Here is a 72,089-nt window from a genome sequence, read left to right on the forward strand (position 1 = left end):
TTAATAATATGGACACCTGTTTGCTAGGAACTTAAGGAAGTTCACTTGGCATGGGCACGTAATACTGTCAATATTGTGCCCAAGTTTGTACTTCCTTCAAGTGAGAGTTCAAGAGTTCTGCTCTGTAAAATTATCCTACAGACCAATATAAAAAAGAAGTGTGCTAACACTTGGTTCATCTCCATTTAAAGAAATGTTTGGTACTTGAGCTAGTTCCAAAGACAGCAATTTGAGAGCAGAAGAAAAAACAGGACAAAAATCAGGAATTGTAGGAAACTTGAGAATTTTTTTAGAATAGATATAGACCAAGAAGGAGGATAAAACCTATCAGTTTAGAAGACATTATTTAAATTCATAATTACTGATTTAGATCTCTAATGAATCCCTTATTATATGCTTTTTCTACATTTGAAAAAAATAACATGAGATTGTTAAGCAGCAGAGATTTCTTAAAAGCTTCTTTATTCCTCAGTAAGAAAGAACACTCAGCAAATCTAGGAACTGTTTTTTTCTTTTTAGACCAGTACTCTTGATGCTGCTGAAATAAGACACTTGCCATAATTAACTATAATTATAAATGAAGTCGTGTTTGAATTTAATAAATCCAGTTAAATGCTAAAACCTGTGTTCTAGACAGATGACTGAAATTAATGAGTAAAATAATTAGCCAAGATTATATATTGTAAACAAGGAGTCCCCAAACATATTTTTTCTTCTCTGATCTTGTGGAATCAGTTGCAGAGACACCCTCAAGGCTGAGTGCATTAATAACTTTCTTAGAGATGGGAACATTGGTAGGTAGAAAGGTAAGGAGTTTCATCTCTGACTTAGAATTTCAACATATCTTAGACTCCTCTGTGCTTTCTCTTTCCTGAATATCATCTATTGTGAATATCATCTACTTTCTTTGATTTACTTTTACTTTGAATGGAAAGCTCAATAGAGAGACTATAAAACTTTAAAAAATCATATAAAGTACACTCAAGTTAGGACAAGTTAAAGTCCATGCAATAAAATTATTTTGTCCATGTTAGGTATTTGTAGTATTTGAACTCGCAAGTATATTTGTGAAAAGCATCCTCTGTAGGTAAGTTGAGGTTGGTCTGGTTTTTTTTTTCCTGACTTGAGTATATTTATATATAGATAGCCTTAACTTTATTTTAAATAAATTTTTATAAATAATATTTCCCAATCTGTTTTTTAGAACCCTAAAAAGAAAGAATATAGCAACAGCAAGAAAAAGACTAAGATTGTGACAAAGACCCAACTGGGTAGGTTTACATTTTATTCTCAACTAGGTAGGTATATATGTTATATGTTTTTATTTGATCATTGTTGATTTCCCACAATGGACCTCGTTTGAAAGAACCTAACAAAATCTAGTACAAGGTAGTTGTTCAGTAAACATTTGATCTTTTTATTTTAAGATGCATTCTAGGTATTTCATGTATAGAATGTGGAGGTAACAAGAAGGATACTGTATAATTATTAGCTCTTTAGAGTTTACAGTATGTTTTCATTGGTGTTATTATGGAATTAGAACCTAAATCCAGAAATTAATAAGCTATTCAAGATTTTCTTCTTCAATGATAGCTGTTATAATGATACCAATCAACAGTCATCAACTTGAGTGCCATTGTTCCATGAAGGAAAGATTATGGAAGATCTTTTACTTGTGAGGGTATCCATATCAATTCAAGTATAATGGGGCAAATGCCTGAAGAAACCTGATCTTTTTCTCTTTTCCAAGTTCTGGGGTCCAATGTAACCCTAACCAAACTTCTACTAACAGAATCAAGATTCCAGCTTACACAGCTTTCTCTCCTCAACGGTTCTTGGCTCCATCAGGAACAGACTTCAAACCCCTCTAATCAATTTCATACTCTTTGCCTCTTGTTTGGAACTGTCCAAACCAGAAGCTAATACGTTACACATTTGAGTAGCATTCCTGTTCTAGGCTTTCTCCCCTAGAATAGGGTCAGAACTGAACCAGATTACAGCACCATCTGCTAGTCCATTTATGCATGGCATTCAGCCATTTTCCTGGCACAGGCAAGATACTTCAGAAAAACAAGACATATTTTCTCCCTTATGGAAAAAGAGTTTTATTCCTTCTGCTGTACTATATCATTTAATGAGCATGAATTAAGAGAAGTTAAGTAATAAGGCCTTGTAATTCAGAGAAATTTACTATGAAGTTGATTTCAGTTTCAGGTTTAACTGTTTTCCCTTCTACTTTTTCTTTTATTTTCAGGTCCTCTTGGTTATAAACTCTTCTCCATCTGGTGCTACAACAATGAGTGGGAAATCCCTGCTCTTAAAGGTCATTCTCTTGGGTGATGGTGGAGTTGGGAAAAGCTCGCTCATGAACCGTTATGTAACCAATAAATTTGACTCCCAGGCTTTTCACACCATAGGGGTAGAGTTCTTAAATCGAGATCTGGAGGTAGATGGACGTTTTGTAACTCTCCAGATCTGGGACACTGCAGGGCAGGAACGCTTCAAGAGCCTTAGGACACCCTTCTACAGGGGAGCAGACTGCTGCCTCTTGACTTTCAGCGTGGATGACCGGCAGAGCTTTGAGAACCTTGGTAATTGGCAGAAAGAATTCATCTACTACGCAGATGTGAAAGACCCTGAGCACTTCCCCTTTGTAGTTCTGGGTAACAAAGTAGACAAAGAGGATAGGCAAGTGACTACTGAGGAGGCACAGGCCTGGTGCATGGAGAATGGAGATTACCCTTATCTAGAAACAAGTGCCAAAGATGATACTAATGTGACAGTAGCCTTTGAAGAAGCTGTCAGGCAGGTGTTAGCTGTAGAGGAACAGCTGGAGCATTGCATGTTAGGTCACACTATTGACTTGAACAGTGGTTCCAAAGCAGGATCTTCATGCTGTTAAAAGTGGGAAGCCTTTTAAAAGTGTGCCCCAACTGGTCAGTCAGTAGTGTAAGAGTAACTGTGCCCCTCTAAGACTGCACACACATACAAAAGGGTAAGAGATAAGGTTATGATTGTCAATCAGAGCCTTTCAAATTGAAGTTGTAGAGCAATTAAAAAAAAAAGCTTTATCAAGCCAAGTGTATTTTGCGTGATTTCTGCTATTTCCTTCTTGTGTGTTTCAGGACATTTCAGAAAGCTTTAGTTCTGAAAGATTTAGATATTTTTCAAATCACAGTTTAAACTTAGAACCCAGCCGCATGAAGGAGTTAAAGAGCTACAGCTATCCCTTAAAGCATTCCATTAATCAACTAACAAATGTCACCATCAACTCTTGCCAAGCAGTTTCTGACATGTCTGCCAAAGGGGAAAAAAATAAGACTCTGAGTCGTATTACATTAATGATTATTATGCAAACTAGGATGTCCTTATCTTGAATTATAAAGAGGTTGTAATGATTAGGAATGCAAAAGTATAATGACGTACACTGCCTTGTTTAAATCCTTATGTATGGTTTGCTCCCATCTGAGCTTTTCACAAAATACCATCTCAATAAGAGATACACTAATGACAATGGAGATTTATTATACTCTTTGTGTTTGAAGTAACAGGGTCCTAGTGAATGGATTATGTTTAAATATGCCAACCACCCTTGCAAATAAAAGGTTGGTCTGCTTTCACTTCATAAGTCTACTTTTGCTGCACAGGGATGTTGCTTCTCTGACAACCTCTTATCAATTTAGCAATGCTGCTTAGTATATGGCTTTGGATGCAGTGCACTCTGCTCATAATTTTGATGGTCCTTTGGTCCACCATACTGTGCTCTCAGAGAAGCCTTCAGAACAGGTTGGAGGATACTGGGCTTTTCTCCTAAGGTTCCATAACTCGAATATTTATTGTAGAAGAAGGAACTGATTTCTTGTATGCACTGTATGTTGAGCTGGCCAAACTAGGACGTTGAAAGTAACAAGAGAACATACTCTAACCCAGCATTAGAATGAATTTAAGAGAGTTGTCCAACAATAGAATGGACTGCCTTAATAGTGAACCCCCTTCTAGGGAAAATATTCAAGATGCTGGATGACCATCTGTTAAAATATCATAAAAATAATTTCTGTACTGGCTAGATGTTTGGTTTAAGGTCCCTTCCAGTTCTGAGTTCTAGGAATCTGCGAGCTACAAACTACGTTTCAGTGCCATGCTTTAGTTAGATATATCTTAAGGCAACAGCTAAGACTATGGAAAGGGACTTTAAAATTTCTCAAACTACTCTGGGATCAGCATTTAACAGCAACTACATAGCTCTTTCTTTTGCTTTTGCACTATGGCAGGAAAAGTTCTTGAGCTCTGAGTAATCATTATGTGCCCAGTATAAACATCCTGAAGATACCATATTAAAATACAAAAACAGTTTGTCAAATTTTGATTACCATGACTGCCAGCTATATACTATATTATTAATATGCCGCTAGTTCTTGTCAGTTGATATATTTGTCCTGCATAGATTTTAATCTATACTTTTACAACATCTATGATAAAAACAGTGACCCAAGGTAGTGAGAGACAGTTAGAAATGACCCCAAAAGAGACCTAGGTTGGGAAGGGGACAGGAGCTTTCACAGGAATATAGCCTAGAACTCTCCATTGTAGCCACATATGGAATCAGCCTTACATGTGGGACCTTATGTGCTTTAAGAGCTCTGGGACTTTTTGGCCACATTGATAAGTGGAAGATGATATTTTAACCCAGTAATGCTCAATATTTCCAATTTAAATATAGTCCAGACCCCATTGTCCAACTAATTTTGATGCCAGAAGTCAAAGCCAGAACTGGGACCCCATAGCTCTTAAGTATTGGTCTCTATCCTGCCTATGCCTATAGCCAGCCACACTGGTTTCCAAGTTCTATGATCATTTTGCTACAATCATGTTAGGGTGAAAATATGTATGTCGGAACTATTAAATGCTAATTGTTTTTAAGTGCATGAGACCTGGGGCCTTCTCTTTCTACTTGCACTCTGCTTATAATAGTTTCTATTTGTAGATCTCAGGCCTTCATAAAGACCTCCATCCACTCACAAAAGTACTTGTCACTATTAGAATGGCATGTGATCATTTAAGTAAAGAAATTACTTAGGTATCCCATTCATAGGCCTCCTGTCCATACAAGACAAGTGTTAGGTCATTTGAAGCCCCTTTCCTCTTAGCCATACCAATTTTTTTTTCTGCCATATCACTACACAATATCTTAATGAAAGCACTTAAGTGACAAAAAATAGTGGCATTTTGGTGAGTAATACTCAGTGGGTTGTGGACATATAGTTTGGGTAAGATAAAAAAAAACCACCAAAGGCTGAAATCTGTGAGTACAAGAAACTGTGCATATAGGCTTAGAAATTGTGTACTCTAGAATGTGCAGTGCAATATTTTCAGTAGGTGTTTTTTTTTTAATGAACACTAGATTTTTTTGGAACAAGATATTTCTAATTGGAACTATATTGTTTTTCAATGGTCCATTAAAACATCATACAGAATATCTATTTAATTTATTTACATGTGTTGGGCTAACATTCAGGGGGCCTCAGATTCCATATGTCTTCAGTGGATTGATGAATTTCAGGTTAATTTGTGCCTGCCTCAGCCATCTCTACTTTACCCTGAGGTATTCCACAATCCTCTTGTTGCAGGTGCTGCTAAAAACTCAAAATTGTGTATCAGATATTTTGTTTCAACTGTAAAAATATCATCTGTGTTAAAGTGAATAAAAAGTGCATTTTGAATAACCAGTATACAATGTTTGTGCTTCTTTTCTCCCTTTCCCTTTTTGAGCAACTGGTGGGTGTGACAGAGAGTATTTATCAATCAAGTCACTCTTTCAGGCTGCCCTACATGTGGTTCTGGATCATTTTTTCACATGGTACTCCAAGCAGCCACTACCTACTGATCAGACAGATACCGTTCTACTGATTGGGAAACAAACTCAAAAGATTAAGGTGGGGAAGTTCCCTTTATTTTATGCCATTTTTTAAATACATGAAGAGTATTGGGACTAGAACTTGGATCTTGACTCTCCACTTTATTTCTTCATTGTAATTTAAAATTAGACCATCACAAAATATAAACAGAATATACATATTCCCTTTATTTTCTTGACTGGAATACTGTCCAGATCTTAGGAAAACATGAGCAAAACAAATCAGAAAGCAAAGGATAATTTTGTTAAATATTCTTTTCTGTTGCTTTTCACATATTGGACTTTAAAGAGACTTGGATTAGCATCGAACGGCTTGAATATACAGTACATAGTGGTGACTTTTAAATTACAGACACAAGTCTCTCCACAGCACATGATTACATTACAGTGATTCCATCTGTCACAGATTTAGCCCTCTTCTCCCCTCCCTCTATTTTTGCCTATTGGAACTTCGGGCAGTCGAAATCACAGCGGGTAAAAAACAGATTTTTTTTTACCACATGTACTGTTTCCATTGCTAAGGATAATCATTTAACAAGTTATCAGATCAACCTCAACTACAGCACCTGAAATCCTTTTGATTAGGCTATAATGATGTAACTTTTAAGCAAAAAGGTCATAGGTTTATAAGCTCTTAAAAAGGATTTGCTCAGGGCTTCCCTGGTGGCGCAGTGGTTGAGAGTCCACCTGCCGATGCAGGGGACATGGGTTCGTGCCCTGGTCCAGGAAGATCCCACATGCCGCAGAGCGGCTAGGCCCATAAGCCATGGCCGCTGAGCCAGCATGTCTGGAGCCTGTGCTCCGCAACGAGAGAGGCCACGACAGTGAGAGGCCCACATAACGCAAAAAAAAAAAAAAAAAGGATTTGCTCAGCCAAAACTGATACTTTAAAAGCAGAAAACTAACTTTCTGTCTTTGCAGGTTTTCTACCTGATTCATAGCCCAGTAGGAAATCTCTTTCTCTTTATGTCTCAAGAAATAGTATAGTGGGAGGCGGGGGCGGGATTGAATGAAGACAGTCAAAAAGTTCAAACTTCCAGTTATAAGATAAATAAGTCATAGGGATGTAATGTATAGCATGATAAATATAATTAACTCTAATGTATGTTATATATGAAAGCTGTAAAGAGAGCAAATCCTAAGAATGAGAGAGAGAGAAAAGAAAGAAGAAGAAGGAAAGAAAGAAAGAAAGAAGGAAAGAAAGAGAGAAAGAAAGGAAGGAAGGAAAAGAAATAGTATAGATTCTCATATTTTGGAAATAGTTTGGCTATGGTTCTTCCCGGAAGTGGAAGGTGTGGAATAGATGGTTTCTCCTCAATTCTATAATTAAATTTTTGAAACACACTGGAAAAGTGAAGCACCAATCTGAGTAATTTCAGTCTGGGAGTGGCATCTCTACTTTCATTTGAATTACCTGTAGTAGTTCTAAGTGCAATATATATCTTTTTTTACCTCAGTGATCCAGATAATCATTTCACTTTTTTACCCCCTTGCTATGGAGATGTAGGATTCATTACCGCAGAGTGCTTTTCTTACACTTGATTTTAGGGCAGATAAACTGATACATTTTTTGATAAAATATTCATATATGTGTATGTTTTTTTCCAAACTGGTCTCTTTTTCCCCCCAGCTTTATTGAAGTATAATTGACAAATAAAAATTGTATATATTTAAGGTGTTCAACTTGATGATTTGATACATGTGTACACTGTGAAATAATCACCACAATCAAGCTAATTAATATATCCATCACCATTCAGAGTTACCTTTTTTTTTGCTGTCTTTTTAATTTCCTCAGGTTAAAATCACCAATAAAGCCCCCATTCTTTACTCTTTTCTCTTTAGGAGAAGGAAAGGATAATGATAGAAACTAGGCATAAAGAATGAAAGTAAAGTTATTAAATTATTAAATGTCCCCTTATTGGTATGTTTGCAAAAACTGGTAAGCAAAGATCTGGCTTTTATTTTGCTGATGGAGGTGGTGATGTTTGTGTGAGGATTGGTGTGGGCTTTTTTTTTTAAAGGGGGTGAAGGTTTATTTAGTGCTTTCCCAGCTAGAATAAGCATCTTCGAGGCTCAAGATATAAAGGAATTATCACCTTTAGTCATATAGGAACTGTTGCAGTGATCTGTGTGTCTTCATAAATCACTTTGTCTTCTCCAAGGCAACACAGAGAATTTTGGTTCAGCCATATTTAAGTGCATTTTTAAATGGTGGGTTCTGTGAGTACAAGTAAGTGTATTTTTGAGCAATCTGTGAATTCCTTTCATGCTTTATGAATTATGGGTAAATGTGTAATGAGTCTTACCATAGCACTCCTGAATTTTAGCCAGACATGCCAAGCTGTGCTTCTTCTACTTAATTGATTGATGAAAAGGAATTCAGAAACGTTGCCTTGATGAAAGAAATGCTACCTGTATTGATTAGAGTTAAAATACAAATCATGCCTTCCTGTGGTGCATTCGTGAGGAAGCAAGAGACAGGCTCATCTCTTCTCTTTTCTCTTTCATTGTTCTTGGCTGCTGTAGAAACAGCCAAGGGTGTGTCCTGTAATATATTGTTCAATATAGAGTCTAATGAACAAGTGTTGGTATAACCTTTGAATTGTCTCTTTTTCCATTTCTTCCCAACAGGAAAACAGTGTCACCAGTAAACACTTTAAAACTTTGTCTTTATTTTTTTCTGATTACAAAAGTTATTCACACCTATGGTAAAAAAAAAAAACAGAAAGAACAAAAGAAACAGAAAAACAAGACAAAGAAAATAAAAGTTTTCTGTAATCCTATTATCCTGAGGTAACCAGATTTTTTAAATATTACTTTTTAGTGTGGTTATGTGTGTGTTTTAATATATTTATGTAATAAAGAAAATTGATGTCATATTGCACATACTTACTGTAATCTTTTTCACTTAACATACATGACACTTTTCTCTAAGTCATTATATATTCTTCTACGGATTATATTTAATGCTTGCAAAATAGTCTATTGAAGGATTTACCATAATATATGTAATCAGGGACTTCCCTGGTGGTACAGTGGTTAAGAATTTGCCTGCCAATGCAGGGGACACAGGTTCGATCCCTAGTCCGGGAAGATCCCACATGCTGCAGCTAAGCTAGTGAGCCACAACTACTGGGCCTGTGCTCTAGAGCCTGCAAGCCACAACTACTGAGCCCACACACCTAGAGCCTGTGCTCTGTAACAAGAGAAGCCACAGCAATGAGAAGCCCCCACACCAAAATAAAGAGTAGCCCCCACTCACCGCAACTAGAGAAAGCCCGCGCACAGCAATGATGACCCAACACAGCCGAAAATAAATAAATTAATTAATTAAAAAAATATATATATGTAATCAAACACTTATTGCTAGACATTTAGGTAGTTTTCCAACAACAGTCTCCTTTTTATAAAATAAAGCAGCACCGCACGTCCCTAATATTTATCTTAATTCACATCTCTGTTTATTTCCTATAAGTAAAATTTCTGGGCCAAAGAGTATGAATATTTTTATGGCTTTTAATATATATTAGCAGATTGCCCTCTAGAAGAAAGTTGTCCCAAGTTACATCAATGAGAGCTGAATAAGAGAAGGCCTATTTCTCTAAACACTCAATCTCTCATGGAATATTATCATCACAAACCACATTTGCCTAACTTGATGAATGAAAAATAATCTCATGTTTTGATTTGCATTTCTTTCGTTCTTTGATAGTAAATAGTTGTTCATGTATTTATTTATTGACTATTTTTATTTTTTCTTGAGCAAATAGCCCATTCTAGTCCTGAGCCCATTTGGGGTGAGGAACATTCATTTTTGTTTCTTATTGATTTCTAGAAACTCTTTTTTTATATAAATATTCTGGGCATTAACCTTTCATCTTATCTGTATTGCTGGTTTTCTGCAGTCCTCTCCCATATCTCTTCCCATTTAATTTTATGATATTTTTAAAACCACTGACAGACTATTGAAAGGGTTGTGTTCTAATAAAATAGAAAACCAGGATGGTGGGGGAGAGAGAAATGCCTACTTGATCTGTCCTTTTTTCCTGACCACATTTGAGACTGTAGTTATTTTTGTTTAGAAAGGTTATGAGTCTAAGCTTGTGCCACCATGATAAAAAAAATGATAGAAAGCAAAATATTCATTCACTCTTCTTTATCTGCATGACGTCAAATGGCTGGTTTGATTTGGGTTTATTGGTGTTATTTTAATGAAGATTATTCTGAAATCTTACACGAATACAGAGATAGTAACAGTTCAGCTTTCACCCACAAGGGGGCAATGAAGACCAGTTAGTGTTCGGTGGTAGACTAAACACATGACTGCAGACTGTTAAGAGCTGAAGAAGAGCCTAGAAATCATCCAGCTAGTCTACCTCTCCCTTATTTTATAGACGGGAAAACTGGAATCTGGAGGGGTGAAATGACTTGCTCATGGTCGCAGAGCTGGCCCGTCAAAGAGCTGAGTCCTAAGCATTTTCCAGTCGACCATACTGTGATTTAGTTAAATTGACACACACTATAAACACATACATTTTTTTCTGATTTTTAATATTTATTTTGCCTTTTGAAGTAAGAATTACATAACATTAACCATTTTAAAGTGTACAATTCAGTATCATTTAGTATATTCCCACTGTTGTAATCACATACATTTTAATCTTCTGGGTTCAAATCCCAGTCCTGCCACTAAATAGATGTGTTACCTTAGGTTAATTGGGTAACCTTGCTGATCTTCAGTTTCTTCAGCTTGTGTAGTGAGAAAATGTCTTCTGTAACAGGTTGTTGTGAGGATTACCAGAAATAATATTCACAAGGGCATAGCAATGTTCTTGGCACAGAGTAGATGACAAATAAATTCTTTCTTTCCTTCAAGATATTAATCAGCTACTTCCCATCTAGTATTAATATATTTATTTCACATTAAGAATAAAAACAGATTCTAGAGTAGATTTTTTTCTCTTCTCATCACTATTACTGCATTATTTATACTGAATTTTAAATGTGTTCAGAGGTTAAAAATGATTTTTAAAAAACTTTACAACATAGGTACTTGTGACATGATTGGCAAAGAATTGCAGTATTTAATAGATGCAAAGACCCTCTTTAAGACAAAAAAGTTTCTTAGAGGAAGTTTGAAAGATGGAAAAAGAGTCTGGTGAGGTGTGGAAAGCATGGTAATGTGTGTGCTACTTTAGGTCAAATTTTGGAACTGACTCTAAGGTAATACGATCCAGTCCCCTTTTTATAGACAATAAAACTGAGGAATAGAGAAATTAAGCAAATTCCTGAAGGCCACACCACTAGCCAGTGACAGATCAAGCCTTAGAACTCTTATCTCCTACTTCTCACTCCAGTGCTATTTTCTGTACAGCTCACTGTCTGGGGCCAGGATAGTTTTTCATTTTTTCCCCAGCATTATTGAGACATAACTGACATATAACATTGTGTAAGTTTAAGGTATACATGATGATGATACACATATATATTGTGAAAGTTTTGCTAACAATAAAGTTAGTGAACACATTCTTCACATCATATAATTACCATTTTGTTGTTGTTGTTGTTGTTATGTCGAGAACATGAAACTCTAACCTCTTAGCAACTTTCAAGTATACGACATAGTATTGTTAAGTCTAGTCACCATGTTGTACAATAGATCCCTAGAATTTAGTCATCTGATGTAGTTTGAAAGATGCAGAAGAGATAGGGATAAGGAGGGAATGAAATTAGAGGGGCAAAGAAGGGAAAGGTGGGCAAGTTTCTAAGCAGAGCAGGATTTAGTCTTCACATAGTGTAAGAAGCCAACAGTAGCAAGCAGCTCTGGTCTGGGAGAAATTTCCTTCAGAGTCAGTCATGTCCTTACTATGCCTCCCAAGTAAATAACCCTAGGAACTACCAAGAAGGTGTGCCTCCCCACAGCATTTGCCTTATTGAACAAACAAAAGCTACTGAAAATTGGTGTTGAAATCAGAGCTGTCGGGTTTTGTTAGCATCCCAAGTCTTTAAAACTCTGACTAAAAATTACCCAAATGAAAAAAAAATTACCCAAATGACTAAAATCTAAGTGTCCCTAATATACAGAGCAAGGAAAGAGATACCTGACAGAGAGGTTCAAAAAAGTCCTGTTCTTCAGTCCCACATTTTCCCTCCTTTATTTTATGTAGGTACAATAAGAAAAAAAGGTACCGGCAATCAATTCTGAAAATTGCTGTTAATTATGTACCTACCAGGTGTTAGCTTTTGTTATTAGCTATATCTCAGCCAAATGAGTTTTCTGATCTGTAGTGTTATTCTTTTTTTATATATAAATTTACTTATTTTATTTTTGGTTGAGTTGGGTCTTCGTTGCCGTGTGCAGGCTTTCTTTAGTTGTGGTGAGCAAGTGCTACTCTTCGTTGTAGTGCTAGGGCTTCTCTTGTTGCGGAGCACAGACTCTAGGCACGCGGGCTTCAGTAATTGTGGCTCACGGGCTCTAGAGTGCAGGCTCAGTAGTTGTGGCTCGTGGGCTTAGTTGCTCTGCAGCATGTGGGATCTTCCCGGACCAGGGCTCGAACCCCGACTCCTGCATTGGCAGGTGGATCCTTAACCACTGCACCACTAGGGAAGCCCCTGTAGTGTTATTCTTTAGTTTGTCATGACTCTTTGTTTTAATTAAAAAAAACTCGTAACATAATAAATTGAGCTGAAGAATTATCTCTGCATGATGCACTTGTTTTTTTTCTAGAATACTTCTTTAGTTACAGTAATAAAAGCTGATTTATCTGACATTCTGGCAGAGATTTTTGTTACCTGGTATTTCCATACTTCAATATTATAATGAGAATTAATGTTTGTAATGATGACCCATAGACAGTGTAAGAGGCTAAATTACTTATTGGATCATCAAATAAACAATAAGGAATATTATGGTTTGGTCTATTCTGTAGTATGGAAAACAGGTATTCCATATATGATGTATATGGGTATGGTGTGTATGGTAACATAAACCATAATACTCTACTTACCTGAAATGGAGAGTTCATTTTCTTTCCTTCTCCCTTTCACCTTTATTCCACAGAATCCTAGCTCAAGAATGGTAGGTTATTTCTTCCCAGTTTCACCACATGCCTGCCAAGTGGTCATAGAATCAATGCTGAGTTACTACAGGAGACAAGAAACGTAACCATTTCACAAATGCAGGTGATTACATCTTTGCAAAAATGGCACACACTTCCTTATATGGAGACCTCTTATGACTTCCACTGACTGGTCCTAGGGCTATTCGAAACAAGTGTTTTACATGACACAGACCTCCAAATATTTGAAAACAGCTCTATTTTTATGACTTGAAATATCCCCAGGTCCCTAAGTAAAATATGATATGTTTTAAATGCCTCATTTTCATAGTAATAAATAAATTTTTGTCCAGTGTCTACCCTGCACCAGGAACTATTGGAGACGAAGAGGGTAAATGGGAATAAGCAGGAGCAGAAGTTGAGGCAGACACAAAAGCACAAAGAACCATTTAATCCCTACTAAAGAATATGGATGTATTTTGAAAGTAATAGGCAATAAAAGAAGATGTTTTAAGAAAAGAGGTAGGAAACTCAGGTTTGTGTTATAGAATGATTCCTCCAGTGATGTGATGAGAGTGGGGGTGAGCAGCACAGACACAGGTGACCAGTGACCATAACAATAGACATGCCAGTTACTCCAAGAATATCCCACAGAGCAGCAGACCACCTACAAGAGAACCACTTGAAGGCCTTGTTAAAAATAAAAATTCCTGAGCCCGCCCTGACCTGCTAAATCCAAGTCTCTGGGGGGCTGTGCAGCCCAGGGATCTACCTGTTATCAAGTCTTCTCTCAGACTCTCATGCCCACGGTCTGAGGGCTAGGTGTTGAAAAGCCTCGGCGGCAGCAGTCACAGTTTGTTTGTCAAGTGAAAGCCAGCAGGCATCCAGACCCCAGAGTCTGACCCACAAAGGCAGAATGCTAGGAAACACCCTGACCCGGGGCAGGGACACACCCGGCCCTCCTGCACCCTCTCCCCTCACTCATTGCCTGGCTGGTGCCTTCTCTCCCTCGGGGTCAGGCCTAAGCATCACCTCCTTGGACTTCTTTCCTGGCTTCCTACTCCATCTTACACGTGTTCACAACACCTCTCTATTTATTTCTTTGTGTTTCTCATGATTTGTAATCTCATGTCCATGTGTGTGGCTCCTCATAAGTCCCCCACAACTAGACTGCAAGCTCCCTGAGGTCCAGGCCTGTGTTGTTCTCATTGCTGAGCTCCCACAGCACCTAGTGCAGGGCCAGGCACAGGATACGTGGCAGGTAAATATTTGGGGATGAATGAATGCATCAGTGGATGGATGGATGGGTGGGTGGGTGGGTGGGTGGTTGGGGAGGCACTGCTGGCAGCCCCAGCTGGGACGACAGTGCTGAGTGGCAATCTTCTGCGGAGTCAGTCCTGGCTGCTCTGTTGGCGAGGTTGCCTACAACACCATCAATGGGCTTGAAGGTGACAGGGCCCAGGGCCCTTCTCTGAAGGTTCCTGGCTCTTGGCAGAATCCTCCGTCACTCCCCAAATGGAAAGCAAACAGAAGCCAAGGCAGCCAGGTCTGGGGTAAGAGGCCAAGGGAAGCAGCCCCTTTTTCTCCTGTTAATCTGTCTTTCATTACAGGGTGGGGGTGGTCTCAGCCAAGAACCCAGAAGGTTAGAGGGAAATTATGTTTCCTCCCCCACAGCCCTTGCTCTGTCCTATTCAGAGTTGTGGGCAAACGTCCTGTAAGCCCACGAGCACTGGTCTCCATGGCAGTGTTCCCCAGGATGCCTCGAAAATGAGGAGGCCCACACGAGCGTTTGCAGGACATCACATGGGGTGTGCACCCATAGGGACATATTCTGCATGTTCTGAAGGGCTGGCCCAGGCAACTTGCAAACCACATGTTCTCATCACCAGAATGTCGTGCTCCTTCTGGAATGAAAAGCCAGGTCCCAGTGACTTGAACAGATCAAACTCTGGAGAACGAGGATCTGATGAGATGCACATAGCTACCGCCTACTGAGAGTCTCTCAAGGCTGTGTGCTGACTGCTGTACAGTTTGCAGCAATCTTTTGAGGTGGGCACTATTGTTGTCCCTGTTTTACAGATGAGAAGACTGAGGCTTTGTCGGGCTAAGCAGGTTTGTTACTGTCACGTACCTCGGAAGAGACAGAGCTGAGATGTGAACCCCGGGCAGCCTGGCTCCAGAGCCCACGCCCTGAATCGCCACACCATCTGTATTGCCTCCCTTGTACAAGTGAAAACTCAGGCACAGAGAAGCCAAGCGGTGTGCCCAGGGTCACACAGCTGGCTAATGGCAGAGCTGGAACCAGAAATTAGGTCTCCTCTCCCCACTCCGGCTCTCTACCCCACATGGCTCTGTCCCTCTAGGTACAATAGGGATGGACAACTTGTCCTACTTTACCCAGCCAAGCAGAGTGCTAACGGCAGAGACCGAGTTCTCTTCAATTCCGTGACAGTATTTCCTTGACTGCTCAGCACTCAGACGTTCTAGGGCTGAGAAGCATGGTGGGTCAGGCCTTCTGTGTTTGTCCAAAGCTTTTGAGAAGGCTGACACCCCAGACCACCACGCTGGTCACCCTACAGTGAAGAGCCTGCCTGTGCCCCATCACCCTCCCGAGTCCCCGGGTCTCAAGGACTCCGTCTCACAGGCCCTTTGGGGGAACCTTCCACGCCGGCCACTGCGTCTCTTCCTCCCCTTGGCTTTCTCTCTGGCTAGCTGTGTGGCCTGGGGCCCGGTGGGTCACCCCCACCCAGGGCTTTTAATGAGAAGTTTTGTCATGCTCAGGCAGCAAAGATGAATAATTCAGCAAAGGGAACTCAGGGAATGTTATTCTTTCAGTCCTTTGACAGTGGGAGAGACAGAAAAGGACTGCATCTTATTCTGGGAGGGATGGGGGAGGGGTGACAGCCGCATGGGAGAGGAGAGGGAGGAGAACGAAGGCTGTACAGAAGTCACTAACAGTGTCAGCTTTCATTAGTTTTAAACAGAGAAGTTACTGGAGATCAGAATATCTTGTTTAACGAGTCCTCTGACTCCAGTGAGGAGGGCGGATGGGATTGGGGGCTAGAATAGAGGCAGGAAGAACAGAGAGGAGGCTACTGCATTTATTCAGGTTTCAGTTGCAACGAAAGGAAAAAGGTAGAACGGACAGTACTAGGTGTGGTTCACGAAGGCAGAGTCTAGGATGATTCTGAACACTGACCTCAGAGAAAACTCTAATTTGTTAATTTCTCTCTTAAAATGTGTCATTTTAGGGCTTCCCTGGTGGCGCAGTGATTGAGAGTCCGCCTGCCGATGCAGGGGACACGGGTTCGTGCCCCGGTCCGGGAAGATCCCACATGCCGCGGAGCGGCTGGGCCCGTGAGCCATGGCCGCTGAGTCTGCGCGTCTGGAGCCTGTGCTCCGCAATGGGAGAGGCCACAACAGTGAGAGGCCCGCGTACCGCAAAAAAAAAAAAAAAAAAAAAGAGAGAGAGAAAAGAAAACTTGATCCAAAACAGCAGAATACATATTCTTCTCCAGTGCACAAGGAATATTTTTCAGGATAGATCATATGTTATGCAATCACGCAAAAGTCTCAATAAATTTAAAAGGATTGGAATTATGCAAAGAATGTTTCTCTGACCACAGCAGAATGACATTAGAAATCAACAACAGAAGGAAATTTGGGAAATTCACAGAGATGTGGAAATTAAATACTACTCACCTAAATAACCAATAGATAAAAGGAGAAATCACAGGAAAACTAGAAAATACTTCAAGATGAGTGAAAATGAAAGTATGGCATGCCTGAAATTAGGGAATGCAGTAAAAGCAGTGCTTAGAGGGAAATTCATAGCTGTAAACACCTATATTAAAAGAAGCAAGCTCTCAAATCAGTAGCTTAACTTTCACCTTAAGAAACTAGAAAGAGTAAATGAAAAACAAAACAACCAAAAGAAAGGAAATAACAAAGATTAGAGTGTAAATAAATGAAATTGAGAGTAGAAAAACAACAAAATCAATGAAATCAAAAGTCGGTTCTTTGAAAAGACTGAAAAAGCTGACCAAATTTAGGTACACTGACCAAGAATAAAAGAGCAAAGGCTCAATTTATTAAAATCAGGAACCAAACATAGTCTTATAGAAAGTTTTAAAAGATTATAGGGGAAACTATGACCAACTCTAAGTCAATAATTTAGATGTGATGGACACATTTCTAGAAAGGCACACACTGCTGAAACCGACTCAGGAATAGAAAATCTGAATAAATCTATAACAGGCAAAGAGATTGAATTAGTAATCAAAAAACTTCCCACAAAGAAAAGCCCAGGACCAGATGGCTGCACTAATGAATTCCACTAAACTTTGGAAAAAGATTAACACCAATCATTCACAAATGATCCTCAAAATAGAGGAGGAAGGGACACTTCCCAACTCATTCTATGAGACCTGTATTATTACCCTGATACCAAAGTCAGATAAAGACATCACGAGAAGAGAAAATACAGACCAATAACCCTTATAAATATAGAAGAAAACAACCTCAACAAAATACCAACAAACTGAGTCAAGAAACATATAAAAATGATTATATACCAACCGGGATTTATCTCAGGAATGCCAGGCTGGTTCAACATACAAAAACCAATCATTGTAATACACTACATTAATAGAATAAAGTAAAAAAGACACATGATCACTTTAATAGATGACAAAATTGAACACTCTTTTATGATAAAACACACACACACATGTGCACACACACAGCAAACTTGGAATACCAGGGAACTTCCTCAACCTGATAAAAGGCATCTGTGAAAAATCTACAGCTAACATCATGCCTAAAGAGGAAAGACTGAATGCTTTCCTCCTGTGATCAGGAATAAGACAAGATGTCCTCCCTCTCCACTTTTATACATTACGGTAATGGAAGTTCTAACCAAGGCAATTAGGCAAGAACTAGAAACAAAAGTCTTCCACATTGGAAAAGAAGAATTAATATTATCTCTATTCACAGATGATTAATATTATATATTTAAAATTTTACAGAAAGCCCAAAAAACTATTAGAGTTTAAAAAGTCCAACAAAGTTGCAAGTTACAAGATCAACACACAAAAATCAGTTGTATTTCCACATACTAGCAGTGAACAACCCAAAAGGGAAATTAAGACAATTTCATTTATAATAGCATCAAAAAGAATAAGATGCTAAGAAAAAAATTTGACAAGAAAGTCCAAGACTTGTACACTGAAAAATACAAAACGTCATTGAAAGAAATTAAAGACATCCTGTATTCCTGAATTGGAAGACTTAATATCGTTAAGATGGCAATACTTCCCAAATTGATCTAAAGAATCAACACAATCCCAGCAAAATCCCAGCTGGCTTCTTTGCAAAGATTGGCAAGTTGGTGCTGCAATTGATATGGAAGTACACAGGATGCAGAATAACTAACTTGAAAAAGGAGAACAAAGTTGGATGACTCATACTCCCAAATTTCAAAACTTACTACAAAGCTATAGTAATCAAGACAGTGTAATAATGACAAAACAATAGATGTATAGATCAATGGAATAGAATTGAGAGCCCAGAAATAAATCCTTACGTTTGAGGTCAATTGGTTTTTAAGAGGGGTGCCAGGATAATCTAATAGGGAAAGAATGGTCTTTTCAACAAATGGTGCTGGGACAACTGGATATCCACATAGAAAAGAATGGAGTTGCACCCCTCTGCCTCACACAATATACAAAAATTAATTCAAAATGGATCATAGACCTAAACATAAGAGTTAAAACTATAAAACTCTTACGAGGAAACATAGGTAAAAATCTGTGACCTTGGATTATACCATGGATTCTTAGATATGATAACAAAATCAAGAGCAACAAAGGAAAAAATAAATCAGAAATTCTTCAAAATTAAATACTTTTTTGCTTCAAAACTACCATCAAGAAAGTGAAAAGGCAACTCAGAATGGGAGAAAATATTTGAAAATCATGTATGCGATAAGGGATTTGTAGCTAGAATATGTAAAGTACTCTTACAACTCCATAATAAAAAGACAACCCCAAATAATCCAATTTAAAAATGGGCAGGGGCTTCCCTGGTGGCGCAGTGGTTGAGAGTCCACCTGCGATGCAGGGGACATGGGTTTGTGCCCCGGTCCAGGAAGATCCCACATGACGCAGAGTGGCTAGGCCCGTGAGCCATGGCCGCTGAGCCTGCGCATCTGGAGCCTGTGCTCCGCAACGGGAGAGGCCACAACCATGAGAGGCCCGTGTACCGCAAAAAAGGAAAAAAAAAATAAAAATAAAAAAAATAAATAAAAATGGGCGAAGGATCTGAATAGCTATTTATCCAAAGATATGCAAATGGACAATAAATATAACATACAATAGACATATGAAAAAATGCTCATTATTAGTCATCAGGGGAATTCAAATCAAACCATAATGAGATACCACTTCACACCCACTAAGATAGCTATAATCAACAAATCAAATAATAACAAGTTTTGGCAAGGATGTGGAGAAATCAGAACATTGATACATTGCTGTTGGGATTATAGAATGTTCCAGCCACTGCGGAAAACAATCTGGCAGTTCCTCAAAAACTTAAATATAGCATTACCACATGATTCAGAAATTCTACTGCTAGGTATATACCCAAAAGAATTGAAAGCATATGTTCTCACAAACACTTGCACAGTAATGTTTATTGTAGCATTACTCATACTAGCCAAAAAGTGGAAAAAATCCAAATATCCATTAACTGAAGAATGGATAAAATGTGGTATATCCATACAATGGAATATATATTATTTGGTAATTGGATATATTACTTAGAAATTGGAAGATATTTTATTGGCCAAAAAAGAACAAAATACTGATATATGCTACAACATGGATGAACTTCAAAAATATTATGCTAAGGGAAAGAAGCCAACCACAAACAACCACATATTGTATGATACTATTTACAAATTTTTAGAGACAGAAAGTAGATTAGTGGTTGCCTGGGGCTGGAAGGCTGGGGGTGAGAGAATGGGAAGCGACTGCTAATGGGCATGGGATTTCTTTTGGGGGTAATGCAAATGTTCTAAAATTGATTGTGATGATGGTTGCACAACTCTGTGAACACACTAATACTCAATGAATTGTACACTTTAAATGGGTCAGTTTTTTTTCTGTGGATTATATCGCCATAAAATTGTTAAAAAGCAATCTATCGCACACTGGAAGCCTGGGGTATGAATTTATTTTCATATCTAACTGCAAAGAAAAGAAGAAGCAAAGAATAGCCTAGTCATTTCCCAGTAAAGCAAAGGCTGCATACATTACAGTTCATTTCTATACAGCCACCTAATAGATTTTACTTACCTTTGACATATATCAGACACTCTATATATCCAACCAGAAAAATTATAAGCATCCTCAAAAGCAAAGGATTCCATTGCAGGGCAACTATTTATTTGTTTAATTTGGACCTCGGGTGGCTGAGAATTGAGTTGACCATACTCCTCAGTTCTTAGTAAATTTTTGTCATCATTCTGGGCAAGGCCTCTCTTTCTCTCCCTGTCTCTCTATTTTTCCTTCTTCCATGATTTCTACTCCCATTTCCCTCTCCCACCCCAGGCATCCACTCTAATGTATTTAATAGTCTTTAAACATGCTGGCATCCCCTTAAATTATGTGCTAGTGCTTTATGTAGTACGTATTTTTTAGCTGTTTATTTTTTATTTTATTGGAGTATAATTGCTTTACAATGGTATGTTAGTTTCTGCTTTATAACAAACTAAATCAGTTATACATATACATATATCCCCATATATCTTCCCTCTGCGTCTCCCACCCTCCCACCCTCCCTATCCCACCCCTCTAGGTGGTCACAAAGCACCGAGCTGATCTCCCAGGGGCTGGGGGGTGGGGAGGGGGAAATGGGGAGGTGTTGGTCAGGCTACAGGGTTTCAGTTATACAAAATAAATAAGTTCTGGAGATCTACTTTACAACATAGGGCCTATGATTAAAAATACTGGATTGTATACTTAAAATTTTGCTAGGAAGTTAGATCTTAGCTTAAGTGTTCTTACGCAAAAGGAAAAACAAAGCAAAACAAAGGGGACAGAGGAAACTTCTGGAGGTGATGGCTAAGTTTATGGCATTGATAGTGATGATGGTTCCACAAGGTATACTTATTTCTAAACACATCAAGTTGTAATATATTAAATATCTACTTCTTTTTGTATGTCAGTCATACCTCAATAAAGTGGTTAAAAAATTCTTAGTTCCACCATTTATCAGCTTGGAACTTTGGGCAATGTACTTAACCTACATCTGTGCTTCAGTTTCTTCAACTTTATCATTGATAATAATAGTACTGACCTCTGAGTTGTTATGAAGCTTGCATGAGTTAATATCTGCAGACCAGATATTAAGATATTCTTTTAAGAATAACATTGGCACACAGCAGAAGTTATATGTGCTTGCTGTTATTATATTTCCAGGTTGTTATTCATATTACAGGATTGTCTGGTGAAGCAGGTAATTTATTTATACTCCAGTAGGGTGAACAGAGTGCAGAAAATAGCAAACAAATCTAGAGAGGTTCAGGCAGGTTTTCCAGTGGCCATTAGAAGACCTGTCACCGTTTAACAGAAACAGGGTACCTTAGAAGGTGGCAGACCAACTGGTAAGGGCAACTCTGAGCCACACTCCTAGGAGGGGACTAGAGTTATAAGAGACAGTTGTAGCAATCCAAAATGGGGACAATCGTACTATATATGATGTACAAGGTGAGTACTCAGGCTGGGAGAATGGGGTGCAGGAATGGAGGAAGGGCCATTAATATCAACATAGGGGTCACAGCAAAACCCACTCCTAGAGACATCATTGTACGCAACTGTAAGCCCAGGAAGGCAGAGGTGGAAGGAATGAGGCAGAGCCTATAACAGATCCACTCTTTCAGTAACCCTGTTTTAAAGCATAAATTTCCAGATATTTTAGAACTGAAAAGTATTACTTCTTTTATTTTAGTTTATTTCATCATCTTTCCCTAAAATTGTATGGCATATGCCTTTAAAAATTAAGTTGCATTAAGATCTTTTTTATGTCTTTTTTTGATACTCCTTGAAACAATTGCAGAACCCCAGGATGTGGAGAACAGCCCTGGGAATTAGCTCCCCTAGGCTCTTATTATGCGAAGGAGGGTAATGAACACTATAAAAGCCTTTCTAACCTGTGAAAGTAAAAGCTTTGGGCATGGAGCCATTTTAATTCAAATTTATATCTATTTCTAGAAGGGTTTGCCAAACAGGGTACATTCCAGTATGACGTATTAAAAATGACAAAGAGGGCTTCCCTGGTGGCGCAGTGGTTGAGAGTCCGCCTGCTGATGCAGGGGACACGGGTTCGTGCCCCGGTCCGGGAGGATCCCACATGCCGTGGAGCGGCTGGGCCCGTGAGCCATGGCCGCTAAGCCTGAGCGTCCGGAGCTTCTGCTACGCAACGGGAGATGCCACAACAGTGAAAGGCCCGCGTACCAAAAAAAAAAAAAAAAAAAAAGACAAAGAGCCTGGAGTTCTTATTAGGGTTGGAGTATCAAATCTGCCCAGGTCTGGTTGAGAGATGTTATTTCACCATAGAACCCATGTATTAACTCACTCCAAAACCACATCTAAGCCCAGTCTTTTAAAGGTTTCTGTATTCTGGAGTTTGAAGTGGAGGCTGGGGGGGAAAAAACAGACTTAGAACAGTTTCTTTCTTCGTCTTTCAATCCTGACCACCCTGTGCACCTCCAGAGGGGAAAGAGAAAAACAAAGAGAACCCAACAAAGCAAGAGGTTGTTTTGGAATGGTTTCAACAACTTAGAAATGGATTAAATTACTAAAGTGCTTGAATGTGCTCCAGAAAAACATCCAAAACACAACAACATCAGTAATCGTAATGAGTTTACCTTACTCCACCACTCAAATAAAGCACAGCCATTTTTGATACAGAGATTGCAGAGAAATGTCTCCACTGTAGCCTTCTGGATAAATATAGTATAATGAATGACACCCACAAAAACATGCCCATAGGAAACATAGTCACTGTTGTAAAGTACTGCTTTTTAAAAATGCCGCTTAATATAGGTCACTGACATCACAAAGCAGAGCAATTCACTAAAAGTAATTCTGTGGGAGGCAATATGAAATGATTCAAGTATATTGTCACCTCTTGGTCTGGTTTAAATCACAAAGAGATTTTAGACTCTAGACTGAACCAGTTCTCAAAGTTTTGCTTGTCTGTCCACGTGCAGGTGGGGTAGAAAATGGCAGCATTTATGCAAGGAGTCACCATATCCATCTGAACACCAAGAATTGTCAGTAGAATAAATGAATGTGTTCATGCATGTGGACAGCAATAAAATAAAAGCTCATTTTAAAGTGTTATTGAATGTTGATCATTGTTGAAGTTGAGTAAAGGATATGTGGAGTCGATTGCAGCATTCTCTACTTCCGTGTATATTTGAAATTTTCTGTAAGAAAACATTTTAAAAGAGTGCTATTCAGTATGGAGTTTTCTTAAAAAACTAAAAATAGAGTTACCATATGATCCAGCAATCCCACTCCTGAGAATATATCCAGAAAAGATGAAAAGATATATGAACCCCAATGTTCACAGCAGCACTATTTATAATAACCAAGACATGGAAACAACCTAAATGTCCATCAACAGATGAATGGATAAAGATGTGATATATATATATATATATATATATATATATATATATATATATACACACACACACACACGTATATACACACATATATATAATGGAATATTGCTCAGCCATAAAAAAGAATGAAACAATGCCATTTGCAGCAACATGGATGGACCTAGAGATTATAATACTAAGTGAAGTCAGACAAAGACAAATATTATACACTATAATTTATATGTGGAATTAAAAAAATGATACAAGTGAATTTATTTACAAAACAGAAACAAACTCACAAATATAGAAACAAACTGATGTTTACCAAAGGGGAAAGGGGGGGAGGGAGAGATAAATTAGGAGTTTGGGATTAACAGGTACACACCACTATATATAAAATAGATAAACAACAAGGACCTACTGTATAGCACAGGGAAATATATTCAATATCTTGTAATAACCTACAGTGGAAAAGAATCTGAAAAAGAATATATAGATATAGATATAGATATGTATATATGGATATGTATAACTGAATCACTTTGCTGTACACCTGAAACTAACACAACATTGTAAATCAACTATACTTCAATTTTTTTACATATTTATTGGAGTATAATTGCTTTACAATGGTGTGTTAATTTCTGCTTTACAACAAAGTGAATCAGTCATGCATATACATATGTTCCCATATCTCCTCCCTCTTGCGTCTCCCTCCCTCCCACCCTCCCTATCCCACCCCTCCAGGCGGTCACAAAGCACCGAGCTGATCTCCCTGTGCTATGCAGCTGCTTCTCAATAGCTATCTACCTTACATTTGGTAATGTATATATGTCCATGCCTCTCTCTCGCTTTGTCACAGATCACACTTCCACCTCCCCATATCCTCAAGTCCATTCTCTAGTAGGTCTGTGTCTTTATTCCTGTCTTACCACTAGGTTCTTAATGACATTTCTTTTTCTTAAATTCCATATATATGTGTTAGCATACAGTATTTGTCTTTCTCTTTCTGACTTACTTCACTCTGTATGACAGACTCTAGGTCTATCCACCTCATTACAAATAGCTCAATTTCGTTTCTTTTAATGGCTGAGTAATATTCCATTGTATATATGTGCCACATCTTCTTTATCCATTCATCTGCTGATGGACACTTAGGTTGTTTCCATCTCCTGGCTATTGTAAATAGAGCTGCAATGAACATTTTGGTACATGACTCTTTTTGAATTATGGTTTTCTCAGGGTATATGCCCAGGAGTGGGATTGCTGGGTCATATGGTAGTTCTATTTGTAGTTTTTTAAGGAACCTCCATACTGTTCTCTGGGAAACTCTTTACATTAAAAAAAAGAGTGTTATTAAATTAATAGTAAATTTTCAATGTTTTCTCACCCAATTGATGGTAAAAGTACAGCCACTATCATGGAGGAGGCCTGAGAAAAGGTTTTACTTTAGAAAGAGATTTTCATACTCAAAATGGTTTGGAAAAACTGCTACAGAGTATGGTCTCTAATGTGGGATTTGTGTACTCTATGAGACTGCAACATGATCCATTAGATCTAGTGTTTATATTAATTTTTAATCTTAAAAGAAAAAAACTGTTTCATTAATATCTAACATAAAGATTGACTCTGATGTCATCACTCAGTCTGTCAAGGAAAGATGCCTTTTTAACAATGGGTGAGAAAGGAAGTGTTTTTCAAAGTAATAGGTCATAGAGAGAGCTTTTTTTTTTTTTTTCGGTATGCGGACCTCTCACTGTTGTGGCCTCTCCCGTTGCGGAGCACAGGTTCTGGACGCACAGGCTCAACGGCCATGGCTCACGGGCCCAGCCGCTCCGCGGCACGTGGGATCTTCCTGGACCGGGGCACGAACCCGTGTCCCCTGCATCAGCAGGCGGACTCTCAACTACTGCGCCACCAGGGAAGCCCGAGAGAGCATTTTGATAACAGATATTTGAAGATGTTTTCATCATCTTGTAATTTTGTTGCTGAGAGCTAAGTGTGTCACTATTTGCACAGTTGTAAGAAAAACTGTAACGGGACGTTATAAACTTGCCTAAAACAGTCTACCCCAATAGCTTGAACTGGTTTGTAAAAACATTTTAATGTGCAAGAGCCACTGCCGATGTCAGGGAGAGTGGAAATTTAATAGCCAAATTTTAATAAAAAACCTTTGCGTAAATGAAAAGTTGGTAACAGGATTTACTGAGCACAGCTAATGTCATACTGCAGCCATTTAGATCTATGAATCTTTGTGAGATATCGTTTCTAGCTATGACATTCATTGGAGCCAAGCCTTACTTTAAACTGAGCTCCATATTCCAAAATGTTAAACCATCACTTCAAAATTAAGGAGGCATATTCAATCACATTGTTCTCACTAAAATATTTATAATAATATGTTTCAAATAAGAGATAGATTTACATATATAATCAAATAAACTTTATTTCTAAATATTATTTCATATTTATCTCATACTTTAAATGTTCTGTTTTGCATGCTTTATAAGGTGTATAATATACTAGTAAGGCAGTACACAAATATCACATTAATTTTTTAAAGATAAGTGTATTACACGTAGTATCAGTTCCACTATATTGATCTCAGCTGTGAGATCATTTGAGCCTCATTTCTTTTCAATAGCAGTTCTGTAATCACTATTTCTGTCTATTCTGTGATTGTTCCAGTTTTCTAACTCTTCTTGGGTCCATTTCAGAACTTTATATTTTAAGAGGAGACATTCTGTGTTCTCAAGATTTTATAATAAATTGCCAGATTGTTGTACATAATCATCTCTAATATTTTTAATCTCTTCCATCTTTGTATCTCCTTTCTTGTTACTAACATGGTATAATGTTGCCTTCTTTATTTTTATTTAATCAGAATCAGCAGGGAAATACCTATTCTATTAGTCTTTTCAGATACCAACTTTTGGTTTCATTTATATTTTCAACTCTTTCTCTGTTTTCTAGTGAATCAACATAAGCTTTTATCTTAATACCTACCTCCTGCTTTCATTTGTTTTACTTTGTTTTTCTTTTTCTCATGTCTGAGGTTATATACTTTGTTCATTTGATTTGGGTCTTTTCTCAAAATTAAATATAATATTGTGTACAGCTATACAATTTTCTAGAAACCTAAGTTTGAAAAAGAGTGTTATTCAGTATGGAGTTTCGGGAATGAAATCTTTTCTTTGTTATTGTATTTTAGAAAATTTGGGGGTTTTTTTTAGTTATGATTTCTTACTTGGTTAAGGGATTACTTATAAGCATTCCTCAGTTTATAAAAAAATCATTTTGGGTCCACTTTTCATTGTTTATTCTTAGTTTTATTGGATTATGATGGAAGAATGTGGTCTGTTGACTTTCTACTTTTGGTAAATTATTAAAGTTTCTTCTGGTCAAGTGAAAAAAGATAAGTGTATTATATTGATACATTTTAATACCTTTTTATGTGATTGCATTCAGAAAATCTTCTCAAATTTTAGCGTGTACACACATCATTCTAAGATCTTGTTAAAGTTCGGCGTCTGATTCAGTAATTCTAGGGCAGGACCTGAGAGACCACATTTCTAACTAGGTCCTGGGTGGTCCTGATATTGCTTGTCCTCAGACCACACTTGGAGCAGCAAGGTCATGGGGCAGGGGGAAGGTGGGTATGTTTTACTATAGGATTGCACAATCAAAAATATGTGGAGATGACTAGGGGATGAATGGACTACACTCCCTGCAGGTTGTCCTTCATAACTACTATTTCTCTCAGTGGAGTTTCTGGTAGGGACTGAGCTGTAATGACTGATGTTCTGCTCCCTGACAAGCACCTGGATGCAGCTCAGCTTTGCAACTTTAGCAGTCAGCTGAACTGAGATAGACTGGCCATTCTCAAATTCAAACTGATGTGACCAGTGATGGTGCATTGCTCCAGTCTGGAGCTGATGGATAATACCTGCTGCTGCCTCATAGGACTGATGTGAGGATTAAATGATATAAGACGTCGAAAATACTTTGTAGAGGGCTTAGTAAAGTGTATCTATTATTGTTGGAGGTGTGGCTGCCTGTGGACTGGGCCAAGATCCTTTTCAGATGGTTATTTTGTGTCTTCTTTAACACTGAGACAAACAGGCCATCAAAACCCCATGTCATAAAACGTGACGTTAAAAAAATTTTTAACCCAGAAGTATTTGAAAGTGGCTATAACCACCTCAGCTACTAAAAGCAAAGAAACAAACAAACAACACACACACACACACACACACACACACACACACACACACACACACCACAAACTCAGTAAGCACCCAAAGCACTGGCTTTAAGAAATGTAATTTACTTGTGTGTCCTACCAAATATACTAGCTGCAGAATATATCCTCAAGTACTTGATTTATGGAATTATTGACACTATTTACCAACGAGAAGTTGGGAGCATCTACTGAAAATGACAAATTTGTTTACTGATATGTAAACTTTCTTTCTAGAAATAATTAGCTGAGACATTTGTTTACTAAGATCACTTGTAGCTTGTGATAATAATATCATCTGCAAACAGAAGAATGTTTATGTTTATGTTCGCATTTTTTGTTAATGTGGGCTGATTTCACATTTTAAATCAAATAAGATTTCACCAAATTCATACCTAGTACATTTGCGGGCATGGAAGAGAGCTTTGATTGCAAGGGCCACAATTCCCTTCTTTTTTTTAAAGCTGTTCTACATGTGAGCGCAAGTCATCAAATAAAATTAGAGCTACCTAGTGAGGATGTGGGGAAAAGGGAACCCTCGTCCACTGTTGGTGGGATTGTAAATTGGTGTAGGCACTGTGTAAAACAGTATGGAGGTTTCTCAAAAACCTAAAAATAGAACTACCATATGACCCAGCAATTCCACTTCTGGGTATATACCTGAAAAAAACACTAACTTGAAAAACTACATGCACCCCTATGTTCATAGCAACATTATTTACAATTGTCAAGATATGGATGCAACCTAAGTATCCATCAACAGATGAATGGATAAAGAAGATGTGGTATATATATACAATGGAATACTACTCAGCCATGAAAAAGAACAAAATTTTGCCATTTGCTGCAGCATGGATGGACTTGGAGAACATTATGCTAAGTGAAATAAGTCAGACAGAGAAAGACAAATACTGTATGATATCACTTATATGTGGGATCTAAAAAATACAACAAACTAGTAAATATAACAAAAAAGAAGCAGACTCACAGATAATAGAGAACAAGCTAGTGGTCACCAGTGGTGGGTGGGGAGGAGCAATATAGGGATAGGGGATAAAGAGGTACAAACTATTCTGTATAAAATAAACTACAAGGATATATTGTACAACACGGGGAATTTAACCAATATTTTATAATAACTATAAGTGGAGTATAACCTTTAAAAATTGTGAATCACTATATTGTACACGTGTAACTTATATAATATTACTCTGTACATCAACTATATTTCAAATAAATGTTTTTTTAAAAAGAACTTAATCAGAAAAAAATATTAAAAAAACTAGAGCCACCTATAAATTTGCAAGTATCAGCTCACTTGTTTGGTTCTAATGTTGTAACCCTCAGAACCCAGCTTTGTGGTTTTTCCCTTTTCATGTTTGAAAGGTAGAGCTTCACATAATACATGGAATTAATATAGTTCGTTCAGAGCCCAGAGCTGGCCTACTGTCCATGTTGGTGAACAAAACAGTAGAAGTCCTTTTAACATTTTTCAACCCTAAATACCATAGCATGTCAGGCCTCTTTCTCTAGACACAGAGTCACATGTCTCCATCTTCTTTTACTTGACTCTGTTTCTCATGGGACTGTACAAGTTTCTCCCTGATTCTGTTTTCTCTACCTTTTCTGTCATAGGATGTTAGTCTCATTCTTTACCACACTTCCAGTCTCCCTCCCTAACCCTTTTTGTCTTTAGTTGAGTTCTCTGAGGGCAGAGACTGTCTCTGTTTTAGTCACAGCTGTATTACCATCATCTAGCATAACACTCGGCACAGAGAATTTGTTAAATAAATATTTGTTGAAGGTTTGAATAATGTTAAGGTTGGATTTCCTTTGCTTATTTCATGATGTGGAAATATCTTTTTTCTTTCTTATCTTACTTTTCTTTCCTTTGAATAAATTTGATCAATTCAAGGAGTTCCAGAGCAGGAACACATAGACACCAAAGTTTCCAGGACAATAAAAATTGTGAAAAGCTTTTTGCTTGCTTCAAAGTGGACATGGAAAATCTTTCCCAATTTATAGATGTTGACTTGAACTCCTTACCTGCTTATTGATGTAGGAAAAGGCCAAGTATGATTTTTTTAAATGTAAGAATGAATATTTCTTACACAGTGGGATTTACTAAGCCAAAAAAGGAATGGCATTTTGTGACATGCTATAACATGGATGAACCTTGAAAACACTATGTTTAGTGAAATAAGCCAGACATAGAAGGACAAATATTGTAGATTCTACTTACACTAAGTACCTAGAATAGGCAAGTTCATAGAGACAGAAAATAGAATAGAGGTTACTAAGGGCTGGTGGGAGGGAAAATGGGGTTGTTACTGTTTGATGGTTACAGAGTTTTTGTTGAGGATGATGAAAAAGTTTTGGTTATAGACAGTGGTGATGGTTAACACAACACTGTGACTGTATTTAATGCCACTGAACTGCATATTTATAAATGGTTAAAATAAATATGATTTATGTATATTTTACCGCAATAAAAAAGAGGAATTAAAAAAAAGAATGAATATTTCTTCCCTCTGTTACTTAATATTCATCAAGCTAACCATGAATGTCAAAATAGACACACTATCTGTGCTCACAGTATGAAAAATCAAAGAGAGAAGTACCTTGTGTCTTATACTATTACCCTCATGGCTTCTCAGATTTAGCCTGGATGGGAAAAAAAGGCAGGCTGAATAGCCTGTGTTTATATAAATCCTGATCTGTGTGCCCTCTGACTCCCAAGATGACTGAGTGGGTGGAAGCACGCACATGCATTGTGACAGTGTGTACATAAATACTGTCACATGTAAGGCCAGGAGCAGGGTGACATAGAGAGCAAGTCACAAGTTGTCAGGACTCTAAATTGAAGTTTTGTTTTTATCAGGGCCCTAGAAAGCCAGAGCCACGTGAAGTCATGGCCCTTAACCACGACCTCTCCCACACACTGAGGGGAGAATTCAGATGCCCACTGCAGTCAGCCGGTCAGACTGCTTCTCGCATGCTCCCTGCCTCCACTCTGCTCCACCCTGGAACTCTTCTCCGCTATGGCTGAGGCTGAGTGAGATCCTTGAGATCATATCTTTATCCCCTTTCTACCCACATCACCCCCAAACTTGAAACTCCCAGGGTTTAGCACAAAGCTTAGTAAGTGCCCAATAAATATTTGTAGACTGAATTAGTGAATGAATGAATGTTGCTCTGGCCAAAGCCGCAGCTTCCACACCCTGCATAACTGCACTCAGTACTGACCCTGAAGATAGGAAAAGCAGTACAACTGATGCTGTAAGAAAATGTTTCTTGTTTATACTGCTGCATCTTGATCTTTGGCTGATCTAAGCACAAAGAGAACTCTTTCAGTTCAGAGAAAAGAGGTTTATGGTGTGTGGCAGAGCTAAGAACAAAGGGCTCAATTGACAGACTGGAGACACTCTCAGCTTCTGAGAGCCTGGAAACTCCATCTATAGATCGGTCCCAGAGGGCAGAGCCAAATAAGGGCAGATGGAGAACACAGCTTTCTTGGGAACTGGTTTTCCACTCCTCTGAGGCAAAAATACATCACTCTATAGCACCCTGAATCAATTCTCCAAAATATAGTGCTGTGTCCTTGTTTGCCAGTGTCTAAAAATAAGTCCTTGTCATATTTTTATTCTCTTTGTCTTAAAGTCATCCAACCAGCCTTGCTTGCAGAATATTAATTGCAGTGAAGCAGAAACCAGGAGATTAAATTGAAGCTACCTTTGAACGGAGCTCCTTAACTGATGACTGACTTGTTGCCCCCAAGCTAAACTCTCCTTTCTCTCTGATCATGCTCCTTGCCATCTGCAACTACGGGACAATGAATCGACAGCTAACTTTACGTCAGCTTTCTTTAGGCTGGTCATTAGAGTGCCTACTGTCTGACAGTGTCAAATTCTAGCCTAGGGTTGTGACAGGGATTTAATGCTGTGTCCCAAGTGGGCTACTGGGCTGGCCATTAGAGTAGCAGGTGTCACTAATTTATCTTAACCCTGCCCCGCCACAGACTGTTTAAATTCACATTGCCCTTACCATATCTGCTCTGCCCCTACATTAAACCTTTCAACCAGTACTTTCCAGATAAAACTAAGCATTATTCATGTATGAAGCACTAAGTGTTATTTTTGGAATAGACAACAATTCCAAGAAAAGTTAACAATAACTGAATCCTATACACACCAGGGCTGGGGCACCATTGTCATATTAAAGAAGAAACCATACTTGACTCTGAATTAGTAGAACGATACTTTGAAACCCAACTTCTAAGAGAAAAGAAACCTTAAAATGCAATGAGTTGGTAGCAAGACCTGAGTTGAGTTCTAGTCCAAGCTCAGATACGTATTTATTGGATTATTGGATTCCTTTGGGTACTTTATTTGCCTCTATTTCTTAGTGCCTCCAGCTATAAAAATAGAAGTGATTTATCTACTCTTTATTTCAGAAAATTGTTGTGGGAATGACTTGTATGACCTGAAAAATAAATAAGCTCCTTAAACAAAGCACAATAAAAGTACAATTATTTTGAGTTGCTATTGTAGGGTTAAATAGAACAATTCAATCAAAAGCCACAGTGTTTGAGAACATTCTTAATTTTATTTTCTTTAATTTTATAAAATACATTTTGTAAGATAAGTTTCTAAAAGTTTATCCTTTATGTGTGTTAAAAATGGAATTCTATATCAGAAATGAAGGAAACACTTTCAGTTGATTAACTCTCTTCATGTGTGTATATGTGTGTATGTATGCATGGGAGGTTTTCAGGGAAGGGTTGGTTATTTGTTATGTTATTAAATCAAAACAAAACACAAGGTATGGATTACTTCACTTTCCTTGATCTTGATTGGTTTCTTACAGAACCTTTTCCATCTGCTCCCTCTATGCAGCCTGGAAGCTTGTCTTGTATACTGTTCTGAAAGCAAATATCAAGTGTCTTTCTGTAAACCTTACATCTCCTTAAACGTTGTTGAAACCACTTTGGGGGAGAAAACAAAACGACTCTTTACAGCAACAGAGCCACATACAGCCATACCCATAAAATCTTTCCCTTAATAAAGACAAATCAACTTTTTATTTTTTAACCCAAAGTTAAAACCCAAACACAGAAAGGGAAGACTGAAACCTGGGAGCTATTCGAATTTCAAACTCTTTCCACTTTTCCTTTTCCATGGAAGCTTACCAACTGAATAGCTGATGGCTGGTGCATTCAGATATATGATCTGCACCAGGAGAGAATAACCTGTATGTTAAACCTAACTCTTTAATACACCAAGGTAACATGGCTAAATCAAATCATCTCCCGCCAACTAGAAAGAATGATCAAATAGGTTATTCAAACTGAGGTTCAAATTCACCAAATCTGTTTCTGCAAAGGACGGAATAATTGGTCTAAAATCCCAAGAGATGCAATAACTAGCCAATTTTACACATCATTTGCGTTTTTTAATGTCCAATTTTCATTTGTTAAAGAATCATAACCAAAGAATCGTTCTCCAGACCTTTCTGGTACAACCCCAAACAAGCGATAGACAAACTGAAAAATGTGAAATGTGCATCATTCTGAAACAAATCAAGATCTTCAAATCACCTGCTATGACTGAATGGATAATACCCCATGAAAAGAGCACCATTGTGAAGATATGACAGAGGCCGAAGTACACAACTAATTAACAGAAAGAAGACATGCTATCCAAAGAGTTATCTATCCTGTGTCTACCAGAGGGCTGGCTCAGTTTACACCGTTAGCCTCTAGCAACTGCTGCTCCTTAGGCCAGTCTTTTTTCGTATGAGCTAGTTTCTCTCTATCCTCAGCTCCTTGGAAACCACAGGGTTGTCATGGTAGCTGTTATCAAGGAGAAGGGAGTGAGAAAATGCTGACAACACCTTGTTTCTCTTCTCTAACGAGGTATAAGGCCAGGTGCCCCCTTTGTCTCCACAGACACTACGCTCCCCTATGCTATAAGTAAGGTTGGCTGAGTTAGGGCTTAAATAGTCCATTGCCATCGGGGTCAGTGCTCTCTTTCTATGGGTGAAAGATCCTTGCTTTGACCCCCTTCTCCCAGCTGCAATAGGTAGATTTGGGCAAATGCTCTTATTGTTTTGCTGGCATTCTTTTTTCTTCTATCTTCAATGGTAATAGGGAGACAGGAATGAGTTCTCAGTTTTGTACACCAACGAGGATATATTTGGCCCCCAAAATGGCAAGGGGGCCAGGTACATCCCTTTTCTCTACCTGAGCATCTTTCTTTCCACTTTGTTTCCATCAGTGGAAGTGCCCTTTGAGAAGAAAACACTTCCTGGTCCTCAGGAGATGCTTGAAAATTGAATTGAGCCTCCATTTCTTTGTGACTTGCAGTTGGGGAGTCACCATCTTAAGCATTTCCCATTTCTAGCAGGAACCAGCTATGAAGCAAAATGACTAAAAGAGGTACGTAAGAGGGGAGAGTCCACGGAGAGACATTAATCACCACGAGACTCTCCTTTCTTGTTACACTCGTCAAGTAAGAAGAGGGCCAGTCAGTGGCAAAGGCAAAGAGTTAACATGGGAGACGCAGCATTGTAGGCTGTGTGGTTAGAGCCTCGCTATTAGAGAAAGGAAAATTTCTACAGGATATCAGAACTTGGTGCCTCGGCCCATGAGTTTCAGGACGGCAAAGTTGTAAGTGGCAGCAATCATGAAGGTGAGCTGTAGGTAAGAGAAGAGAGAATATGAGTGAGAGTAGAAAAGGCTCCCTCCTCCACTCCTTTTGGGAACGAGGAAGGGTAGAAATAAAATCATAGTTAAATAAAGAAAAAAACTCCTGTTCTGCAAAAAGCAGCACATCCAGGCTTTTGCCCTGTAAACTTCACTAGAAGTCCTCTCTGAGACATTTCCTTCCAATGGCCCAGGCCCAGAGAATCAACTCGACAAGGAATTTTTCCACACCTCTGCTCAGCCCAGCACTGAGTTTTCCTCAGGAAAGTGAACACTAACTGGGCTCTGCCATCATATCTTACGTGTCTGAGCGACCTGGATTCATAGGGTGCTTGCTGTAGACGCATAGCCACACCGTGCAGCACAGCCTTCCCCTGCTTAATGCATCCATTTATTTCACAAGATGAGGAACAACTCGACTCCGTAGAAAAGCCTCAGCGGTGGGGGCCAGGAGTGCTGCAAGCTGATCCTTGGTTGATCACCACTTATTCAGTGACTGGAGATAAATTGCTTCACCCTTCAGTACCCCGGGTTCTTAATCTGAACAATGAATGCACTACATTGACACTGAGCCGAAACACCATCCATAATAACAATTCTAATAATGTTAAGAGGTCCTTCCAGTATTTTCAGGAGAGTAACTAAATCCCTTGGAGAGCATCCAAGATGATTCCTATTTACAGTATATAGAATTCCAGGCTACCAAGAATCATGTTTAGTAAGGTTTCAGTGTTCTTGTCACTGATCTGACCGGAATGTGTTGAGAATTAACTATAATTTCTGACTGCAAAGCACCTGGCAATGTTACATGCTCTGTAAATGCTCTATCTTATTATTCTTGACCACGAATCTCTTTCCTCTTCCTCACACCACTTTGCTTGTTCTTATCTCATTTCTGAAAATTTTCTGCCTTGCCAACCCAAAGTAGAAGGCCACAGTCTCTACACTCTGCTGTCTCTGCCCAGCAGCTTTTCTCCAGCACTTCAAGGTTAGAAGGAATCTACCTCTTTTTACCTTTCAGCAGAGCTGTACCCAAGCTATCCCAGGACCACTTATTTTCCAAGATCATTAAAAGACAACTCACCAGGGAAACCAGTGTTGCTGCGGCCCCCACAAATGCAGCAATAAACAGGTGGAAGGTCATTTGGAACTGTAAGAAAATGCAAAAGGGAGAACTGGGTCTTGCAACAGCTGAAATAGGCTCTGCTGCAGATCATGAGTGCAACTTTCTGAATGTGTCGATATCTTTCTGTGTGTTAATTTGGCATCTCTAACTAAGTTGTTACATCCGTGAGTGTAGGCCTCCCATTCTTCAATGTACACCATGGCACCTGACCCCATAGCACCCAGAACACAGAATACTCATAAAATAGTATGGTCTTCCCAAATAATCAACTGATTCCCCTGGGTTGTGCCCAGAATCCCAAAACATTTTGCTTTCAAAGAAATAGTTTACTGCCTTCTTCCTCAGGATTTACTTTTATTCCCCTGCCTCCTTTGTGTATAATATCCATTCTCAATACAGTGTTTCCTTTTTCAAATGTACTTTCTTTTTAAATGAGATTGAGAAGTTCCAAACTAAATGTGTTTTATAAAACCTACATATGTCTGGGCACAACCCATTCTCTTGATAAGGTTTTTAAGTAAAAGAATGAAAATTTTCACTTGGGGGATTTTGCCATTAAGCTCTACCTTTACCTAGAGCTAAAAATTTCTCTTTTAAGGGAGGAAGTCTTAGAATGGAAGGCTTTCTCTGCAGCTTTAAGGAAAATAGATATTTTACCATGTATGCTCATTGGCTCAGGCAATATTTTATAGAAGGCAATTTGCTAACTCAAAATCCAGCAAAAAGAAATTGTGGTCCTTAAAATCAAAGTTGGGTAGAAATTTTATGTTACTAGCCATTCCACTGTAAAATAACCCAATGCCCCACTCACCTCAGCTGTTTTGCAGATGGACAGAAGGTTGGAGCCACACACCTTGCCAGGGAAGGCATTCCATGGGAGAACACCTGCATAAGACACAAATATCAACCAAGGTAAGCTTCACAGAGTTATGGGGCTATATGGAGCACTTCTTCCATCTTTAATCATCCTGGCTGAAAAGTTGGGTCCTACTGACAATCAGGATCTTCTTTTCTAAAGATTTACCCAAAAAAACAGTTGCAAATTTTTTTGTTTGTTATTGAAATGTGCTGCTTCTGGGTTGGGGACAGCAGTCAACTGGGGTAGAGCAGTGCAAAGAGCCAAGAAAACTCCCACCACCTCCAAGAAGTTCCCTTCTCAGGGAAGAAACCTCTCCAGTTTCAATGAGAAGGATTAACAAACTAGATCCAAGCATCCATATTTTTATTTTTCCCCATAATTACCACCTTCCTTACCCTAAGAACCAAATATATAGTGCTTCGATAGGGGGTAGGGGAGCCAAGCCACCTTAACTCACCATACATTCTGGCATCAGCACAGAGACTGCCTATACTGGCAGAGGTCTTGCTGGGGGTGGCAATAGACTGGCAAGTGGTCCAAGTGTTGAAGTAAATGTACACAGGCACAGCAGAGCAGGCAAACACCAGGAGCCACACAATGGTCAGGGCATAGGTGATGCCCACAAACTAAAACAATTGACATGGGGTGGTTAGAAATCAACATCAGCCTGCAGACATTGAAATATAAACAAGGAGATCCTGGAATGGCATGTACCAGACATGAAACCAGGTTCCAGGGATTTCCACCAAATGAAATTAGTAAGCAGGGCACCTCTACCAAATGTCATTGGCAGTATCTACTAGAGAACTGGCCCCAAATATGACAGAGGGTGGGGGGAATGGGTGGGGGTTGGAGTGAGGAGGACCCCTGGGTTAGAGAGGCTTCAGGAGATTGTTTGGGCAGATAAGGTGTGAAGAAATCAAAAGAGATCTTGAAAGAAAGTCGTGCCATTTAAATGCCTTAGGCTGAGCTTAGAAAATGTTCTTTGTCAAAGGACTTTGGATCCCTAGTTATTGAACAAAGCCAATAAGAGATTTAAATTTCCGATCCCAAAACCTTTCTAAGCCAACTGCTAGCCACAAAAGACATCACCACAACCCACAGATGTTCATCCCCCAAAGGATCTTTAACTCTAGAGGCTGGAAACCAATGTATACCTCACTGGAAGCATGGATAGCCCTCTAACAAAGATAAAGTATTAAATATGCAGATCTACACTAGCCCCCTCTGGGGCCTCCAACAATGTAGGATCCCAGAATATTATGGATTCCATCTTGGAGTCAATTACTTAATTTCTATGATCCACCCTCCCTCTCAGATCAGGTACCTACCTACATCTCAATCCCACGAGTAGCATTTTAAACTCTTGGGCAGTCAGATCTACTCTTGTTGTGGTCCCAGCTAGGAGGGGAGTAAAGGGGTACCAACAGATGGCTTAGAAATGGTCTGATTGAACAAAGCATCGCACGAAACTCATGCTTTTCCTTTTGAGATGAAATTTTCTAGGGAACTTTTAAAAAGTGAGGCTAAGCCAGCTGGGCACCACGTTCTTCCTGACCTTCTCATTTGGCTGCAGCCATCACGTCCTCACTCAAAAGCCAGGCCCCTAAAGAGGACCCAGCCTTGGGTGGGGGTGTGGCCACAGACTCACGCCCAGTTGTCCCCCACCCCCTGTTATTGCCACAAAATCCTGAGGATGATCACCTTGTCGGGATGTCCTAGCCATTTTCCCAAACAATGACACACCCGCTCCAAAGAATGAGCTTGATGTTGGCCTCTGGAACCCCTCCCCTTCTGGCCCCCTGTTACCGTTGCACTCAGGCCCTTGCCGCAGATGGTGGTCTTGTAGTCGCCAAAGATCTGCCTGACTGCGCCGGTGGTGTAGAAGCCCTCAGCCAGCAGGAGGGCCCCATAAAGGAAGAAGAAAGAGGCAGTTCCATAGATGACATACTGGAAAGCATGGATCCTACATTAACAGACAGACAAAAAGCCAGAAAATCTAATGAATTGAGGGCCCAGTTCCCTTGCTGCATAAGTTAGTTGGACCCTTGAGTGGGCACCTAAACAAGGCTAGGGATTCTTTAGAGGGATCACTAGGTTCTTCCTCTGTGCTTCTACCTTATCTTCATTGAAGTAAAAGAAGATGCTCCTCCCAACACCTGGTTTACCCTGTAACCTGAAGAACCGGGGCACTACTCTCCTTGACCTGACCCTTCAGAGATGCTCCCTCAGAGGAGAGAGTGGAGAGGAGCTAGGCAAGAAGGAAGAGGGATGAAAGAAGAGGAGTCTAACTTGCCCTAGGAACAGGAGAGGCTTAGTACTGTGCCTGAGCGGACTCAAGTGGTGTGGTAAACCAAGAGAAGCAGCCCCACCCTGTCTAGTCGTGCCTCCCCCGAGTTCTTTATATGGACCACTTCAGAGGCTCCAACTCTGTCCATGTTAACCCTACTTAGCAGAAATTAAAACATGTGGGACAAAGCAAGGGTGGGGTGGGTGTGGTTAGGAGTGGGCTGGCAGGCAGGCAGAACTCCCCCTCTGAATGTGGCACTCTCCCTTCATTTAGGGCTTCAGATGTGGCACAGGTAGAACCTGCACACAGAAGGAAGATCCAGGAATCCTGTCTGTCCCCACACCAATCCCCTACTAGTCACTAAGGTACTGATGAGTTCTGTATCTCAAAGATAGACAGGGTTCGTGGGGGACAGTAGGTACTTACACATTGATGAGATATTCATAGTCCTGGTAGTTTTTGGAGAAATAGGTCTCAATTAGCTTTTCTGTGCCAGTGAGTGCTTCATGTCCGCAGCCACAGAACAGTGCCACCCCAAAGAAACACAATCCAGTGGCCACCAGGGAAGCAAAGGGGGCCCCTACGAGACATCTCGCACAGCACTCTAACAAGCCTGAGGACAAAAGAGGGTAAACAGTCAGGGATGGGCAATACATAGCTCATCACTCATCACTCTCCACCAGCCCAGCCAGGCCCTGTGCTCACATGCACGGATGGTAGGGGGTGGGGGTGGGGGTGTCACCCCAGAGGCCAAAAGCAGGAGAGTCCAGAACCTTAGACTTTTAGAATGTGAGATTGACCCCCCCAAACTATACTTTGTTCCATTCTTGAAGATAAATCCTTACCTTTAATCCCCAGAATGTAAGTGGGTTTTTGAACAATCGGTATTCAGGTAGCCGGCTAGAGAGATGATGCAATCATTCCCTCCTTTCTTCTCATTCTGATTTGTTTTCATCATTTATCAACTCTTATGGAGTACTTACTATGTACCCAGCATTGTGCTAGGTATTATGTGGAGTGTGAAGGCGTAAAGACATAGACTCTGCCACAGGGGACTTGTTTGTCTACTGAGGAGAATGAGCTAGGTAGACCTAATATTTTCAACTAACAATTCCAGGCAGCCAAGTAAATGGTTATAAAGAGTAAATGCCCTTAGAATTCCAGGAAGGGGTGAGTGTAGGCCAGAGATATTGATATTGTCAGACAACATTTGAGCCTTAAACAGCATTCCGGATGGAGAAACTTTGGAAATTCCATGTTCCTGGGTATTCCTGAACGTTGTGTGTATTTGCTGCATGGAATGCTTGATTCTTCTTAGTCTGGATGTGTGGAGAGCAGTCCAAAGGAAAGGAGGGAACTGGCAGAGGATGGGAAATGGTAATGGGAGGATTACTATTATTCTCAGTAATAAACAATGCAGGCTGAATGATTTTTGGACACTTTGCATGGCTGATTTGTCCCCCAATACTACAGTTTGGCCAATGTTCCCACCCTCAGTCCTACCCTGGAGTTCTGTCAAAACAGCTACAAAGAGACTTTATACAAAGTCAACAAAGCATGAAACGTCTTTCTGGAATGGCAAAACACACCAGGGCCTGGGAACACAGGTGTCTTAAAGTGCTAAGGGTCCCTGAGATTCCCCAGACCTGGTACCTCAGGCCTCAAGCCAGTGTTGCTGAGAAGCAGGAAAGGCACGCAAGTCACAGGCTCTGAGAGCAGCGGTGCCCCTAAGTACTAGCCCTGAGCTCTAAGATGTCACATGGAGTGAAACTTAAAAAATATCCAGTAGATGACTGACTAGTTGGGAAAAGGATGGCTCCCTCTGGCCTCTCAGCCAGATCCCCAAAAGGTGGAAGAAATGAAAGTGTTAAACTCTTCAGAAAAATGTTATATATACACTGATTTTATCTATCCACATATCATATAGATATGGCCTATGAATTATTTTTGTATTTTTGTGTATATATGTAGTATACACATATATAAAATATGTGTGTATATAAAATATGTGTACACACACACACGTACACACAAATAATCAGCAAATGTGCTGAGAAGCTGCTATTTTGGAAAAGCATGTTGGAACTCCTTACACAAATCAAATAAATTGTATTAATTTTTAGGTTTGGATTTTATCCAAAGCTCGCTTGTCTATTCCAGGGTACCAGGGACCGGGGGAGTCCTTTGCCTGAACCTCTTAATAATAGTACAGTTTCTTTTTAGACCTGAGTGCTTGACCATCTGGTGATTTGCCTGGCTGAACTGCATCCATGTGAACAGATTTTGAAGGACCAAATTATCTCTATCGTGAGAAAGTTGAGGCAGAGACATTTACTTATCTCTGTTCTCAGAGCCACAGAATGAGTGAGTCCTCTTACCCACTGTCCCCTAAAATGACAGCCCTTCCTTGGTACTCAAAGAGCCACTTCCTCAAAGATTCTTGTATGTCACACCAGAGACAAGACTCAGAAGCCCAAGCCAAGCAAAATAAGCAGCTAACATTTGCAGCAGAACTGAATTTCCTCCCTTTTCTAAGAACTGAAGCACTGCTGTCAAAAAACTTGGCCTCTGTGGGAAGCAGTGCTTCATTAGAGCTGGCCCACGGGGGGTGTGCGCGTGCGCACACACGTGCCAGGGCGGGGGCACATGCATGAATGCAAATGTTCACATAAACACATGTATATACCAGAGAGAAAACCATAGCAGTTTAAATTGCTCATTGTCCTCAGGAAACATTCAGAAACTGATCTTCCTCTTTCTCAACAGGTTAAGATACTAGATGTATCCTGTAAGTCAAGAAAAGGAGCTTGGAAATAAACAGTGCTGCCATTTTCCTTCTCGGCCTATCCAACTCTTCTCCACCCCCAAACTCTTAGAATCTTCTAGTAAAGAAGGTCTCTGAAGCCTGGGGGTGGGGGAAGGGAAGGTCAGTGACCCCACTGTTCCCTCTCTCCCCAGCACAGGGTCAAGGCTTGGACAGAGCCCTCCATAGCTCCCCTGGACAAAGAAGCCTTGTTTTTCCCTGAGATCTCAGGAGCCTCATTGGTATTCTGCAGGGGCCTGCAGGCCTGGGGGTGGGGAGGGGATCAGACCCAGGGAACAATGGAATAACTGTTTGTTTAGCCCAGAGTAAGGAGAGTCATCGTCCGTAGCAAGTGACCGTCTTGTGCCCACTCACTCACCCCAGCTTTCTCACCCTGGAAAGGGCTAAAATGGTGGTGCAGGTGTGAGCAGGGATGGAGAAACGTGAACTCTTGCTAACCAAACAGAGAATTCCTCTCTAAGTTTTAGCTGATGCCCCCTCCACGGTTGTAAAGATGAGGAAAAAAGCCACTTTAGTCTATCTGATCCCTCAAGCATCATCCAAATAACCAGAGAGTATCACATATAGTGTTCTTACTGGGTGATAAAGGGCTAAGCCATGGGAGCAACTCTGAATCATCAACTGATATTCTTTCTTCTTACATCCACTTTTCCTCCATTTTCTTAGCGCTCAAATAACTTAGCGCCCCCTTTTCTGCTCCACTGCCACTCGAAGCAAGGTACTAAAGGACATAGGCTTTAATGAGTCTCTAACATGGAGTTGGAAATAAATGGCCCTGGATAAATCTATCACTCTTCAGCTATAAACAGTTCAACAATATCAGCATAAGCATCAGGTGTCCACCTCTTCACATTGAAATGAAATGTTTGTTCTGGGGGCATTTAAGTTCAGCAGAAGTGAGGGATCTCAGTCAGTCAGTCCAAGCAAAAAATCAAATTTTGGATTCCAACTGGGAAAAACTTAGAACATGCAAGAAATTGTGTCATCAAAGTAGTTGACAATCAGAACATTCTGAGAAAGGTCCATTGGGTTCCCTTTGATTTGGGAATGTGTGAACCTAAAGCCAGAGGGTCTCCATTTCAGAAGACTTCACGGTTGAAAAGATATCGGTTTGATTCAGGAAGGCTGTGAGGGATTCTGAAGAAGTTCCTTGGCTCTTGCAAGGACATTCTCACATTTCCAGGCTAAGTATAGACTGCAACATGGTGGAGTTGGCATAAAAGAACTATATAGCAACAATATTACCCAATGCAACAGAATTGGATTAAACCACCTGACTTTGTTGAGAGGTGATAAAGAAAAATAATAACCTTCCCCGGTGTTTTCCTTTCATTTCTGTTCATTGGATTCAGTACAATTATTAAGCATATTAGCAGTAACCTAGACACTATGGGAAACAAAAGGGAATTATAAGGCCCAGTCCCTTTCTTCAAAGACCTTTCAGTCTTATTGGGGAAAACAAACATGTCTGTGAATCAAAAACCAAAGCTGCCTATAATCTAGCGTTAAAATGTGTATAACCAAGTCCTGTGGGCAAAAGGTAAGCAAAGGGGAGATATTCAGTGTTGGCTAGATATATCTGCGAACTCCCCAAACTAGTCTAATCAATCTGTGATAGAACTTCAAGCCCTTCTCATTAATGCTCTTCACAGGAGTCTGAAAAGGATCAACGGGACTGCTGTGACTCATCCAGATTCGTCTATCCAAGGGACTGGATTGATCCTGATGCTGTCTCTTTAAGCAGGAGCCAAAAGCTCCCAAGCCCTCCCTCCTTTCCCATGCCCTGGGAACGCCTCAAGGACAAGCTCCGTGATGGAAATTTAGTGTGAATCTGGGAACCCATCAAAGGGAGGAAAGGAAGGGCTTTCATGGAAAGGGATGGTAGAAAGAGACCAATTGTGCCTTGCACAATTCCCAGCCTGTCCCTTGAATCCAGCTGACAAAGGGAGAGATAGAAGAACCCTATACAATAGAGCTAAACAACAGGCAGGCTCATTGAGTGAAAAACTGGCCCCATCTCCCTAAGTCTCTAATCTGAGCTAAAGTCTTACCCTCCTCCCAGAACCCACCCCTTAACCTCACCCCAGGAACAGAGGCTCCCTTGATCAGGACCTATCACAGTTGACAGGACCAAGATGCTAGAGCAGCCGTGACTGGTACTGGGGATGGATGGGGATGAGTGGGTGGGTTCTAGGAGTAAAAGAACAATCAACAGGAGGTGCCAGAGACAAAGACTTTTGCTTCTGGCCTTATCCTGACCAGACAAAGCCCTGCCTATAATCTTGTCTTTCCTACATGAAATCAGCACTTATACCACATTCAAGCGCTGGAAAGGGGCTCTGTAGCCCCTGAGGCATGGGAATCCAAGCTTGCTAGATAGTCAAGTCATGCAGAGTTAAACATAAAAGGAATCTCAGGCTCCTCTTTGAACAGGTATTATTATTGCCATGGCAACAGCATCTGGACCACCTTGTTTCCTATGTTCCCTACTCCTCCCCAAACACACACATACAGGCACGCATGCATGGATACACATGTGCACACATGTATGCCAATTTATACCCAAACATTGGGAGACTGGGGTAGAGGCTGGATTGTTAAACTCTATCTCTGACACACTGTCTTCGCCTTGCCCACTTCTGGAAAGGTTAAAGAGAAGCGCCTGGCACTAAGCTGAGAGACAACAGTTTTCATACCTTATTCCTTAGGTTAGTCTCCCACCATTTCCTCCTCTCCCCTTGGTTGCAGTGTGAAGCTGATCTAGGGAACCTTGTTCTCTTCCTCGGGATGTCACTGACTCCTTTCCAGAGCCCTGTCTGGCAGAAAGCTGAGAGGCCAGTGCGGAACTGAACGATCACCTCTAGGACCATTTTAAAATAACCAAGGAGGAATTAATCAATCAGTACTTGCTGAGCTTTTGCTGTGAGTTTGACACTGGGCAGGCCCTGACAGTGGGAAAGGAAGGGAAAGCTACTCTGTTCACTTCCCATGGCTGCTGTGACCCTTCCTGATCAGGTCACTGCCCTGACTTGATGTTCTCTGGACCTGAAGTTCTGTGGGCAAGGAGGGCATTTCTACTGTTGATTTCTTTCAGCACCAGGAATCCTGGGGATGGTTTTCAAGGATTTAAGTTAATACACAAAAAGGTAACAAGGGAAAAAGATTCCACTGGCTGGGGTTCTGCCTTCATAGGTTTGGAGACTATATTTCCCCTCCCACCCATTTCCCAGGGGTTTCCTGGGCCTTGTTACTACTCAGAGAGATTTGAGAGCATAGTTCTAGTTGTCAGGCTATTGAGTAAATTGTTGGATTTCCTAGCACAGAGCCAGAGCAAAAGGTCCTCGAAGCAGAGCAGACCTTTCAATCTGCCTGGCTCTCCAAGAGCGCCTCTGGCTCTGCAGGGCCAAGGTGAGGAGTGGGGTGGGGAAGGCTACCTATGATCATTTTGGTCAGTGTCTCTAGGAAAGGTAAGTGAATGTGCTGGTTTGAATCTGCTTTCTTTTTAGCTCCTGGCATTCTTGCTGCATTCTGGCCATCGTGATGGGATTCAGATAGTCTTCAGGCATTTTGTAAAAAACTGGACCGCTGCTCTGCCTCCACACTTTTTGCCTAGGCTACATTCACTTACTCTGAGCCAGCCAAAACTACTCTGCTCGGCAAACAGCCACCTTTGGAGGGAAGCATCATAGTCTGGTTACCGGGGTAACAGCCACTGTTCTCAGACATCAGGCTTTGCAGGAGCCAATGTTTTGCTGTTCAGTAATGGCATTATGTTACTAAGCAGAGAATAATCAGCTACTGCTCTTTGGCTCTTTTCCGGTTCCATTGTTATCCCAAAGACTCATTTGGAACATCCCTCTCCCAAGTCAGGACAAGTTTTAATGAATTATCATTTCCCCCATAAACCTTTTGTGTGGACACTACTGAATTCCCTGTTCCTCTTCACTTCCAATCCTACTGGATTCTGTATGGTTGAGGTAGTGAGCTCCCTGTTCCTGGGAGTGATTAAGAAGAAGCTGTAGGAATGTTTAATTGGCTGTTGTAGAAGGGAATCCTGCATTGAGAATAAGCTCAGGCAGCTTCTTAAATTCCTTCCAATCCCAGATTCCACGATATAATTTGTCTACTACAATTGTTAAACAGCAAACACTCCATGTCAGAAGTAGTAGCAGTTCAGTACCTTGCTGGAGATGGTCTATTATTTACAAAGTACTTGAGATACTTTGTCATTGAATAACTGAGAACTCAATGGCTACTCCATCATGTGCACCTGGCCCAAGTATGGCCCACCCCCAGGATCTGGTATCCAATACACAACCTCTACTGTGCCCTCACTATGGTAATCTCCCCTGAAGGAAATCATCCAGCCTCCATAACAGGAAACTATCCCTATGGTCACCTTATTTGTTCCTGCCTTTTCCTCAGGGCTTTCATCCTCTAAGGAAGTAATATTCAGCATCCTTCTTTACTCCCTCTCCTTTTTTTAATTCACAAGCTACCCAATCAGCTGCCTTGACATTAGGTAGGGTTCTTGATGTTACCTAGGGCAGGAATTGAGTTCCTCCAACATTCACTTCTCACCTGGCCACACTCAATTGGACAAATGATTCTTACCCAAGTGCACAGAGTACATACAAAGAAAGCCCAAACACTTTGTAAAGAAGAGTCAGCCTGTACATGCATTATTATATAATAATTGGTATGATTATTATTTACAATTGTTCTAGAGCTTGCCCATTTTCAAAGGACTCCCACATCATTATTATTTGATTTTTATAACCCTGAAAGTAGACAAAGCAGTTATCGTTATCCCCATTTTCCAGATGATGAAGTGATCATTCACAGCAACCTACCCAATGTCACGAAGTTCATAAGTGGCAGATCTGGGATTCAAACCTGGTTGTGTTAACTTCTAGACAAGTTCTCTGCCCTCTTAATTATCCTGCCTGAATACACGCTTCAAAAAGCTCTCTCAGTGTTTCAGGATGAAACAACCTAAAGTCTGACACCAGCTTAGTATAATTGAAAACCTATCTCCATGGATGTTGTTGGAGCCTTCTGAGTATTACATTTGATGGTGAATACTCAGGACAATTGATTCTCATTTCATTTAGGATGTATTCAAGCTGCTGCTCTTGTTTTGCCAAATGTGAGAAATGTCTACATGTTTCTGTGGCATCCTGTGTGGACAAAGACCCTTGTGCTCTGCACACCTTGCTCTGAGTAGACACCACCAGAGACCAGACCTCAGACCTCATAGCTTCTCTACAGAGAAGCCCTCAGTACTCAACCAAGTCAGTAAGAGCTCTAAGGTCCCATCAACCTCCTTGTCATAGCAAGGATTTAGAGTCTGAGCCATGGCCTCAGGAAGGCTAAGTCTTTAATATTTGCTACATATGGTCACCCATACATGTGCATGCACGCACACACACACACACACACACACACACACACACACACACCCTTACCCATATCCGTTCCCTATGGTAAAGCCATTGAGGACTTTATTTTCATTTCCTGAACCTGAGATTGGCCTCCTCAGCCATGGCCAAGCCTGAGCCCATCTCTCCCAGTTTCCTTCTGATGCCCAGCAGGGTCCAAATTTTGTATCAAGCAAGCAATTATTTTGAACAGCTGAGGGCCAGCCAACATTAGTTTCCTCCAGCAAAACCAGGGATGTCAGCTGACTGGGCCATTACAGGGGCCTGGGAACCAGGGGAAAAGAGAAGGTAGAGGGAAGTGAGGGGGTAGGAGGACACATGACCACATCCAGCCCGCCGGGCACTCTCTCCAAGGACCTGTGGGACTCTCCACGTGCTGCTGGAGTTCTTTGACAATAAAGCATCATTCTCAGTACAGCAAAGGAGTTAATTTAATTGCGTGCTAAGGAATTAAAAAGAAAACAGGTGCCAAAACACAGCTCATTTCAACCATTAGAAACCCCGAACCGCAAAGTTCTTGCAAATTCCTGTGCTTTGGCTTGAATTTTCCATGCTAAAGTTTTTGAAACTCACCCATGTCTTTGGGACTCTGATTCCAATTGTAGCCTGCTGGCTAGTCTGCTTTGCGGCTGACTTTGTTCAGCTGGAAGGATCTTGGTCTCTCCAGTCTCCTTCTTCGGTCCTTTACTTTTTCTCTCTGAGTATCTTTGTCCTCTTCTCCTGCAATGAAAAGGGCTTTCTGATTGACAGCCAACCCCCTTAAAGGGACAGGCCCGCTTTCCTCCTCCTCTCCTCCTCCCCTTCTCCTCCCCTTGTCCCCACCTCCTCAGGGATACTCCCTTCTCTAAGGCCTCCATCTTCTTTCTGCTTTTCACTGCCAATTGTCTCATTTTTTTCTTTTTTTCCCCCCCTAAGGCTTGCCTGTGTGGAATTTCACTTTGCTGCAGAGACATCTGGAAATGTGGTTTGGGGGTGGAAATAAAAAGAGGTCCTGCAGGTCTCCAACTGATCCTTGGATCTATTTGGTGTGGGATGGGGCAGCACAAGTGTCAGAAGCCAGGAAGGTAGTAGCCCTGACGAGGCAGTCAGGGTCTAAAACCTAGATGCCACCTCCCAGTCCTTCCAACTCTGCCCCAACCCCACCCCTCACTCCTAGCTGCCCTTGACCCTATCCACCATTACTCTCCCCACCACCGTTTGGAAAATAAACGTTCCTTCCCTGCCATCCCAGCTCCAGAAACACAAGAGAAAAGAAAAATTGTCTTTTAAAATAATTTCCTCCAAATCCTTCTTAGTTTCAACTGAATGAGGACAAAACACAAGCTGTTGATTCCACGAACAGATTTTGACCAAGCTGGAGAAAACTAGAATTGTAATCATTTTTATAGACAGGATAACAGAGACCCAGGGACGGGGCAAGACCTGTTGTGCAGGTTCACAGAATAGGCTTAAGAAAAGGTCAGAATTAGGGATGTGGGTGATTTCCATGGAAGGTAATTGACTTTGACACGAGAACACAATCTGGGAATTAGGTAGTCAATATCCCACCCTGAGAATAGTGTCATCAGAGAGCTGAACCCAGGCTGGTGAGAGGCAGGGACTGGGTTGAGGTGAAGCCATGGGTGCCAGTGAGGATGGAGGGAAGGGGAAAGTAATATGGTTCTTTCCTCAGAGAAACACTAAGAAAAAATAGCCAAGTAGCAAAAACAAGGGAATAAGATACTAACCCTAATAATATTTATTTCTAAAGACTGTGAAGGTATTTGAGTGCCCAGGACTGGGTGGGATTAGCCTATGGAAGGTTTTCTAGAAGAACTGAACCTTAACCAGTGTCTACCTAGCTCCTTGTTCGTGTTCCCTATCCCTTCAGGAATCTCAGAGAGACACGACTCTCTTGACCTTGAGGCCCACATCTTCCCATGGACGGCCTATAAGGAAACTGGTTGGCATATAAATGGAAGAGTACCATTAAGACTCCAGGGAAGTAAGGGATGCCACCTCCCTAATTTTCCCCATGGCTTTGCCTTGGGGTAAGAGAGGAGAGGAAGGAGATATTGAGCAGAGTCTAGAATCTTCCTACGGTGGGGAGAGAGGCAAAATTGTGTCTTACAGTTTTCTCTTTGCGTTGTGACCTTGGTCACGTTTCTGGCTTGGGCTCTTCTGTTAGGAAATGGGTGAATCTTCTGCAGATGCTCTTGTGTGTCCCCTCGGTTCCTGAGTCCTGCAGTAGTTGAGGCTTGTCCAGAGTCCTAGAACTCTATATCCTCTGCTCTTATACCAGCCCCAAGGAGAAAGGATCCCTGTAAACACTGCCCCTTTGGCAGAACCGTATAATAGTAGCTTTCTGGAGCAGACCAGACTAAGGCCATATGACTGATGGTAGAGGGTCCCAGGATCCCTGACCTCGCCAGCCCTGTTCTCCAGCCACAGACTCCACTTACTGAGGAAACTGAGTTGTAGGATTGTGCCAACAATTAACTTCTGGATGGTTGTTGTGAGAATGGCCCTGGAGGAGAGGGGGGACCAAAAGCAAGAAGTCAAATGGGCCAAATGTGTGCCCTCAGCTTCTCAGATGGCAGAAGAAGCTGAGTGCAAACTTTGAGGGTTCTGATTTAGGGGATGAGAGAGATGTTTTTTTTACAGCTCGAATAGATGAGACAGCTCCATATGCAGGGGAAATCTCTCAGGCTGAGCTTCTCACAAATCTGCCCCTGGATTCCCAGCAGCAGCTCTGGGGACTGCGAAGCTACTTGGAGGAAAATATGCGTTCCCAGTAAATTCACAGATACCAATTTTTCAACCATATTCCCCAACATTTCTCTTCTCCTTTCCTCCAGCTCTCTTGCCATACTATTCATTTTGTCTTCTCCCCAAGTCTCAATCTCTGTGTCTCTGTTTCTCCATCTCTGTCTCTGCTTCTCTCTGTCTCTCTTTCTTTTTCTCTCACCACAGTCCTTGATGGAGCATGTCTTCCAGTCTGCACCTTGTTCTTATGCCTGGGATGGCAAAGGGGCTCAGCCAGGTGACTGTGTCATGTTCACTGTCCCTGGTGCCTTAGGATTCCCAGCTCCCCAGGATCTACTGTGTTACAGTGGCTCTGTAGGGCCTGACACTCTGCCTCAGCACCCACTCACAACCCTTTTCCTGAGCCTTTCCCACAGGCCTCGTAGGGTTTTTTCTAGGTCCCCAAGGGGGCTTTTTAAAAAATCTATCCAAACCCACCTATTTCTGTGATTCTGCTTCCAATGGTTCTGCTGGCTGCCCTTGGCAAATATTCTCCAGAGTCCAGCTGGGTCCCCGGCAGTACCCAGGGATTCCTCAAGAGGGCACTGCCAGCCTTCTTGGTGGCAGCCTGCTGCCTGCACTGGGTGCCTGTGGAAACAATACAGGATTGTATGAAACTAGTAAACAGTTTGCTTAATGTAATTCTGATGGTACCTCAGAGGATCTGGGCCCCCTTGATCATAGCTTGCTTTGGTTGTGCAGCTTTCTTGCAAATAACTCCAAAATGTTTGGATATTACCTCCCCTCTCTGCTGTGTGATCCCACATTACCAGATTCTTGAAGGCCACTGGGCAAGTGGGTTCTCTTTGCTCCATTATATAGAGTGAACTCTGAAATTCAGGGAATTCCAGTGAATTTCTCCCAGGAAAGTAAATAAGGGCTCAAGTGCCCAATCTGGCAGGCCACTTCTCCATGTTCTTAAAAAAGATTGTAAAGGGAAACATAGAAGGCACAGTACCTGAGGTCACCTGCTAACACTGGGGCTGCGGAGCTGAGGCTTTGCTTCTCCTCCCCAAGATAATGTCCTCCCAGATCAAATTTAAGAAGGCAAGTGGCTTATTCTTATAGCTTTTCTAGCCCTGGCACAGAGGGCTGGCTGGCAGACAATATATTATTTCCTAGGCACTTGAGCTAGAACTTTCCACACCCAATTTCATGCCGATTGGTGGCCTTGCCTTTCTGGCCAAGAGAACTGAGGGCTGAGGGCCAGAGATGTCACATACTTTGAGCTGGCATGGGGTGGGAGGAAGTAAAGGGTGCTCTTTCTCCTCTCCTGAAGATTCAGAGAGCAGTGCAAGGATGAATGGGGGCAGGGGGTGAGTTGGATGTGTATTTGTGATGAGGAGATGCCCATGGCTTAGGGATAGAGTGAAGGGTAGTCTGGAAGCCAGAATAATCAGATGAATAAGCTCAGGAAAGGAGTGTCTGGGGAGCACCAAATAGATACTAGCAACTTGGAGAAATAAGTTGTCCACATAATCCACCTTCACCAAAATGAAAACTCAGCCAGTCTTGGCACAGTGGTCCCTGCGGAGGGGCCGTATGTTTGATACAATCTCTGAGCACAGCAGAAATAATACTACTATCCTTGGCTGTCAAATACTCACCTAGCTTCTGAGGACCAATGTTATTTGTTCTAGTTTGCTGATGGGGTACAGAGGCAGCTCTCCCAATGCCACCCAGCAGGCAAGGGACAGAGCCACCTCTAGAGAATGCACCTCTCCAGACTCTCATTGCTTAGAAATTGCTTGGAAGATTGTTCTGCTTCAAAAGAATGTTTACACAGAGAGCCTCTGGCCTGAACAAGAAGAGCCGGGGGAGCATGGACAGGTTTCAGGCTGCTGTGGCCCAAGTCTCCAACCCTTTGTACTTCTCAGGCTAAGCAGGGTGTCCACGTTCAGCTCCAGGCAGGGCAAGTTACATGCAATTTGTAGATAGTGGGACTCAAAATCAGTCACTGGAGATTAGATAATACTAAGGACTTTCTTATATTTGTTAGGTGTAATAATAGCATGGTAATTATGTTTTTTAAAAGGATCTTATATCAGTTAGAGTTGCATAGAGAACTATTTAGAGGTGAAATGTCATGATGCCTGAGATTTTTTTCCTCCCCCAGAAAATTACAATAGCAAGATTAGATGAAATAGCATTGGTTAAATGTTGAAAATTATTGAAGCTGGGTGATGGGGACATGGAGGTTCATTATACCATTTTCTCTACTTTGTGTATGGTTAAACTTGAGGTCACAAAAGAGGAGTCATTAAAGTTAAGGTTGAACTCTTGCACTGCTGGTGGGAATGTGAATTCGTACAGCCACTGTGGAGAACAGTATAGAGGTTCCTTAAAAAACTACAAATAGAACTACCATATGACCCAGCAATCCCACTACTGGGCATATACCCTGAGAAAACCATAATTCAAAACGAGTCATGTACCAAAATGTTCATTGCAGCTCTATTTACGATGATAGCCCAGAGATGGAAACAACCTAAGTGTCCATCATTGGATGAATGGATAAAGAAGATGTGGCACATATATACAATGGAATATTACTCAGCCATTAAAAGAAACGAAATTGAGCTATTGTAATGAGGTGGATAGACCTAGAGTCTGTCATACAGAGTGAAGTAAGTCAGAAAGAGAAAGACAAATACCGTATGCTAACACATATATATGGAATTTAAGAAAAAGAAATGTCATGAAGAACCTAGTGGTAAGACAGGAATAAAGACACAGACCTACTGCAAAATGGACTTGAGGATATGGGGAGGGGGAAGGGTGAGCTGTGACAAAGCGAGAGAGAGACATGGACATATATATACTACCAGACGTAAGGTAGATAGCTAGTGGGAAGCAGCCGCATAGCACAGGGAGATCAGCTCAGTGCTTTGTGACCACCTAGAGGGGTGGGATAGGGAGGGTGGGAGGGAGGGAGATGCAAGAGAGAAGAGATATGGGAACATATGTATATGTATAACTGATTCACTTTGTTGTAAAGCAGAAATTAACACACCATTGTAAAGCAATTATACTCCAATAAAGATTTTTAAAAAATGTAAAGTTAAGGTTGAAACAAACTCAGAAAAAAAGGAAACACTTTCAAGAGAGATCTCTGATCTTTCTGGGAGGATGCACATAGCCTGATAAGAGTGGCCTACTTCTGGGGAAGGGGATAGGGGGCTTGGAGCAAGAGGGAGACTTTTCACTCTACGCACTTTAGTGTAGTGGGAATTTGTACAATCAGCCTTTGGTATCCTGGGGTTCGCATCCTTGGATTTAACCAACTGCGAATGGTTGAATACTTGGATGCAGAACCTGTGGATACCGAGGGCTGAGGGTTGACTGTGGGACTTGAGCATCAGCAAATTTTGGTATCTTCACCAGTCCTGGAACCAATCCTCTGCGGATACCAAGGGACAATTGTAATTATATGCAATGCCTTGGTTTTTCTATTGAAAATCTCATTCGAAAAATGCTTCAGGCAGATTGAGGGACAGCAGCCTGTGAGTCCCTTGAGTCTGCTCCACTGATGCTGGTGGATCACAAGAGAGAAGTCCTCACTGTGGCAGATAGGCCAGCCCCCATGCCGCCCACACCCTTCTTTGCCTGCGTTTCCAAAACACTGACCTCCAGCCGCAGGAGAGTACTCCCAGGAACCCCTCCTGAGGTACAGCTGGATGGGGAAGAGGGGTTGCTCTTGTCCTGCTCCCCGTGGGAGGTGAAGACATGAGCCCTTGAATACAAGAAAGGTCCTCAGCACAAGAGGCCAGTTCCTCCACCTTCCAGGGGAACAAGGCCCCTCCTCGCCCCTCTGCTGATCCCACGAACAGTGAGGGCTACGTCTGCCACTGAAGGGACCCGCTCAGGCAGCTGCTCAAGCCTCCCTTTCAAAGCTGCTGCCCAGGACTGCCTTTTCAGAGATATGATTCTGCCCCCTCCATCATCATCATCATCATCATCATCATCATCAAAGTTTGCTGTCCATTCAGAGAAGCCAGGCCAAGCCCTTCATCCCTGGCTGCTTGCCTGATTCAAAGGAGTCGCTCTGGGCTGTGGACAATACCTCACGCAAAGCCACGCTCCTATGGAGTGGATTGTCTACCCTCGAGGCTGTGGTGCCTTCCTTGGGAAACTGTGTCAGCATCCAGGATGGAGAAGAAGGGGAGTCTCAGTTCTCCCTGCTGAGAGCTGCATACTCCACGTAAGCACAAATCATGGGGCCAGAGCTTAGCGCAAATGCCCCACAGGGCTGAGGATTGCTTTCCCCCTCCCCTCTTCCCATACCCTGGGCTGAGACCAGGAGGAATACTGGGTGGTTGCTCTCCCCACCAGCATGGGCTCCTCCTGCCACTGAATAGGATGCGGCAGGCACTGAGCCTTGGGGGAGCTCCCACCCTCCAACCATTCCCCACCTAGGAACTCGATTGCTCTGGAATTGTCTGTGACAGCCAAGGGGGCACAAGGGGCACAGGGAGGGGTTAATGTACTCCTCCATCCTGGACTGCCCCTTCCTAGGCTGTAGACACCCTGGCCCTTGGAGGGAACTGGGTTCTTTTTTAAAGCACAATTAGTCCAAAACCATAAAGTCTAAGAGGCAATTCCCCTGGAGGACCCTCCAAAGAGGGTTTTACATGCCTCTTGGGTTATCCTTGAAAATCCTTCAAATTTCCTAAAGCACTGCAATTATTTCCACAAGCTGAATCCAGCAGTTCTTGGAAGGATTTCAAAGGATAGAGTGTCAGCAGCTTCCTTAGCCTCTGCTCCCTCCCCGCAGCAGAAACCTTCAGGAAGGAAAGCAAATCCTCACCAGTATGTTCTCTCTACCCTGGCCTTACGGTTGCTGCCCAGCCACAGAAGCTCTATTCAATTCTCAGCCCATGAGACACCCTCCAAGGAGCTGGCCTTAGAGAGAGCCACTGAGCCTAAGCTACAAGCCTAAAAAGCCAGTAGGGTTCTTCATTCTGGGGCAAGAGCTCCCCTACTGTCCTCAGATTTCCTCAAAAACGGGACATGGAGGTGGCTGGGGAATGCTGGGGTGGGGCTGGCTGTCCCAGTTAAAGCTGAGTTTAGAGAGAGTGGCTAGTCCTGGGTTTCCTGGGAGTAACCATCCTCTCTCTGTTGATAAATCAAGAAGGAAGTTGATAGGATTGCAGCATGAAGGATTTTTAGCAAGGTATCAAGTGGGCCTTCCAGATGATCAGAGCTCTCTGTGAGCAGCGGAGCAGAGTGACTAATAACATAGACTCTGAAGTCAGACACACCTGGGCTTGAATATCAGCTCTACCAAATACCAGCTCTGTGACTTGGGGCAATTCAACCTCTCTGGGTCTCCATGTTTTCATTCCAAAAAATGAACAATAATAATAGTGACCTCGTGGAGTTATTGAGAAGATTACACAAGATAATGAACATAGTAAGCACAGTGCCTATGCTACGGTATAATAATAATAATAACTAGGGGAGGTGACAGAGTATCTCTGAAAATGTTTGATAAGCATTTAACAAACAGAAGCTGAACTTGAATGATCTCTAGAACCAACGCCTTTCAGATCCAGGATTCCTAGACTTCCCCGGAACCTCTTCATCTTTTAAATGGACCTGAGGAACTATGCTGAGGAGTACTGAGACCCTTTGAGACTCACCCAGCAGTTCAGCCGCGTGCTCCTCTAGGTATGGTCCTCACTAGGATGACCAACTGTCTTGGTTTGCCAAGAACGAAGAAGTTTCCTGAGATGTGGGAATTTCCATGCTTAAACCTAGGTAAACGCCAGGCAAACTGGGACAAGTTGGTCAGCCTACACCAGCACTCGCACCCACGCAGGGCCATAAGCACAGTCCTTGAAGAAGTTCCCTCAAGGGCTGTGCAAAACAGCCTGCGTCAGTTTCCCCATGCTGAAGCCACTGAAGAGGAAATTCTAAAAGCGCCCCATTCCTTTACTCTCTGAAGTATGATGTCCAGGCAAGTAAGCTTGCCAGATAAAATACTCGACACCCAATTAACTTTGAATTTCAAATAAACCACAAAAAACTTGTTTAGGATAAGTATGTTCCCAATTACTGTCTGGGATATACTTATACTAAAAAATGTGTTTATTGTTTATCTGAAAGTCAGATTTAACTGGGTGCCCTGTATTTTTATTTGCTAATTCTGGCAACCCTACAAGCCAGGGCAATCTTCCATGGCAAGCCAAGCTGGTTTCTGGGGAGGGAGCTGGCGGGGTTGCTAGGGAAACCTCAAAAAAGAAATCACAGTTCCCTATGGACACACCTTCTACTCTGCATTTTGGCCCCCCATTCCTTCATCTTGTGAGCCTTACCAGCTCCCCGAACCACGCCTGACTCTAGGGAAGATCGTTTGGGGCAAGGCAAGATGTGATGGGCCCTGAGGCGGGCCGTACAATGCAGTGGTTAGGGGTTCAGGCTTTGTAGCAAGCCAGACTGGGTTTGCAACACACCTCAGCTTAGGACACAGCACAACAGTAATAATAGCGGTTCTTGTTAATAATTAGGGCCTGGCCTTTCTCCTGTTGATATTCTCTCTTCTCTTCTTATCCTGTATCCAGCACTTTGCCAGGTTTTGAGGAGAATACAGAGTAATGGGAGGATTTCAGGACAAAGCCCTTGCCTGAGGGGACTTACAGGCTCATCTGGAAAACATATTAGAGATATTAACCAAATGGAGACTCAGACACAACTAACATTGAGCATCTACCTATGCTTGGCCTGCCCTATGTGCGCATGTAAACAGAGGATTTAGCCTGTCCTTTCAAAGTCAGATAAAATTGGCTCTAGCCCCTATGCCACGCCTTGCCAGGGAGGCCCAGTGTCTTCCCCAAGATTTCTGAGAATTCTAAGGGAGCTCAGAATCCTATGACCAAATTTGGTTCTGAATTTGGGCTCCTAATGAACTTCTGATTCACATCCAGTCCATCTTCCATGGCCACTCCCTGCTTTCTATTTTTTGTCACACCAGATTGGGAATGCTGCTTTTCTTCCTGGATTTCTGTAAAAACCACTCACATAAAGGATTTGTGCAAGTAACAGAATTTAGCGATGTTTGGGTGGATGGAAGGGCATATGCTATAGCAACACAAACAATTAAAAATTGATGACTAGACATTCCTGTATTTAAAAGTCCTTGGCTACGTTGCTACTTGGAATTTCTCTGCAAACTCCATCCTCCTGCCATGCATCCACTATTGCTCCTTTCTCCCTTCCCTCATTTCCTCTTTTTTCTTCTCTCCCACCCCAAGTTCATGTTTATTTCTTATGAAAAGCAATTTAGCTACATATGTGTTATCTTCCAGTCCTTTCCATCAGAGCACCTCCTTCCCTGAAACTGGCGTATCTGAGTATTTTCCTTAAAAAGGACTGTACCCTTCTTAGGAGAAACCTTTATGTCAACTAATTTATCACCCTACCCCTCTTGCACAAACGTAATCCCTGTTAATCCCATAGCATACGAGGTAGGGTTGTTATGCCCATTTTACACATGAGCAAACTGAGGCATCTGAAGCCCACAGCTGGCACTGGAAGAGCTAGGATTCAAACGCAGTTCTTCTAAGTCCAAGTCTGGTGTTCTTCCCATTACCCAAGGGTGTTGCTAAATTGTGTACTACAGACAATTAGACAATATGTCAGGGATGGGGGTTGGAGAAATTACTCTCAGGTGGAGGGTTCTCTGACTGAGGGGAAATGCCCACTGCAGCCTATAAGCCTTTCCCTCAGACCAGCTCCAGAGTCAGCAAAGCAGCGCTCTCTGTCTACAGCAAAATCACAGGCACGCAGATTCACTAGGCCGCTGGATCCCTGAGTTGTTTAGCCTAGGAATCGCTTCAGACATGACCTAGCTATCACATCTTTGTGGGGTTTTTTTGTTTTGGTGGTTTTCTGGCTGCAGCCATGCGGCCTGCGGGACCCCAGCTCCCCAACCAGGGATCGAACCCCGCGCCCCAGCAGTGAAAGCGTGGAGTCCCAAACACTGGACGGTCAGGGAATTCCCCACATTTTTGTTTTTTTCAAACAAATTTTACTACCAGGTCTTGCAGCAGCCCAAAGAAGTGGATACTGTTACAATGTCCAATTTACAGACAAGCAAACTGAGTATCAGAGAACTCACATAACTTGCTCAAGGTCACACAGCCAGTAAATGGTGGAAGGCAAAGGTGGAGCCCTCTGGCCTCATGTGTTGTCAATGCCCTCCAGCAAAAGGCCACCAGGAATACACCTGGCTTTGTTCAAGTTGGGTTTATTGCCCGTTGCAGCAAAGGGAGACACCCCAACACCCCACTGTCCCCCAAAGTGTACGTTTTCCCTAGAGGCAAAGAGCAATAAGTCCAACCCAGGTGTGCTCCTGGTGGTCTTTGGCTGGATGACATTGACAGAAACAGGGGTTCACCAACACTCAGCTGCAGCCCTCACTGCCTTGGACCCAGATGTTCCACTTAGTGCCCGCATCTGAGACTCCTTCTGTCTACCTGTTTGAGGTGCCAGCCTGCCCATATCTGGGAGATAAGTTCGTGCTGAATTGCAGTCTGATAGTTCATTGAAGTCCTTCAGCTTTGGGTTTATTTTGCTTTTCTAAGAATGAGATCCCTTGGGGTATTTTTGGTTATCTGTTCGGATTTGTATTGTTCCCTGGTAAAATTGTTTTCTAGCCTTCTAACACATGCTCCTATAGTCTCTCTGCTTGTCTAAGTGTCTTTAATGCTGTTTATTTATAAGAGGAACAATCTATAAGGAGAGGACAGCATAGATTCAATAAATTTGTCCTTGAGCTGGCCCCAGGGACTGAGGAGTTCAGGTCTCCTCAGACCATTGTCCTTCTGACAAACTTTATCTCAGTTTATCATTTCAAAGCCTTATAGAGATTTCTCAATCTTGTCTTTGTGTCCCTGAGACCTGCTTCCTTTAGTTTCATCTACCCGGAATCAGGGGCTTTCATCTGGCCCCTCATTGGTGGCGATTGGCCTTTGGCCAAATTCTGGACGCACAAAGTTCACCACCGCCATCTTTACAGATGGTTGAGTTCTCATGGGGTTTTCTCAGTCTAAAAATGCACCACTTCCAGGCTAAACACCTCTTCCTTCATGTTTTCCCCCCATAATGCTAATTTGTGCACTTAGCCCCCTAACTGGCCCAATTTCACCAGGGACGATTTAAAATTGCAGTGGTCCCTTTGGGGGAGCTTTGAACATAAACAGGAGAGGTACTTTAGAGCAAAAAGTAAAAGAAACCCTCTGGAGGAGATTGTCTTCTTTGTCTAAAAGAGAGGTCAGTTTGTTTAACGTAGTAAATATCACCTCCTTGGTTTCCATATTTGGAAGATTAAAAAGTGCTGGCTTTTTAATTATACAGCTTGATAAACTTATCAAGGGCCCACGTTATGTCAAAACCAGCTATATGTACTCTCTTTTTTGTGTGTATATCTCAAAATCTGTATTTCTACGTGTGAACTTTCTTTCTTTTCCTTGCAGAGGAAACATAACTAGCCCTTTACAGTTGATAATTATACATTTGACTGCAGCTGACCCTCTCATATTTTTTCTGTTCCACTGTCTTTTTCCTGTCTTGTGAAACTTTAAATATTAATTTTATCACAAAACAATTTAGTTGTCTTGCATACACTCTAGGAATATTTAGTCCAAATAAACTCAAATTTGTCTAAAAGAAAATTTTAATTTATTAAACTGTCTTACTTTCTGTGTGCACTGAAAAGCATAATAGCCTTGTTGCTATAGCTATAAGAAAATAAGAAGAGGCTTTAGGGACTTCCCTGGTGGCACAGTGGTTAAGAATGTGCCTACCAATGCAGGGGACACAGGTTCGATCCCTGATCCGGGAAGATCCCATATGCCGCGGAGCAACTAAGCCCATGCACCACAACTACTGAGCCCACGCACCGCAACTACTGAAGTCTGGGCGCCTAAAGCCTGTGCTCCACAACAAGAGAAGCCACCAAAATTAGAAGCCCGCACACTGCAACAAAGCCCCTGCTTGCTGCAACTAAAGCCCGCGTGCAGCAATGAAGACCCAATGCAGCCAAAAAATAAATTAATTAATTTAAAAAAAGAAAAAGAATTTAATTGCTTTAAAAAAAGAAGAGGGTTTAAAGTGAGAGAGTGGCATGGACATATATACACTACCAAATGTAAAACTGATAGCTAGTGGGAAGCAGCCGCATAGCACAGGGAGTTCAGCTTGGTGCTTTGTGACCACCTAGAGAGGTGGGATAGGGAGGGTGGGAGGGAGGGAGATGCAAGAGGGAAGAGATACGGGGACATGTGTATATGTATACCTGATTCACTTTGTTATAAAGCAGAAACTAACACACCACTGTGTGATAAGCAGTTATACTCCAATAAAGATGTTAAAAAAAAAGAAGAGAGTTTAGTTTCAAGATAAAAGAAGAATTTTGGTATGATTTGATATCTTTAGCACACTATCTTGGCTTATGCAAAACCAGGTTTAAATGTCTCATAATTCAAACTTCTTAAATTTTCTACATTGGTTTTATAAATTAAACAAGTTAGTATTGTTTCCATAACTTGTTTAAATTAAAATTATATGTATAAAATTGTATTCAACTAAACAGAATGAAAAAAATCTTTTCAAAACTTTGTTTATGAAATTCTAAAAAATGCTGTATATTGAAAGAATTCAGTGTGTTAGCTAAGTTGTAATTTCCAGATACTTAGCTAATTTTAAAACCTTAGACCCAAGTTCATTGTAAATAATCTTTGGCTGTCTGGACAGTTCCAAAAAGAAAAAAAAAAGATACAAATATAGCTATATTCTTATTTTTTAATGGCAATCAACTAACAAAATATACAAAAGTTTTGGATGATATTTTGTACATTTTTTTGCCTTCTAAAACTGTTAAAATATGAAATAATTGTTCATGGAGACAAACATAGCTAAACAACTTTTTATTTTCTGTCCTCTAGTTTTCTCTCACGTTTCAGGAAAGAAAAGTTCAGTACTTTGATTAAAGATAAGAAAATATAAATGGTTAGTTATACTTGGTACAGTAATTACAGAGAAATAGAAATGTATAAAAGGTAATGGATATTATTTTCATTTTGCTTTTTAAAGAAGCAGTAATACATACAGATGGCCATCAAACACATGAAAAGATGCTCAACATCACTAATTATTAGAGAAATGCAAATCAAAGCTACAATGAGGTATCACCTCACACTGGTCAGAATGGCCATCATCAAAAAATCTACAAACAATAAATGCTGAAGAGGGTGTGGAGAAAAGGGAACCCTCATGCATTGTTGGTGGGAATGTAAATTGATACAGCCACTATGGAGAACAGTATGGAAATTCCTTTAAAAACTAAAAACAGAACTACCATATGACACAGTAATCTCACTACTGGGCATATACCCAGAGAAAACCATAATTCAAAAAGACACATAGGGCCTTCCCTGGTGGCGCAGTGGTTAAGAATCCACCTGCCAATGCAGGGGACACGGGTTCGAGCCCTGGTCCAGGAAGACCCTACGTGCCGCAGAGCAACTAAGCCTGTGCACCACAACTACTGAGCTGCGCTCTACATCCCACATGCCACAACACGCCTACAGAGCCTGCGTGCTGCAACTACTACCACACGCCTAGAGCCTGTGCTCTGCAACAAGAGAAGCCACATCAATAAGAAGCCCGCGAACCGCAACAAAGAGTAGCTCCTGCTCGCTGCAACTAGAGAAAGCCTGTAGGCAGCAGTGAAGAACCAACGCACCAAAAATTATTTAATTAATTAAATTTTTTTAAAAAAGACACATGCACCCCAATGTTCATTGCAGCATTATTTACAATAGCCACGACATGGAAGCAACCTAAATGTCCACCGACAGAGGAATAGATAAAGAAGATGTGGTACATATATACAATGGAATATTACTCAGCCATAAAAAGGAACAAAATTGGGTCATTTGTAGAGATGTGGATGGACCTAGAGACTGTCATACAGAGTGAAGTAAGTCAGAAAGAGAAAAACAAATATCGTATATTAAAGCATACATGTGGAACCTGAAAAATTAGTATAGACCATCTTATTTACAAGGCAGAGATAGAGACAGAGACATAGAGAACAAATGTATGGATACCAAGGATGAAGGGGGTGGGGTGGGATGAATTAGGAGATTGGGATTGACATATATACGCTATTGATACTATGTATAAAATAGATAACTAATGAGAACCTACTGTATAGCACAGGGAACTCTACTCAGTGCTCTGTGATCACCTAAATGAGAAGGAAATCCAAAATAGAGAGGATATATGTGCACATATGGCTGATTCACTTTGCTGTACAGTATAAACTAACACAGTATTGTAAAGCAACTATACTTCAATAAAAATTTAAAAAATAAAGAAGCATTCATAGTTATTTTAAATGATATGTTTTATTTAACATACTAAGTTAATTATACTTAAAGCAATAGTTAAAAGCTTGAGATTGTTACATATTTTCATATTTATATATCTGTATATGCATAAGTGCAAATATATAAAGGTGTATTAATAAATTCTTTATTACAAGTTGTTGCATGAATAATGTACCAAAGGAGTAAAATTAGAATTTGGGTCTTGTTTTTTGTAGAATGACTAAGTTTTTCTGTGCCCAAATTAGCAGAGGTTCCTTTTTGTCTCCAAATTATTGTTAACTCTCTGAGCTTTGTGACACAGTCTGAAATCATTTGTTAAAGATTCCTTATTTTTTTAAAAAAGTTAATTGTCTAATAGATGTTGTTGTTTATCACTGGGTAATTTTACCATGCTAACTATAAATATTTTTGGCTTTAGATATTTATGACTTATACCTAGTCCCTTCTAACAACTATTCTTAATTTTGCCTTTCCCAAATGCAGAGTGATAAAACTATTAAAATGTCTTTTACGTCTAAACAACCATTGGGTTTCCTAAAATGAGCATTAAGTAACAAAAAGATTTGCCCATTCATCCTATAAAAGAAAGGATAATAAGAATAATTAGGTTTGTCTAATTATCTCCAACTTTTGTCAAACTATTATGAGAACTTTGTCTCCCAAACTTAGTATTATAAATAACCTGAAAAATTAAAAATAGAGTTTATCTTCCAGATATGTAAAATATGCAAATGTAGATATCTTTCCATGTTGAATAACTTTCAAGTTAAAATAAACATACTAATATTTAAGCACAAAGACTGATACAATACCTGTCTGTCAAAAGATTTTTCCGGGATTCTAGATTGACAAACGCTTTTTCCCTTTTTGTTCATAAAGTTTCTGGATAGGCACTAGGGGTATGTAATAGCTTAATTCCACGGGAATGGTCAGAGGTATATTGCTTATTTTGGTCTTTCATTAGATCCAGTAGCTGAGGCATAGCACCTTGCCTAAGAGCTATAACAGCAATAGCAAAACATGTCAAAACTTCAATTAGCTTAGTGTTAGCTCTCCACTAAACTCAATGGTTCCCCATGCTGTGCAAACTCTCTCATTGAGAAAAAAAGCATAACCTCCTAGGAAATACTGCTTTCCCTGTCACACTCTCTGTGGCTGTGACACTTGAAACGCAGTCAGCCTCCTGCATTTACTCGAAGAAGGAAAAACCTACAATTGCTTCCTTCTGTCAGGAAATTCTCTATATCCTATACACACCTTCAGGGACGCTTCAGCCTGCTTTGCAAGAACTGCTCAATCCGACTCAAAAAAAAAACTATATTAACTTAGAAGGATACAAAATGGGCTCACTGCTATTGTCACAAATGTCACTTTTGCTCCCAATACAGTCTGTGCCCCATTAGGGTACTATTTCATATGTGGACATCAGAAATCACACTAACTCATCTTGTATATTCAGGATAATTTTTAGAGATTTAAAATTACCACTCCTCCAGAGGATCATGTTTATCTAGAAATAATTTTTAAATTACCCTCAGATTACCCAATCACCTCCAAAATGAGGCATATGCAAACTACTTTGGAGAACTCCCAGAAGGGATAACTGATTGCCTCTTCATGTATACTATTAGAGTTGTGATTCCCATATTAGAAATAATAGAACTGGCAAAGATGAGCCAAAACTTGTCTCTGACCTTAGAAAAAATCTTAAATAATATAAGCTCGACTCTGAAAGCCCAACAACCTAGTCAAATTTCAGTAGCCAGGGCTGTTATAAACAATCACATTACCCTTGATTTTTCTCTTGACTAGTCAAGGGGAATTTTACACTATAGCAAATACTTCTTGCTATGCCAATACACTACGAGATAAGTAAAACAGCTGGGAGAATAAAAGCCACTTGTTTCCTAGACTAATCATCACTGTGTTTCTGATAATTGTTAGTATTACAGTTGGCTGATATAGCCTGGATAGAGTTAGAAATGCTACTCTACAACCATTGTCACATTGGAGGACTCAACAACTCATCCTGAAGCAGAGTAGACTAACACTAGTCCTGCTACAGACTACATTCTCCAGCCAACCTCCTGATCAGCAAAATCTTGGCAAAAGTGAAAACCTGGCTATCACTGATTAATGTTCAGCAACCCAACTTCATCTGCCCTTGGCTATAAGGGAGGCACTAAGAAAAAAACAAACAGCCCCTCACAGCTAGGACCCAGCCTGGTACTATCAGCTGGGCCCTGCTGTTCTCCTGCTAAACAATCTCACAGAACATCAAAATCAGACAAGGCCACTCTGTGACCATGATGAATCAAAACCAAGAAAGACCACTGTGGGGGCCGAAATAGCTCAGCAGGAGAGCATGAGATTGAAAAGGCCACTGTGTAATCAGATCTGAACAGAGACAAAATATGAACATTATGTAAATCATAGCAATGACCAAACTCTACCCCCCCCCAATTCTGGCTAATACGAGTGACTGCTGCTTGTTTAATTACATCTTTATCTTTGCTTTAATCATCCCTCTTTTTAGATAAGATTTATTGAGATATTCAATTATAGAATTACTCCTGATTCCTGATAGCATCCAATCCAGAGCAAATCCCCACTTCTTTAAACCCTCTCCAAAATCACTGAAGTCCAAATCCTGAAGCACCCCGTGATTCCTCATGGTGTGCATTCTTTTTTCACTGCAATAACACATACATTATCGCAATTTTATCCCACAGGAAGAAATTACTATCATCACCATTTTGCAGATAATGAAACTAAGACTCTGAGAATTTAAATAACTTTCCCAGGACTACCCAGCTAGTAAGCAGGGAAACCCACACAAGAACCCACAACTTGTTCTTTGCAGTATGTCATGCTGCTTTTAAAAGATATATGTATATGTATAGCTGATTCACTTTGTTATAAAGCAGAAACTAATACACCATTGTAAAGCAATTATACTCCAATAAAGATGTTAAAAAAATAAAAGATTGCTTGAACGGGGATTCTATTAGTTTCCTGGCAATTTCTCTAAAGAAAATTCCATTTTCCAAAAGGCTATATCTTACTTTTAGTTGACATATTGGTATATCAACCCCTCCCTGGCTATTCTCAGCCACTTTGAATGCTCTCATTAACTTGCACACAGTAGTTGCTCACTAAATTGTGTGTGTGTGTGTTTTGTGTGTGTGTGTGTGTGTGTGTTGTGGTTGGATAGGTTGTGATGTATTTTAATGTGTCCTGTGATTTGTCCTGGGGCCTGCACCTGGTTACTTGAATCACCCATCCATTTCTACACAGAAGAAAACCAAACAAACTTCTTTCTTTGGGTCCCTTCCAGGCTTGGGGGCTGAGGAGCTTGCAGGCTGACCCAGCCAGCCTGGTGAGGCTTCTAAGTCATCGCAGGGTTGTGAGGGCATGTGAAGGGAGGAGCCAGAGCTGCCACTGTGGGGCTTCTGACAATTTAGAGCTGACAGTGGCAATGGCAAGGGCATTAGTCTCCCAGCAGGGATGAAGTGAATTCTTCCTGCTTTCAGCCTCCTGCCCACCTCATGTTGGGTGCAGGGGGTGGAAGAGAGGTTTCAGAAGGGATGTAAGATATGGCTTCTGCTCTGGGGAGCTTACCTTAGCCTCCCCCAGCAAGAATACCTCTTGCTTCCCCTTCTCCCCCTCCCATCCAGTGCCACGTGTTGAGATGCTAAAGGAAGCACTCTTGCAGGGAGCTGCAGATGTGCTGGCTGTTGTGGGCATGAGGCACAGCCCTGAAAACCCACAGATGGAGAAGCGTGCATGTTCATTGACCTAAGCGTGTCTGCTTTCCGATAATTACCAGTCAAGAAAATCGCAAGGGATGGTGAGGAGGGAGGAGAGGAAGGAGGCAAGGAACAAAGTTCTAGCCATTTTTATTCATCAGGGGTTTAGGGACAGTGATCTGAAATGTGTATTACGGGAGCAGGGGAGTTTGCCTGGAGGCTGCATCTGCTTAAAGGTACTTTATTTGGATTATACTTTCATTGGGGGTGGCATGGTGAGCAGGTGGCAGCTTACAGCAGCATCAGTAGAGCTGAAGCTGCTCCGAGTCATCCCTGCTTTCAGGTGTGATGAAAGGAGCTCCTTCCCTGGACCAGCAGGCAAAAGAAGAAGCCAGAGAGATGGGATCAACGAGAAGGGTCTGGAGTCTTGAGAAAAGGTGAGCAGGAGGCAAAGTGTTTCAGAGGCAGTGGCTCCTTCCTGAGAATCAGGACAGTGGCTGTTTATGAACTGCCCAAGACCATTGTTCATGGTTGGTCTTTATTAGATAATCAGAGAATTTTTTCCCATATCAACTCACAGATTTAAGAGGGGAATAGAATCATTGGAGTGATCCATGGCATTCTTGAGATTGGATTCTCTGAACTTTGACCTGGAAGGTTAGAGTGGGGGGCTGACTTGGTCCATCTGGACATCCATCGGCTTGTTTATCCTACAGCCACCAGAGCCACCAGCCCAGTTTCTGCTCCTCCTCTTAGAAAGCCCCAGCTCCCACAAAAACACAATGGCTCTTTCCCAGTCCCCAGCAGCCCAGCTGACACAGGCTGGCATTTTAAAAAAAGAACCTCCCTTCACCCCTGCTCCAAATAGGAGATAATGAATAGGAAAGAAAGTATCAATAACACCAAATGGAAATATCCTCAAAGCACTGACACTGTTCATTGGAGTAGCTTACTGGAAGGAGAGCGGAGTTTCCCAAAGCACGTTTCAGAGAACGCCAGTTCCACTCAATGCTGAAGGGTGGCTCTGAGGAGGAATCTGCTTGTGAAAGGCTGGGTTACCCAAACTTAAAAATAAAAAATGTTTCTACTTAGAGACTTCTCAGAACCTCCAATATACTAATGTGCATTATGGCCTCTAAAAGATGGAGGGAATAGAGTTTGCCGCTGGATGCCATTTATCATATGCTTACTGTGTGCTAGGCTCTGAGCTAAGTGCTTCACATGTATTAATCCTCATGTAACCCTCATCACATAAGATAGATGCTACTGTTCTCGTCATTCTAGAGGTAAAGTAACTGAGCCACACAGAGTTTAAGTAACTTCATCGAAGGTCACAAGCTATAATTAGCAGATTTGATACTTTGGGGAATTGCACTATAGCATATCAGATCTGTGTGGCAGAGACTGTACAGATGCTCGCCAAACCCATTTCCTCTTCTTAAGGGTCCACCACCAAATTACATCACCCAGGCTCCCTTGCAATGGGGTGGTCAGTACTTACCTTTGGAATGTGAGCAGAAATGATGTGTGTCCCCTCCAGGCTGAGACAGGTAAGAATGGGTGTGCCTCCTCCACCTTCTCGCTTTTCCCTCACCTCTCGGCAGAATGCAGAGGATCCAGTAAAGGACTCCAGAGACATAAAGGTGGCCAAGCCACACTACGAAATGAGCTTGGGTCGCTGGATGTCTGTGTAGATAAGAGCCTCCCAGCCCAGCCCACACCCACTCCTTCCAAGCAGCATTGACTGTGACATGGATAAAAAATAATTGTTGATTGCATTAAACCACTGAGATTTGGGGGTTGTTTGTTACAATATTTATCCTATCCTATCTGGACTAATACAATCAAGAAATTCTTTTTCCTTAGAGTGTTTCCTGGCACAAAGATTCTGAGAAGTTGACACTGAGGAGCATCTGTGTAGTATAATGAGCACCAGCTTCAAAGTCAGACAGAACTAGATTCAAATCTCAGTTCTGTACAAGCTATGCCACTCTGGGCAAGTCACTTAACTCTTCTGAGCTTCTGTTGCCTAATTTAAAAGTGGACATAATAATGCCAAACTCAAAGAGTCATTGTGCAGATTAAGTGAGATCATGAACAGAAAAGTGTCTGACACACAGGAGGTGCTTGTTAAAAGGTAGTTATTATCATTTCAGGAAAGCCCTGGCACTCTGTCTGGCACATAATAATAAGGACCTAAGAGGGAGAGGACTGGAGTTGGCTGCATGAACACAGCCTGAAGGGGGCTAGTGTGCCACAGCTAGCCGGTAAGGAGTCCGGGAAAAAGTCTGGAACTGCCTAAGAGGCAAGAGACCATTGTTTCAGGGTGTGTGAGGAGGGGGGATTCAGAGCACCACCTAAACAAGCTCCAGAGACGGGAATGAGCAGCGACTATCAGCACGGACCCCAGAGACGGGCATGAGACGCTAAGGCTGCTGCTGCCGCCACCAAGAAGCCTGTGTGCAAGCACAGGTCACTCTCCACACCTCCCCCCGCCGGGAGCCTGTGCAGCCCGCCACTGCCAGGGTCCCGTGATCCAGGGACAACTTCCCCGGGAGAACACATGTCGTGCCTCAAGCTGTTGCAACATCATGCCGGCCTCTGCCGCCGCAGGCTCGCCCCACATCCGAACCCCTCCCTACCCCCGGCCTGAGTGACCCAGAGCCCCCGAATCAGCTGCTTCTTTAACCGCGCATCCTGTCTGGACAGGGAACAGACGCCCTCAGGCGACCTAATGCAGAGGCAGGGCCAACTCCGAAGCTGAACCCCGGAAGCTGTGCGAACAAAGAAGAGAAAGGGAAATCTCTCCATGCAGCCACAGGAGCAGCTGGTTAAATGTCCACAATCAAATTGATGTACCGTGCATCTGTGGAATACCTGGATAGACAATGAATCATCCCAAAACTGAGGTGGTGGACTTTGGGAGCAATTGTAGACATGGGGTTTGCTTTCTCTATCTAATTTGTTTCTGGTTTTATGTTTATCTTAGTTTAGTACTTAGAGTTTATTATCACTGGTAGATTTGTTTATTGATTTCGTTGCTCTCTTTATATATATATATATACTTTTCCCTTTTCTCCTTTTGTGAGTGTGTATATGTATGATTCTTTGTCTGATTTTGTCTGTATACTTTGATTTTACCATTTGTCCTAGGGTTCTGTCTGTCCACTTATTTTTGTTTTTTTGTTTTTAGTATAGTTTTTAGTGCTTGTTATCATTGGTGGATTTATTTTTTGGTTTGGTTGCTCTCTTCTTCTTTCTTTTTTTATTACTCTTTTATTTTTAATAATATTTGTTTTATTTTTTATTTTAATAACTTTATTTTTCTTTCTTTCTTTCTTACTTTTTCTCCCTTTTCTTATTAGCCATGTGGTTGACAGCATCTTGGTGCTCTGTCAGGGTGTCAGGCCTGAGCCTCTGAGGTGCGAGAGCTGAGTTCAGGACACTGGTCCACCAGAGACCACCCAGCCCCACATAATATCAAACGGCAAAAGCTTTCTCAGAGATCTCCATCTCACTGCTAAGACCCAGCTCCACTCAACGAACAGCAAGCTACAGTACTGGACAAACTATTCCAAACAACTAGCAAGACAGAAACATAACCCCACCCATTAGCAGAGAGGCTGCCTAAAATCATAATAAGTTCACAGACACCCCTACACACACCATCGGACACGGTCCTGCCCAGCAGATAGACAAGATACAGCTTCATCCACCAGAACACAGACACCAGTCCCCTCCACCAGGAAGCCTACAAAACCCACTGAACCAAACTTACCCACTGGGGGCAGGCACCAAAAACAACGCGAACTACAATCCTGAAGGCTGCAAAAAGGAGACCCCAAACACAGTAAGTTAAGCAAAATGAAAAGACAGAGAAATACACAGAAGATGAAGGAGCAAGGTAAAAACCCACCAAACCAAACAAATGAAGAGGAAATAGGCAGTCTACCTGAAAAAGAATTCAGAGTAATGATAGTAAAGATGATCCAAAATCTTGGAAATAGAATGGAGAAAATGCAAGAAATGTTTCACAAGGACCTAGAAGAACTAAAGAGCAAACAAACAATGATGAAAAACACAATAAATGAAATTAAAAATTCTCTAGAAGAAATCAATAGCAGAATAACTGAGGCAGAAAAATGGATAAGTGACCTGGAAGATAAAATAGTGGAAATAACTACCACAGAAGAGAATAAAGAAAAAAGAATGGAAACAGTTGAGGACAGTCTCAGAGACCTCTGGGGCAATGTTAAACTCACCAACATTCAAATTATAGGGGTCCCAGAAGAAGAAGAGAAAAAAAAAAGGGACTGAGAAAATATTTGAAGAGATTATAGTTGAAAACTTCCCTAATATAGGAAAGGAAATAGTCAATCAAGTCCAGGAAGCACAGAGAGTCCCATACAGGAAAAATCCAAGGAGAAACACGCCAACACACATAATAGTCAAACTATCAAAAATAAAATACAAAGAAAAAATATTAAAAAGCAGCAAGGGAAAAGCAACAAATTACAAGGGAATCCCCATAAGCTTAACAGCTGATCTTTCAGCAGAAACTCTGCAAGCCAGAAGGGAGTGGCAAGACATATTTAAAGTGATGAAAGAGAAAAACCTACAACCAAGATTACTCCACACAGCAAGGATCTCATTCAGATTCAACTGAGAAATTAAAATCTTTACAGACAAGCAAAAGCTAAGAGAATTCACCACCACCAAACCAGCTTTACAACAAATCCTAAAGGAACTTCTCTAGGCAGGAAACACAAGAGAAGGAAAAGACCTACAATAACAAACCCCAAACAATTAAGAAAATGGTAATAGGAACACACATATCGATAACTACCTTAAATGTAAATGGATTAAATGCTTCAACCAAAAGACATAGACTGGATAAATGGATAAAAAAACAAGACCCATATATATACTGTCTAGAAGAGACCCACTTCAGACCTAGGGACACATACAGACTGAAAGTGAGGGGATGGAAAAAGATATTCCATGCAAATAGAAATCAAAAGAAAGATGGAGGAGGAATACTAATATCAGACAAAATAGACTTTAAAGCAAAGACTATTTCAAGAGACAAAGAAGGACACTACATAATGATCAAGGGATCAATCCAAGAAGAAGATATAACAATTGTAAATATTTATGCACCCAAAATAGGAGTACCTCAATATATAAGGCAAATACTAACAGCCATAAAATGGGAAATTGATAGTAACACAGTCATAGTAGGGGACTTTAACACCCCACTTTCACCAATGGACAGATCATCCAAAATGAAAATAAAGAAGGAAACACATGCTTTAAATGACACATTAAACAAGATGGACTTAACTGATATTTATAGGACATTCCATCCAAAAACAACTGAATACACTTTCTGCTCAAGTGCTCATGGAACATTCTTCAAGATAGATTATATCTTGGGTCACAAATCAAGCCTTGGTAAATTTAAGAAAATTGAAATCATATCAAGTATCTTTTCCGACCACAACGCTATAAGGCTAGATATCAATTACAGGATTAACACTGTACAAAATACAAACACATGGAAGCGGAACCATATGCTACTAAATAACCAAAAGATCACTGAAGAAATCAAAGAGGAAATTTTAAAAATACCTAGAAACAAATGACAATGAAAACAAGACAACCCAAAACCTATGGGATGCAGTAAAAGCAGTTCTAAGAGGGAAGTTTATAGCAATACAACCAATCCTATGTCAAGAAACAAAAACAATCTCAAATAAACAACTTAACCTTACACTTAAAGCAATGAGAGAAAGAAGAACAAAAAAAACCAAAGTTAGCAGAAGGAAAGAAATCATGAAGATCCGATCAGAAATAAATGAAAGAGAAATGAAGGAAACAATAGCAAAGATCAATAAAACTAGAAGCTGGTTCTCTGAGAAGATAAGAAAAAAACAATAAACCATTAGCCAGACTCATCAAGAAAAAAAGGGAGAAGACTCAAATCAATACAATTAGAAATGAAAAAGGAGAAGTAACAACTGATACT

General features: G+C 41.1%; 2 protein-coding genes across 3 annotated transcripts in view; one reads left to right on the forward strand and one right to left on the reverse strand.

Annotated features, from left to right (window-relative positions):
* RAB9B (RAB9B, member RAS oncogene family) overlaps nucleotides 1-5,720 on the forward strand; it is a 9,376-nt gene extending 3,656 nt beyond the window's left edge. Inside the window, exons 2-3 of one of the 2 annotated variants that reach the window (XM_073798861.1) lie at nucleotides 1,205-1,298; nucleotides 2,255-5,720. In XM_073798861.1, coding sequence (XP_073654962.1) covers nucleotides 2,297-2,902 — 606 coding nt within the window. In that variant the 5' untranslated portion in view covers nucleotides 1,205-1,298; nucleotides 2,255-2,296 and the 3' untranslated portion in view covers nucleotides 2,903-5,720. The remainder of the gene's footprint in view (nucleotides 1-1,204; nucleotides 1,299-2,254) is intronic. The other variant, XM_019949427.3, reaches the window with a different exon arrangement.
* A 26,760-nt stretch (nucleotides 5,721-32,480) lies between these two features.
* PLP1 (proteolipid protein 1) lies at nucleotides 32,481-47,852 on the reverse strand. Its single transcript, XM_004326880.4, has 7 exons — nucleotides 47,707-47,852; nucleotides 39,295-39,481; nucleotides 38,388-38,544; nucleotides 37,036-37,204; nucleotides 36,531-36,604; nucleotides 35,678-35,743; nucleotides 32,481-34,584 (listed from the first exon to the last, which is right to left on the reverse strand). Exons 1-7 carry the CDS (start codon nucleotides 47,708-47,710, stop codon nucleotides 34,513-34,515), a joined length of 729 nt encoding a protein of 242 aa, XP_004326928.1. The 5' UTR covers nucleotides 47,711-47,852; the 3' UTR covers nucleotides 32,481-34,512.
* Between the last annotated feature and the right edge of the window lie 24,237 nt (nucleotides 47,853-72,089).

The sequence above is a fragment of the Tursiops truncatus genome, chromosome X, assembly GCF_011762595.2.
Source record: "Tursiops truncatus isolate mTurTru1 chromosome X, mTurTru1.mat.Y, whole genome shotgun sequence".
NCBI lineage: Eukaryota > Metazoa > Chordata > Mammalia > Artiodactyla > Delphinidae > Tursiops > Tursiops truncatus.

Excerpts from the sequence above, each read along its gene's own strand:
- PLP1 (XM_004326880.4), bottom strand. Across the intron at positions 38,545-39,294 it reads TATGAATATCTCATCAATGT|GATCCATGCTTTCCAGTATG; the intron begins GTAAGTACCTAC and ends CTGTTAATGTAG. Across the intron at positions 34,585-35,677 it reads CAGCAACACTGGTTTCCCTG|CTCACCTTCATGATTGCTGC; the intron begins GTGAGTTGTCTT and ends TCTTACCTACAG.